Source organism: Nicotiana tabacum, chromosome 21 (assembly GCF_000715075.1).
Source record: "Nicotiana tabacum cultivar K326 chromosome 21, ASM71507v2, whole genome shotgun sequence".
Taxonomy (NCBI): domain Eukaryota; kingdom Viridiplantae; phylum Streptophyta; class Magnoliopsida; order Solanales; family Solanaceae; genus Nicotiana; species Nicotiana tabacum.
In genome coordinates, this window is record NC_134100.1 from 14,646,170 (window position 1) to 14,717,693 (window position 71,524).

Here is a 71,524-nt window from a genome sequence, read left to right on the forward strand (position 1 = left end):
GTGAGAAATCATCAATAAAAATGAGAAGATACCTCTTTCCGCCCTTCGATGGAAGTTTAGAAGGACCCCATAAATCTGAATGGATGTAGTCTAGCACTCCTCTTGTCTTGTGTTTGCCAGTGCTGAAGCTGACCTTCTTCTGCTTCCCTAGAACGCAGTGCTCACAGAAGTCAAGCATGCTGATCTTCTCGCCTTCCAAAAGTTTACGATTGCTCAACATCTCCAGTCCACGTGTGCTCATATGACCCAGTCTCATGTGTCATAGTCTTGCCTTGTCATCATTAGATAACTGCACTGTAGATGCATTTGCAGAGCCAACAATGGTGCTTCCGGCCAATGTGTAAAGGCCGTTCTCCAGCTTGCCTTTCAGCATGACTAAAGAACCTTTAGTCACCTTCATAGTTCCTGCTTCGCTCATGTACCTGTAGCCTTGTTCATCCAGAGTACCCAAGGAGATCAAATTCTTCTTCAGATCAGGAACATGACGGACTTGTGTAATAGTCCTCACGATTCCATCATGGCAGTGAACCCGAACTGAGCCAATGCCAACTATTGCACAAGTTGCATTATTGCCCATTACTACGGTTCCTCCACTTTTCTCGTAGCTGCTAAACCAGTCTTTTCGGAACGTCATATGCAGAGTACAAGCAGAGTCTAACACCCATTTGTTTTCATAACTACTATTATTATTACACGATGTTGTTAGTACATAATCATTATCAAAATTATGTACCTATTCAACTGTAGATGCACTCGCCTTTTCCTTGGACTTCGACATTGGGCAATCTCGTTCAAAGTGCCCCTTCTTGCCACAACCCCAACACTCTGTATTCTTCTTGTTCACACGAGACTTTGATCTGTGCTTTGATTTGGTCTTTCCCTGTTGGCTAATCCGGCCTCTTACAAAGAGGCCACTTGCCTGGTCATCTCTATCTCCTTCAATGTGCCTCCGCACATCACTAGAGTTAAGTGCCTGCCGCACTTGCTCAAGCTTGATAGGCTCCTTGCTATACATCATTGAATTCTCAATATCACGATATCCTGAAGTCAATAAAAATAGCAAAGCACATGCAAGCGTCTCCTCCTCCCTTTTAATTCCTGCAATCTGTAAGTCCATGACAAGTTTATTAAACGCATCTAAATGATCTTGTAACGAAGTACCTGACCCCATCTTAAATATGTGAAGACGCCGTTGTAACAACATTCTTGTTGTCACTGATCGGTCTTGGTATAGCCCTTCTAGCTTTTCCCACAACTGTTTGGCCGTCTCTTCGGTACCCGTACTCACTTCACAAAGCACGTTAGGTGTAAGGGATAGTTGGATTGCACTCAATGCATCCCCTTCAATCTTCTCCTTGTCGGGAGCTGATATATCCGTGGGATACTTTCCGTCAATAGCATGGATTGAACCTTCCCTCCGCAGTAACGCCATCATCTGGATCTTCTAGATATTGAAGTTGTTGCGTCCATTGAATCTATCAATTTCAAACTTCATGGAACTCATATTTGCTTGTTCTTTCTCCTTGGATCGTTAAAGAATCCTGTCGCTCTGATACCAATTGTTAGCAGAAACGTAAAAGAAAGAACACAAGATTTAACGTGGTTCGGATCAAAGTAATCCTACGTCCACCAGAGAACAATTGCCCTTTTAATATTAACAAAGGAAGGGGAGATTTCCCAATTACACTTAAGAGAATTTCTCTCTTAACTCTCTACTCACTACAATGTATTGTATTATTTTGGGATGATTTCTACAAGTGAAGGAGTGCATCTATTTATAGAGGTAAAGACCTCCTCTTGATGTCATTGGTGACATCAAACTACCTCCTCTTGATGTCATGGGTGACATCAAAGGAGGAAGCTTCCTCCTAGCATCCACACCAACTCTTTCCACCAACTCTTCCAATTGGCATGCCATTGTTGACTAAACATAAACCAACATTTTCAGCATGCCATTGTTAACTAAACATAAACCAACATTTTCAAAAGGTGATAGACACTCCCATTGCAACTGCCACTCGACTGGACATGGATGAAACTGGATCTCTTGTGAATCAAACCATGTATAGAGGCATTATTGAGTCTCTCTTCTATCTCACTGCCAGTCGACCTGATATTGTTTTCAGCGTGGGGTTGTGTGCAAGGTTTCAATCAAATCCCAAGGAATCTCACTTGAAGGCTGCCAAAAGAATACTGAGATATCTCAAAGGAACACAGGACCTGGTGATGTATTATCCATCAGGTGACAGTTTTAATCTGATTGGGTATGCTGATGCAAACTATGCAAGTTATCTTGTGGACAGGAAAAGCACTTCTGGAATGGCTCACTTCTTAGGTTCATGTCTTATCTCTTGGGGTACAAGGAAGCAAAATTCAATGGCTCTTTCAACAACTGAAGCTGAATATGTAGATGTAGTATCCTGCTGTGCTCAGCTTCTATGGATCAAGCAACAACTGGAGGACTTTGGGGTACTCACTGAGAGTGTGCCCCTTTTATGTGACAACACCAGTGCACTTAACATGGCCAAGAATCCAGTTCAACACAAAAGGACAAAACATATTGATGTGAGGCATTATTTTCTGAGAGACAATGTGGATAAAGGGTTGATATGTATGAAGTTCTGCAGCACAGAAGATCAAACTGCAGCACATAGGGTCTAACTCAGTTTAATACTGTTGTAGGTAAACACGCATGATGAGCATAGAGGCAATAGATGCAGTGCATGAATGACAAAAAAGGATTGATTCTTTTAAAAAAATAATCAAGAACCTAGTTCTTGTACCAAAGGTTAGTAGTTCTGTGCATCCTTTAATACATGTCTTAAAAGGGTACAAAATACAACTCCCATGTCATCAACTTTTCAGATCCTGTTGTCACGTCTCTTCATTTCAAAATGTTTCATCTCCCTCTGAAACATTGCAATTCTCCATGCCCAACCGCCATTTCGGAACCGGTGCCTATTCCTCTCTCTTCATAATTATCCTCTCTTTTTAAAAACCCCCTATTCTGCTTTTCTTAACCATAAGTCTTACACTAGAATCACCCAAAAAGAAGGATCGTCATACCACTTCTTTCAATGACTGAGATGACTTCCGATCTCTCTGCCTTAGTAGTAACTACCATTGATCAATCTATGGAACCTTCCGTTCTCACTAAGCCTTCATTACTTTTTATTACTCCTACTACTACAGTCACACCTTCCCCAGTGTCCCAATCTCTTCCCAATTTAGAAACCTTTGAAACTACTGCTCCGTTCTCCCCATCATCTGATGTTCCTACTAGTCAAACCCTAAGTGGAGAACAAGGTCAAAATTCTGAGGTCACAAAGGGTTCTGCCATCGTTGCCACCGATTCCATGGTTGTGGAAGCATAGGTTAAGGAAGAGAAAAATGTCGTAACCGTAATTGTGGTATCCGCTGATGTTGTATTGCATGAGATTACATCTCAGAAAAACGACACACAAAGTGTGGAGGAAGAAGGGGCCATTGTAGTTGTTGAAGGGGATGCAGTAGCAGATACTACTGGGGCATCACATGAGGAACCTGATCCCTCTCCGGAGGACCCAGGTCAGGGCTCTTATCCCCAGGACAGTGTTGTTCCTTCATTCGATGTTGTGCCCCTGGAAATTCAAGCACCTGAAATGAGATCCAGTGATGAAGAAGACTTAGATAATGTGGCTCTTGATGCATTCATAAGTAAGCGGAGGGTTGTGTCCACCCCTAAGTCTGAAATCAAACGACCTACTATCAGGCTTCAAGTTAAAGTGGCCTACGATTCTGCTCTTCAAAAGAGCAAAAAGAGTAGTAAGAAGAAAAGAAGAAAGTTGGTGAAAGATGGTGTACCTGTAAGTGATGAGGCGATCCCTGTAGTCGAGGTGGAAGAGGGAACCCCATAGGAACCTGGTTCACTTGTTAGGTGGTCTTCGAAAAAGACAAAGCCTATTTCAATAGAGAAAGGGTCAATATCTAGGTCTAAGATGAAAGAGGTAGTGAGTGAGTTTTCCATGTCTGATGAGGATGTCCTAATCAAATCCAAGGGAAAAGGCAAAGTCAGTGGAGAGAAGTCCGGGAAATGCAAGTCTGAATCATTTGAAGAACCTGGTTCTGTGAAGAAAATGAGAAGTGAAGTCAGCCTTGGCTCTGAGTGTCTGAGGCATCAAAAAGTTCTGTTGGGTCGTACGTTTGACCCAGCAATCCCTGAGATGGCTGGAATGCGCCAAATTCTAGAAATGGTCGAGTTTCAACGTTGGGTGCATCTATTTCAATTTGATGCACCTAAGGTGTATGAAGAGGAGGTACAAAGTTTCTTTGCTAGCCTATTTCCAGTTGATACTGACCATGTTTGTGCTTTGGTCAATGGGGTGGACATCGTCTTTGATGTAAAATTGCTTGGAGAGATCTTAATAGTTCCTACAGTTGGTGTGTCCAGTGTAAGAGATATGTGTCAGTATAACTTCAGAAATGCAGTGGTAAAAGACAATGCTAACCAGAAAGGGGACCAGATCCATAAGAAAGCACTACTCCCTGTTTACCAGCTACTGTTTGAATTGGTTAACAAGGTTCTATTGCCTCGAGCTGAAAGGAGGTCAGTGACTTTTAAGTCTGACCTATTCCTAATGGAGCAACTACACGGTTTTACTTCTGTGAGTCTGCCTGCTATTATGATTGAACACATGCAAAAGGTTGCCACCTTCAAAGACGGTGATCATGGCCTTCCCTATGGATTCTTGCTTACCCCAGGTTCAAATTCTTTAAAGTCCCACTGGGACGGGCAAAGTGGGGACTCGAAAGTAGACTTTCTCACAGACGAATTTGGAAGAGTGAGAGTGTGTGGAAAAGTATGGGGGGTAGGAAGTACATCAACCGTTTCACAGCTTATCAATGCCCAGAACAGTACAGCTGAGGAAATTCGTCGGTTGAAAGCCAGGAATGCTATCTTGGAAGGTCAGCAAGCCTGAGGGGTTCCGATGTCGAACGATAAAGTGGCTCATTTGACACAGGAGAATGATGATCTCAGAGCGCAAGTAGAGAACTTGAAAGCAGAACTGCTCAATGAGCAAAAGTTGGCAAACGCCCGAATAGACCTCGTTCTCCAAACACTTCCTGCAACTACCAAGCCTTTTACTCCTAGTGCCCCCTAAGTACCCCTTCAGTGACCAGTTTTCTGGATATGTTTGTTATGTTTTTTTTTCTTTTGATGGTTTGGCGGATGTTTGTGTTTTCTTTTTTTTTTTGTGTGGTTGGGATGAAATACTACTGCTCCCGTTAGCAAGTCCAATGTTGCCTCTCGCTTTTTCAAAGCAGAGGCATATTAAAACTTTATTAATATTAATCCTCATTTTATTATGTCAGTATTATCTTTCAGTGTTCTATTCTCTATCATGATTGTGTGCACATATGTGGCATATGTTAGCTTAGCTTGACTTCTTTGTGCTGTTATTCTTTTTAATGATGCCAAAAGGGGGGAAATAATACTCAGGGGGAACACATGGGGGAACTATTGTTACAATAAGGCATAGTCTCAGGGGGAACTTTGTGTTCCTTTTTTACGATAAGGCATAGTCTCAGGGGGGACTCTGTGTTACTCTGATACTTAAACAGGTTCTTACTACTCTAAGTCCACTCTATAAATGTTAAGTTTGTCATCATCAAAAGGAGGGAAATTGATATATTTTAAATATTCTTGCCTTATGTTTTGATGATCTAACAAACTTACTTTTAAGAACCAGATAGGGAACCTGACCTACTTGGACTACTGCAAGCTTTAATGCATTCCAGCTAAAGGTGAACTGCTACAACTTCAGGAGCTAGGAACTCACACAAGGACCTGATACTCTTGTGGTTTCCTCATAGCAGTACAAAGTCAATTGGACATAACTGGAAATGAAGTGACTGACGGCACTATTTCTGCCGCACTGCACTGTCTCCAGCGCCTATTCATTCTCTAACCAAATAAAGTACTCACATTATTTCAAGTGATGTGATCAAGATGTACCTAAAATGAGTTTTATACAAAACATCATTTGAAGGTTTCTGTTTCTCATTCAAGCTTCTTACAAAAACAGAGAAATCAATCCTCACAAGCTTGAAGATCAAGGTTGAACGCAACTACGGACCAATTCCTAAAAGATAGCTTGTTGTTGTCCTAGTTGAGTTGTAACCTTGTCATTGTACTTATTGTATCTCCTAAACTGCTTACCTAGAAGCGTTTGATTAAGAATTCTCTTGTAAATCCGTAAACTCCCTGAGTTTATGTTGTGACTAGATTTAGTCATAAGAAAAAGTCTTTGTAATTGTAGAGTTACAAAGTGGCTTGTGGTGAGAGCATCATAAGTTAGAAAAAGCTTTTGTAACTAGGAAGTCACAAAGTGGCTTGTGGTAAGAGTATCACAAGTTAGTTGAGTAAATCCTTTGCAATATGAGTCATTGCAAAGTGGCTTGTAATTGGTTATTTACAAGTTAGTGAAGTTAAAAGCCTACAGGTGTAGGTCGTGGTTTTTTGATCCCCTTGTGTGGGATTTTTCCACGTAAAAATTCTTTGCCTTATTTGCGTACTGTTTTATTAGCATTCTCAGCAGAATCTTGTAGAGGACCAGGTACTCTACGGTTTGGTGGACTCATACAAACTAACATACTACAACCACCCATCATTATTAACTATCACCACCCACCACTACCATCATCAATCATAATCGCCACCACTACCAATCACTACTAGCTATTAGCGTCAACCACCATCATCAACCAAAACTACCATCAACCATCGCCTCTAGTCGGCATTCATCCGTTAGCCATCACCACCAACAACTATCATATTTTAATAAACTATATATTTTATTGATAGAATATTAGATTAGTTAGTATTTCATTTGAATTTTATGTTTCTTAATTTTCAAATAAAAATAAATTTTATATATTAAGATGTTAAAAATCAAACAGTCTTAATTATTTAGTATTCAGATCTTAATACACATCTTAATATATTCAGGTTTGTATTCAGATTTATATGTCTTAATCTTAATACACATCTTGATATTCAGATGTATATTCAGATTGAGACGTCTTAATCTTAAAAAAACAAAACAAATGAGGCCTAAATCTCTCCACCCTTAACCAAATGTCTCGGGATCAAGTCATATAAATTAAAAATTCGTGACATAGAGCATTTTCCTTTTAAATGGATCATATACAACGCGAATTAGATTAGTCCGACTAATAGGTTTCTGATGTCAGATGGTTAAATAAAATCTTATCGGGTCAGTAGTGCAAAAACTACTAACTCGATAAGAAATATTTTCCTTTTTAATTAATCTTACGTGGCAGGAGTTTAAATTAATTGGACCAGTAAGTATGGATAAATGTTTACCTTGGTTCAATCTAATCCATGCCATACTTGGCAAAAACCAGTTTTCACTCGCCCACTGTAATGTACCCCGTTGTTTCTGCGGCTATTATGTTAATACTAATCAATCACAGGCCTCAGCTAATTTTTGCTCTGGTTTTACCTACCTTATTTTGGTTCATGCATTGACCTTATAACAATTATTTTGATATAAACTAAAACATATAATTGGCAGGTAAGATTTTGGATTTTGTTATGTAATTCCATTTCTTCATCTCTTATCCAATGGCTGACAAATTACTTATGTAATTATTAAGTTTTTCATATCGCTCAAATCACATTAATCTAAGGCTATTTATACAGCTAAGAAAAACTAAAAATCTTAAGCTTAGGTTAAATCTCTATATAAAATGTTACTAATTAGTACTCTTGTATTTTTTATCATTCCCAAGCGTAGCTACGAAATAGTTCAAGCTTGATATATAGTTAATTTACATTCACATTATTGCAGTTGACTAGATCAAGTATCTAAATAGAAAATTAAAAGAAAAACTTAAATTTGAGTGTTTCTGTTCTTGTTTTTAATTTTCGGCAATGAAACATTGAAAATGAAGGGTAGCTGTGCTCTTTTTCTTCGTATTAGGGGCCACTAAAGAAGCCGTCCAATGGGGGGTGGAAGAAGAGAAAACAAACAGTGCATAGATGACTGCACAGGAAGCTCATCACAAGTAGATACCGAGTCAGAATTTAAAATTTACGATGTCAGAATTTAGTTTTTGTAAGTTATTTGTTCCTAAATTTATAACTTATATATATTAAATAAATTTTTAAGACAAATATAAAGTTTAGACCAGAGCAACTACGTTCGGCCGAACTCACACATTGGTCTCTAGCTCTGCCACCGATCACAAGCAACCATCAAGGCTAAGGAGGAAATGAATATAACTTCTTCATTCTTAATCAACGGTTCGAATTCAAATTTTACGAATAAAAAAAATTCTAATAAAAATTGTATTAATCTTTAATGAACCTTAGGCAAAGCAAATCCGAATTAACCGAACTCAAAAAACTAGAAAAAAAACAATAAAGATCCTGTAGCTGAAACTATTTATATAAGGTAGCCGTAAAATATATATAAAGTTTATATATATTTTATACATAACGTACAGATATATATATATGTATGTATACAAAAAAATAATATTAATTTTTAATTATTATTTCGAAAACGACTACACAATATTCTTATTATCTGACATAATAATGATAGGTTCCAATCCCAATGCTCCTTCTGAGGGCCCACCTTCCAAAAAGAAATATCTCTGTCATAAAAGTACACAGACATCTATTCATCTCTCACCCAACCACAGTTGCAAAGTCTCCCCTTTACTAAAATATACTTGTAGTACTACTAAACAATATACACGTACACAACAAATGATCAACTATAGTTGAACTCTAAGTTAGTTTATGATATGAATATTCTTTTTATATTTTTTTGTATTAGGTTCACCATTTTGATAGTACTAATAACTTAATCTTTTTCTACTAATTTAGAATTTTCTAAAATTAGATGATCTCTAAATTTTGTTTTTACATTTATATAGTGACGGAGGCAAGATTTTTGTTAAGGAGTTCAAAAAAAAAAGTTAAAAAATCAAAAGAGACTGTGGACATTAGAAATGAGCTAGTGATAAAGGTTTTGAATGCCTTGACCAATGAGCTATGCTTTTGGACCGTGTCAAGGGAATTCAAAATATAATTATATAAAGATACAAAATTAAATTTTGCTTTATATATACCGTGTAATTTTTCGGTAAAGGGGAATCGGGTACCCCTTCCGCCCCTAAATCTGTCAATGCATGAACATACAGGATTTAGCTAGAATAAGAAAGGTGTTTTAAGATATATTCGTTCAGGTCAAATTCAAAATCAAGTGTTTTCTTAAATGAATGATCGAAAGAATTAAATAATGAATATTGTTTAGATTTTGAAATGTCTTCCTCCATTTGAATATAATGAAAATAAAAATAATAGAAAACTAAAGAAAGAGTTGGAGAAAAATCAACAAACCAAGACCCTTTCTCTAACTAAAAAGGAAGAAAAATGAATGACAATCAGAAGCTTATTGCATGTGACTAATGTGAGTATCTGACCTCAATTTGGTGAATCATTTATTAAACCCTCAAGCAAAGATTCAATCTTTTGTCAAAAAGAAGCTTCCCTTTCTCTCTCCGTACCCTTTTGACTATTTTTGCAAAATAACCCAATTCCCATTCAATCAAACTGTTTTGCAGAAAAAAAAAAAATCTTTTTTCTCATCCAGTTTAAGGGGAGTCTTGGAGTAACGGTAAAGTTATGTTCGTGTGACCTACAGGTCACGGGTGTAGCCCATGGAAGCATCTATTAATATTTGCATTATGTTAGGTTGTCTACGTCACACACCTTAAACGACCCTTCTTCGAACCCTACTTGAATACGAGATGCTTTGTGCAATCGAACTGCCCTTTCTATCCGATTTAAGTTATACATACTATCAGATCACCAAAGAATATTTACCTGTCAATCTCTTAAAATGAAAAATTTTGGAATTTTTTTATTAAACATATTAACTACTATAACACATAAAAAGACCTAACAATTTAAATTTTTTATACTGACAATATATATAATTTAAACTATTTCTTGTTACACTTTTGTTTTCTCTCATGAGAGAGAGAGAAACAAAGCTATAAATGCTAGTTGGTTTTGTGGTTTCTTTTCACCATTCATATCACCCTCTTAACTTCTTCTCTTTATATTTACAACTGCACCATATACAAATATATACATTGGTTTATAGCTCTATACCTGTTTTTCTTTGCCTAAACTTTCTTGTTTTTATATTTTAAAAAACAGCCATTTTGAAGGAAGAACTCTTGAATTTAGAAAAAAGTAAAAAAGAATGGATTTTTACGCGTACCCAGCTCGAGCTTCTGCTGCTGTTTCAATTGTATCATCTTTTTCTATGAGGGATTTGATTGATAGAGCTAAAGATTTCTTCAGATTTGCTGTATCTGCAATTATTGGCAATGTGTTCTCTGCAATTTTCACCTTTTTCTTTGCATTAGGTGAGTATATTTACTTTCCATTCTTATGTAATTTTTCAATTTTCTGTGATTGTGTATCAAATTGACTTCTTTTTCCTATTGAGGATCTATGAATTTTCATTTGTGTATGCATTTTGTTAAGGGGTTTGCACATGTGTAATAAGGGTATTTGGAATTCTTTATTCTAATTGTCAATCTTGGCTGCCTAGTTGATTGTGTCTTTAACCTAAATTTAGGGTATGATATATTGCTAATAATTGAAAAAGGTAGTATTTTTTGGAGTATTTTAGGTAGGCTAGAGTATTGTACAGTTCAAGAATATAGCAGAAGAGATTGAGTAAATTCAAAGGTGAAAAAATTTGATTGAATGTACAATCAAACCTCTCTATAACAGCCGTACCTGTTCCGATATTTTTTTGGATGCTATAGTGAAGTTTTGTTATAAAGGACATATATTATAACATAACATAAAAAGATTTGTTCCGAGAAAATTTGGCTTTTATAATGAATGACTATTATATAAGGATGCTGATATAGAGAGGTCTGACCGTATATTTTGTTTAGTTTTAGTTATCGTTTTGAGTTGATGAGCTAAAGTCTGATAGTTATATGACTAAAAGAAAACATATTCTAAAATTTGCAGTAAAAAGGTTGAGTCTCGTTTCCTATTACAAGAATGATATGGGGATTTGCAGAATTTTTGGTGATTGTGTTTTAACTGATGATGTTAAAAGGGGCTACTGTTTCTAACTCTAAAAGATAAAACAAAACGAAAAAAAAAAAAAAGATCTATACATTCGATCAATTAGTTGATATGTTTTCGTCATGTTAGTACGATTACTTTATGTCCTATTCTTTCTAGGGGTCTTTTATCCATATCAAAGATTTTTATGCAAATAGAAAGATATAGAGAATTTCTAGTACTTCTTTTATATACTTTTATTCTGTGTAATGTTGCGTGAATTTAACTGGAGATAGATGGTTTGTAAGGATTCATATAGTAGACCCCAACTTATTTTGGACTGAGGCGTGATAGTAGTTGTTGTTGAAATGTGAAGGTAATAATGAATGGAATTGGTTTCTTTGCAGTGGGCACCTTATTAGGAGCAATGACAGGAGCTTTGATAGGTCAAGAAACAGAAAGTGGATTTATTAGAGGTGCCGCCGTTGGAGCCATTTCTGGTGCTGTTTTCTCCCTTGAGGTCTTTGAGTCATCTTTATTACTATGGCAATCCGATGAATCTGGAATCGGATGTCTTCTTTACTTGGTAAGCAACATAACTTCTTTTGTAACTTCTATTTTTGGGATACCGGTATATTTGATAAACAAACTCCTGATCCAATAGTTAAAGAGAGAATGAGAATAATTGTATGTGGATGTCAAGCTATTTTTCACACTTCTTAGGTGTATGATTAATTGATGGATCGTTTGAAATGTACAGATTGATGTAATAGCCAGCTTGTTAAGTGGTAGACTAGTTCGCGAGCGGATTGGTCCAGCAATGTTAAGTGCAGTGCAAAGTCAGATGGGAGCTGTTGAAACTACATATGAAGAGGTCCCTAACATTTTCGATACAGGCGGGTCAAAAGGTTTGACTGGAGATTTTGTTGAGAAGATCCCAAAGATTGTAATTAGCAACGACAACAATGTGGATGATACAGGGGAGAGAGTCTCATGTTCAGTCTGCTTACAGGTAAATTTCGTTTAGAACATTTATTTGCTATTTCTATTTCTGTTTGTATTACTTATGATTCAGATTGATGTGTGTTATTTATGATGTATTCAGGACTTCCAACTGAGGGAAACTGTTAGATGTTTGCCGCAATGTCATCACATGTTTCACCTACTGTGCATCGATACATGGCTGCTGAGACACGGCTCTTGTCCGTTATGCAGAAGGGATCTGTAGGTGGTTGTACTCGGTAAATAATTATATAAGGTTATTTTAATTTCTTCATATTTGCTGGTAGGGTTTCCCTCTTTGTTTGTCATTACGTACCATATTTCGAGGAAACCTATGTAATTAGTGGCAGATATGCACTTTTGAGTACGGTTATTCTAGTTGATTACCATCAGTAGAAAGAATTTTGAGCTGTTATATAGTGCTCACCAGAAGGGGAGCCTTGGCGTAACTGGTAAAGTTACTGCCATGTGACCAGGAGGTCACGGGTTCGAGCCGTGGAAACAGTCTCTTGCAGAAATGCAGGGTAAGGCCCTTCCCCAAACCCGACTTATAGCAGAAGCTTAGTGCAACGGGCTGCCCTTTTTATATAGTGCTCACAACTTCAGCTAAATAGTAATTTTTGTATCAATGCGGTTATGTTTTGTGCACACCTCATGTAACAATAGGTTTATACTGACCTAATTACCAAATGCAAGACGTATTGCGCTTGGCCAATATTGTTTAATTTTTAGTAGCAATAGTTAGTTATGTTGCTTAACTTTCACTACTGAAATAGCCCCTAATAGCTGGATATTTGATGCTGCAAGTTTTTCTATGTAATTAACCTTTAGTTGAAGTTTTTTTTGTTTAAACTTTTAGTTGAGTGGCTTCAACCAGATCTTTCTTTGGTAGAGTAACTGATGATAGGTTGTATTTAGCTGTTAGTGATATTCAATTTATGAGGCAATTGCATGGTTTGGTTGCTACAAATAAAGGGTTTTCAACAAATACTGTCATTTTCAATTTGCAACTTTCAACAGCTCAAAAGTTCATTAGTTGACAATGCTAGTCTGTTTCCTTATTTGGCTGTTTATACACTTTGTTTTAGAAGACTTCTAATGGAGAGAACTTCTACCTTTTAGTGCAGAGTAGCCTTGCTGTCACTATCCACTAAGATTCAGCCTTTTGTCGCTCAGATTGTGTTTTTTCCCCCAAAAAATCTACGTTTAAGTGTTTTGCTGATATGTTGGGAATGCCAGTAGTACTACTTGTTGATGGCATGAGATGGTCCATAGAGGGATCAGAGCTCGAGCTAAGATTCGAAGTTATTGGGTTCGGGGTTCTAGCCATTTTATGTTAGTGGCTTCTAAAGTAAGAATTTTTATGTATTCAATAATTTTCCTAAGACAAATATAGAGTTTGAACTAAATCTACCGGGTTCAGCCGAACCCATTGCCGAAGCTCTAGCTCCGTGAACATAGGAAGTAAAATGGCAAATTGGAGGGAAAGCCTTTTACTCTTTTGCAACAGGAGCTTTGAGGACAACTATTTTATGTAATAAAAATGCTTTCTTTTTGTACACCAACTTCAGAAAAAAGTTCTTTTTTCCTTAAACCAAAGTGTTTATTTTAAAAATGAAGTTGGTTTTTGAAAACCAAATAAAAATGTTTAAAAACCAAAACCTTGCTTTTCATTTGGAACCAAAATAAGTATCTCATCATTTTTTCCATAATATCTCAAATTAGCTTTAATAATATCACTTTGACCCTCCATATAATCTTTAAACTTTTGCTATTTTAGCTATATTTTTCCCTTCTATATTGTTCAAATTTTGTCTTTAACTATTTCTTTCAAATTGTGCTTTTTAAACTTAAAAAGTCTTGCTTACTTTTCTATATTTTCTTGTTATTTCCAGATTGGTCCACTATAATATATTATAGTAGTATATAATGGGAAATAAAACTTGATTAGGCTCGATTTTGACCTATCAATATACATAGTACTCACCAGAGGCGGACCCTAGATTTGAGCGCGATGGGGCACCACTGTAAATTCTAAAGAAGAAAAAAAATATCGAATATATATATAAAGAGAAACAGAGATTTCTTCGCAAAACGGGTGCTATGGGAAGAGAATGAATAAAATTAATTAAGTTGAATGTTGTGTATTAGTACTAAACTATAAATGAAATTAAAAAAAAAAAGAGATAAAAGTAAAATAAAGCAATTTGCTATTAAATATAAATTATATTGTACTCAAAGAATAAAAATAGAAAGGAGGGAAAAAAAACCTAAAGGACCAAAGGGGGTTTCGAACATACCTCCCAGCAAAGTTGGGAATTTAAGGCCACAAATCAATCAATTATCCGCCTCTTTGTTTCTGGGGGCACACTTAAAATATTTAAGGGGTATATATATATATATATATATATATATATATATATATATATATATATGTATATATATATATATATACCGAGACTAACGGGGTCATGTGACCCCTCACCACATAGTTCCGCCTCTGGTACCCACAGTTGTCAGGCTACAATCTATATATATATATAATATGTATATACAGAATTTTTGCCGAGACTAACGGGGTCATGTGACCCCCACCACATAGTTCCGCCTCTGGTTCCCACAGTTGTCAGGCTACAATCTTTTTAATTCACTCTTCAATTATTCAGTTAAAACAGACATAAATAAAGGAGGAAAAGTTCAAGAAAAGCTTCCATTAAAGAAAAGTTTGTTCTTAATGAAAAATATTTTATTCGCATTAGGTGTCTACATCAAACCAAATAAGAGGTACCTCATTGCCTCCGACACACCCAATTCGGAGCCAAATAATTATAGGGGAGAAAATCAAAAAATTGCAATTTGAGCCATCTTCGTTCTTACACTTAAAAACGTACCTTGTTTTAAAAGGTTAAACAATCTTTATATATGCAAAATATTTGTTTTTACCCTAATGATACCTGATGGATAAAAGGATTCAACAATCTTTATATGTGCAAACTAGTTACCGCTGTTAAAAAATAAGGGCCTTTCAAAATATGTTTTTAGTATAAATAGCTACTTAAAATATGAATTTTTGATCTTCTAGCAACAAAAAACCGATTCCATTTTTTTTATTCCACTTTTGTCCCCTTTATCAGAGTTATTGCTCTTTTGGTAACTCGAACCCACAACCCTGAAGTTGTAGGTGAGGGGTGTTGACCATCGGAGCAACTCTCTCTTGTCAACGATTCCATGATTATCCGGTTTTATGCAGTGACCATTTCATACAAGAGAAAATAAATCCAGAATAGATCATTAGTCACCCTGAAAATGTTACCATTTACAAGTGGAAAATTTTCAGACACCATAATAATGTTATTATTAAACAACCTGTAGCGCATTACATTGTTGGACATTGTCAACTTACTGGAAAATGGTAGTTAAAAACTACCAGATTTTACATACACACAATAGTGTCCCCAAAATCCAACATTCAAGAATCAATCTCCCAAAAACAAGCAAACTACTTGTCCCCTGCAAGACGAAATGCTTTGATAGTATATCATACCCGCTGTTATTATTGCCTTTCAAAATTCTGAGTTATCGACGATAACACCAAGTACAACAAGACTACAATATGAGGAAATGGAACAACAACAACAATATAATCCCATAGTGGGATCTGGGAAGGGTAGTGCGTATGCAAACCTTCCCTTGTGGAGGTAGACAGGTTGTTTCCAATAGACCTTCGGCTCAAGAAAACATAAGCAAATATGAAGTGAAAAGAATACAAAAGCGACAAGAGGAATAATACTTCATTCATCGAAATCAGTTTTACACAATTTACAAGACGAAATTAAAAGAATTGAAAGGGTGTAAGTTGAGAATATTAATTAAGCAGACACATTCATACTCGAGAAAGAATCTCTATAGAAATTCTTTCTTTCATTCCTCTTTGCTGCTCGAAAGCTAAACAAGGCACCGGTGATCCAAGTTAAACATAACATTGTACATCAAAAGAATAAATTAGTGCACCTTCTATCGTTTCTCTTTAATTCTATCTACTACAAAGATGCTCTCACAAGTAAGTTTTCGTGGATACAGCAGAGTATACAACAGAGTAAAAAAGTTTTTAAGTGGTACCGAGTTCTATGGGAGTAGCACAGGGAGCCAAACTTTTTGCTGGAAAGTTCATACCACCTCCTCTGAGAGATAAAGTGGGGCCCCTCAGCGAGTTCGCCCTACTTACAAGATTTGAATCAAGAAACACAACTATGACTGAGATATCATCATGAAAATGCCTCCTAACACCACGATCGATCTTCTTCAGATCAGAATATCTCATCTCCCTCTTCTTTGCTGCTTCATGCAATGCAGTTTTTACAAGCCTCCGAGCGCTTCCCTGAAGGTTGGAAAATTAGGAAACATGTCATTTCTTCCAATAAGCAAAAGAGTAATACACAATAATATTTATTATTATATAACTACACACAAAAAAATTCAGTAATTAATTTGGTATATTCTTTTAGTGGATTTACACGCCTAAAACGTAATTAATTTGGTATATTCTTTTGGTATATCCTTGCAACCACTTCCTTGTTTCATAATAAAATGCAAGGGGAAATGTTGAAATGTTGAAATCTCTCGACACTATATGCTACCCTGCCTTGAATATTATTATACTAGTGAGTAGTGATGTATATCTCATGAGTATCTAAATGCCATGTTTGTGTAGCATGAATAACACGCCATTCAATAGCAAAAACCCTAGTACCGATCTATGTTTTTACCCCAAAGAAAAAATGGACAAAAGAATAGACAAAAAAATTGAAGTACTCAGAAGTGCTCATACAACATATATTTTTTCATTTCAAGACTACAAATGACGGATCTAGAAGTGTTACTTTGTTCTTTCTAAAATGTGGACATTCCTGAAACTACTTGAGATTTCTAGACGAGCTTGCTAATAAGTGAGTAGCAGGAGCCATATCAATTATATCAGTGTGATAAGGCAATACAATAGCACCAAAGGGTGTGGCCTAGTGGTCAGTGAAGTGAGTGAGAACCATGAGGTCTCAGGTTCAAATCCCAGCGGAGGAAAAAACACTAGAGCAATTTCTTCCCATCTGTCCAAGCCTTGGTGGACAGAGTTACCTGGTATGTGTTGCTAGGGGGAGACATGAAAACATGATCCGGAAAGACAAAGAAACAGGAAATGTTTAACCCAACATTTCATTTACACGATATTTGAAAAGTGCACCACCTAAAGGCAGCAACACAATTCTATTAGAGTTGATTTGCAGTTGAAGACTTTATACGTGCAAAAGAAATATAAATAAACGAAAGGTAAAGGAGAAAGGGGAAAATTAAAAGTTTCCTATAGTCGAAGATCTTACGCTTCGGGGGTTATTTTGTACTATATCAACTGCCTCTTGATTGCTAAGATGTTCCCAAAGACCATCAGAAGCTAATATGAGAAATTGATCATGCGGTTCGAGTTCTTGAACTGTAATTGATGGATCAGCGCTCAGTATGGGCCTTTTAAAAGGTTCCTTTAACCGAAACTTTGCATACAAAGGCTCCCTGTTGTATTCAGCCTTTTTAAGGTATATATCACCAATAGATCTCGAAATCTGCAAGACGAATTTAAAATTGAAACCCATATAAATAGCTTTGGGCAGAAAATAAGCAAATTCATTTCAATGAAGTCCAGAATCCATGTAAAGTATAGAAAGCAGGACAAAGGGTGACATCTATATCTGTCACGTTTAATAACCAGAATGAAGAATGGATTGAAACAAAGGATCTCATGCACATAGTGCAACTACAATGTAATCTAAACCCCACGGAAGAAACAAAAGACGGGCTTTCCTTTGACCTTTCTGATCTTTAGTACTGTTACTTCAAATAAATGTAGTTTTACGCACATGTAGCTGCTTAAAGTTGAAACATGTACCGATGCTTGGGTCATTAATTAAGTGGTGAAGTGCCGGTTGTTCTTAGCTCACCATAAAATCTTTTTTTGTCTTTTCGTGCATCATCAATGGCTATTTGGTCTATCTTGATCTGTCCTTTTTATGGATAAGTCTGTTTCGATCTTGGTGCAAATTATTTCTCAGCATAGCAAATGAGAAAAGCGATTGCTTGTTACCTGGTGCAAATTATTTCTCAGCATAGCAAATGAGAAAAGCGATTGCTTATTATCTTCTGGTTAAGTTGGCACTTCTACCTTTGGTGGTTTAATTAGAATTCCTTTTTGACAATCATGAATTAATGTGGACTATACAGAGTCTGATTGTACTTAAATGAAACTACCAAAGAAAAAAAAATGGCCGTTTCCTTCTCTGGAAATTGAAGATAAGTTTGTTAGAAACAGCACAATAACTGGCAGTGAGCAGCAGATCAACTAATAACTTGAGTCATTGAGAACCAACATCCATCCCTTAATAAAGCAAACTAATAGAGAAGGAAAAACAGAGTTTAGAATATCAAAATATCAGCCAATATAGGGAATGAAGGAAAGACTTATAATCTCTTTTGGGTTCAAGAAATCTTAAATGTCCATCTTCGTCAAAGCCACCTTAGAGTAGGAGTCACGGCTCATAAATATCTTTACATGTATAAAAGAATCTGATTGAACGCAGATAAAAGAGCGCAATAATTGTTCTTGTATTTGTTGCTAAGACTAGAAGAGAGATGATAGATCACATACAAACAACTGCATACACTGATCAATAAGTAACACACCTTTTAATTGATCAACTATAAAAATGCTTTGAACTCTCAACATGATACTAACCATACGTCTACCTCTGAAATAATAACAAGAATGAGAAACCATATAAGCAACTCTATCCACAAATCACGAAAACACAACTATAGTCTATGTTGCTCAGACTCTCCGAAAATCCCGCCGGATGTGCGTCGATATAGAGTATTTTTGGAGGATCCGACACTGGTGCGGCGGCATTCTGGAGAGTCCACACAACATAGACTAAAGTACAGTTGCTCACATTATGAGAGATATACCTGAATAAGACCCTTGACACGCCATACATTATGCTTCAAAACCACTATCTGTGAATCATCTGGATGCATTGAATGCAACTCCTGTCTGACAGATTCAATACTCGCGTTATGCTCAGCTGAAAGCTGGATCGCAAGAACCTCCCCCGTAGCCTTCACAAGCCTTCCTAAAACAGCTCGGGAATCACCTACATTCGCAACATAAAGGGTGCCATTGCAGATCACCGCAACAAGACAGCAAGATCCAACAGCAGCTATCTGTGGCTTCGTTGGCCATTGCTTTGCAACCAGAGAAAAGAATCCCTCTTCTGTTGCTTGAAATGCTTTTCGTATTACATCCGCAGACATACAATTTTGTTCGGCTGCAAACCCTAAAATATAAAAGTTGCAGACTAATTAATTCAAATGGCAAATAAGCTAATATGCTAGATATTTTAAAGGGTTTTTTTCATTTTTGTTGGTCGAAATTAATTAAGGGCGCTAGCCCAAATATACAAAACATATACACTGATTATGTATATAACATGTATATCAAAGTACATATACTTTATACTTAATATACAAAATATATATTTGCCGGCTATTACTTTTTATGGGCGGCCCAAAAATGTAACTATCCCTATTTTAAATTCAAAAAAAAAAAAAAAACACCCTGCAATTTTCCTTATTAAAAGATATACCGCGTGGCATTTAACTAGCTTACCAACACCATTCCAAACTACATTGGATTGATGCAATGCAATAGATAAACGAGTACTTTGGTCAATAAAAAGAGTCTAGTTTGCTTACTCTTGAGATGCTGAAAGAGGTGATCACTGATATACCGTGATGTTTCAGGTCCACCATGACCATCATATATCCCAGCAAACGTACCGCAGGGGCCCGAATCAAGCAAGCTCAAAGAGCCCGACTCGATCTGGCTTTGATCCTCCAGCAAATTGTTGGCCTGTACAACTGCCATTGAGAACTCACCAATCAAGTGTTGACCACTGTCCTTATACCAAAAAAGTCCATCTTGCCGTCCAGCTGCATCCGAACCAGCATATACAGAATGGTCCGATGATGGCCGCCAACAGGCCCTCAGGAAATTTATCAGCCTTGATAACATCCCTCATTTCATTTCACCTCTGCTCTACCTCCAATTCCTCAACAGCCAAAATATGGACACAAGAGCAGTCTAACTAAACTCTAATTTGGTTATTACCCTCTTATCCTGCAAACAGGAAACAAGCAAATATAACAAGAAGTTCAGCTATACAACTACTTCAAGAATAATACAATTGGGGAAAGGTCTTAGTCTTAACCAATAAGAAATAAATCAACATAGTAAAAACAGAAAGTTACAAAGTCCAAACACAATTTCAACACCAAAGAAGAATAGACAATGAATTAGGCGGAGAACCATGAGATCTCAGGTTCAAATCTATTACTAGGTGATTTCTTCCCATCTGTCCGAACCTTGGCAAGCTGGTGGCAGATAGCAGATACCCTTTGGAATTATTTGAGGTACGCCCAACTCACACGAACACATCCCGACAAGTCCAAATACCCTATATTGGACTTATCCAAAGGCTCAACTAAAAATGAAGACTCAAGTCAAACTTAAGAATCCTAATGTTCCAATTTTCATAGAGAAAAAGCCCAAAACCATGCACCATGTTTAGCTTTAGAGTTAAAATAATACACATTCTTTAACATGGTGCACTAATAATCCTTTTTCTTTAACATAGTGGTGCACTTTTAATCACAATCATAAACAACGTTGTAAATTTTAACGGGACTTCCTAAAGTGCAAGAATTGAAGACTTCTTTATTCAAAGAATGCCCCACTCACAATCTTTTTTAGCATAAAACCTGTCCCTTTGTCTCCTCCTTTCTTGGAGCCAAAATATCAATAGTAAATCATACCCAGCCCTAATTGCATCTGCAACATAATCAAATATTAGGAAGTAACAATGCTATTAAGGCGCAACACTGGAAGAGAATCACCTCATTTTTTTGGTGAGATTTTCCTCTCGATTTTCATATTGAAGAATTTTGTTGTTACGGTGTGAGCTTTGCGTTCTGCATATTTAATTTGCTAAACCTTCTTGTATTTCACTAATCTGTATTAAGTTCGTCTATACATGCAAATTGTATCATGTACCACTATCTGTTGTTTTTTTTCGTTCGGGCCTATATAATGTTTTGCCCATGTTGAATGTCCAATTCTATCTTGTATTATTCTTCTTTACAATAACACTTATGGTGTATTCTATTTGTAATTTCAGATTCGATAACCGACGCTTCGCTTGTCACTGTGAAAATATATCATGGGGGAATTATGAAGCGTATACCAGAGAAGCACTACGTTGGAGGAAACATAGATTACATTGATTATATAAATGCCACAGAATTGAATATTGCTGAGTTCAAGAAGATGGCAGAGATATGTGGCTAGGTAAGTGATTCAATAACTTTTTGGCGCAAGTGTGAAAGGCCTTCTAATAGATGGAAGTTAATCTCTACAGATTTTGAAGCCTCTGCAATTGGTAAAATCATCCAAAAGGACAATGTACTTGAGATATACTTTGAACACTTGGACTCTTATATTCAAATGGATAAAATGGATTCAATAATTGAATCAAATATTGAAGAAAATAACAACCATCAACTTATGTGTGAGATTTCATCTTCTGATGAGTTTAGTGATTCGAAGGTTAGTTTATCAGATGATGTGTTGGTTGATACACATGAGAAGATGAACCAAAATATTTTGGAAGAAAGGGAGCTCCTTAGTGACGAAATAAAAAGAAAGATAGTTGATATAGAAGGGGATCATGATTGTGTTGGTTCTGAAGACATGGAGAGTTTGGATAGTGATTCTGAAACTGAAAGTTTCAACTTTCCTCAGTTCAATCCAAAGACTGATGAAGATAACCTCGTATTAGGTCTAGAATATATCTTTGGGACAAAGCAAGAGTTTAAGAATGCTGTAGCAACTCATGAGGTTAAGAATGGAAAGTATATCCAGTAGAAACGATAGTGTAAGAATGGAGGCACGTTGCATACATCATCCAGAGTGCAAATGGAAAATTATGGCTTCTAGAATGCAAAGAGACAAGGCTTTATAGGTTAAAACTTACAATCCTATACATACTTGTAAGGAATGGCACATGAAAATAGGACAATCACGTCATCTTTCATTGCAAGAAGATACCTCAAAGAAATTGGATCAAACAGGGATTGGAAAGTGGCTGAATTCAGAGATAGAGTAAGCGTTGAACTAAGAGCTCAAGTGACGTTATCTCAAGCTAAAAGAGCTAAGATGAAGGCTATTGCATTAATTGATGGTAACATTAAAGATCAGTATAAAATAATGTGGGATTATTGCAATGAAATTGATAGGACAAATCCGGGCAGCACAGTTTGCATGAAGTTCATTGATAACGAGATCCCTAATGAGCCACAAAGATTTCAAAGAATATATATTTGTTTTGCTTCCTGCAAGCTTGGCTTTAGAGCGGGTTGTAGAAAAATAGTAGGGGTGGATGGATGTTGGTTGAAAGGTCCAATGTATGGGACTCAATTATTATCTGCAGTCGGCATGGATGGTAACAATAACATATTCCCTGTTGCCTATGCAATTGTAGAAAAGGAAAGCAAAGACACATGGGTTTGGTTTTTGAATCATTTGGCGGCTGACTTGAATATACATGAGACTGGTTGGAACTTTATGTCTGACAAACAAAAAGGACTTATTGAAGCTTTTAATGAAGTTTTTCCTCATGTTAACCATAGGTTCTGTGTAAGACACCTCCATAATAATTTCAAGAGGGCTGGCTTTGGTGGCATCACATTAAAAAAAGCACTTTGGGCTGCTGCAAAGGCTACTACTAGGAGTAAATTTAATAATTGTATGGAAGATATTTTAAAGTTAGATCCTGATGCTGCTACTTGGTTAAATGATAAAGATCCTAGCGAATGGTCTATGTCGCATTTCTCTTCAGATGCTAAGTGTGATACCTTACTAAATAATATGTGTGAAGTATTTAATAGCATGATACTTGATGCTAGAGACAAGCCAATTGTGACACTTTTGGAGAAATTACGATATCTACTCATGGCTAGAATGCTAGCTAATAGGGAGAAGGCAGAGAAATGGAATTTGGGCAATGTTTGTCCGAAGATCAAGGATATGTTACACAAAAATCAGATTGCAGCTGCTGAATATATACCTAGAAAATCTAATTACTGGAGCTATGAAATTTTAGGAGCTACAGTTACAGACAATTGGGCAGTTGACTTGCAGAATAAATCTTGTAGTTGCAGAAAATGGAGTCTCACTGGAGTCCCTTGCAAGCATGCTATTGCGGCAATTTGGGCTAAGAAGGATAATATTCTTGACTATGTCCATGATTGTTACAAGGTGGAAATATATAGAAGAATTTATGAAAACTCAATTCTTCCAATGAATGGGCCACAACTGTGGCCTAAGTCAAGTAAAGTTCCTCCTCTGCCTCCAAAGATTGTGAGAAATAGTAAGCGAGGAAGAATGCAAAAGCTACGAAGAAAGGAACAAGATGAAGTTGGAGCTAGTCGAACAAAGATGAAACGAAAGCAAAAATCTCTAGATTGTAGTATCTGTCACAAGCCTGGCCATAACAAAAGGACTTGCAAATATAATATTGTACAAGAAGAAACTACCTCTTCAGTTCGTCCCAAACTACATGTAACGTTGTTTTTTATGTTAGAAATAATTTTTCATTTAGTAAACTTAAACTAACATAAAAGTTGTATGATTATTTTTTCAGGTTAGAAGAGGATATGATGAAGCGGGACATGGAGAAGTGGAACAGGAGCAAATGGGACAGGTCGAAGTAGAAATTGGACCAGAATTTGTTTGGGAAAGTTTTCAATCTACACAAAAAAGTGACCTACCTTTTGAAGTTTAATAATTTTTTGGGGGTAAAAATGGCTCATTCTTTATATTTACTTCAATTGTTTCGGGAATTTTTGTTGTTGTTATTGATGGTTTTGTAAATGGTGCTGGAATTTTGTTATTTTTTTTTGAAGCTGTGCTGGAATTCTACTGTTATTGTTGGGCTTAAGCAACTCAATCGAGGAAGCTGAGATTGGTGCCATTGTTGCTGAGATTGAGTTGGAGAAAGCAACTACAAAAGCTGCAAAAAAGGCTCCTGCAAAAGAAATCTTGTTGTGCTTAAATTCATATTAGAGAAATATTTCATGAATTCTAATTTGTTGCTCTATTCAACTTCTAAAGACCGATCTTGTTATCAATCAAGACTTGTACTATGACTATTTTATTTTATTGTAATTTCTTAAGAGTAGTGATCCTCAATCACTGAATTAATTTGTTCTGCTTGGTATTACTCTCTTTTCAAGAAAGGAGGAGACAGAGAGACAATTTTTATGCTAAAAAGATTGTGAGTGGGGCATTCTTTGAATAAAGAAGTCTTCAATTCTTGCACTTTAGGAAGTCCCGTTAAAATTTATAACGGTGTTTATGATTGTGATTAAAAGTGCACCACTATGTTAAAGAAAAAGGATTACTAGTGCACCATGTTAAAGAATGTGTATTATTTTAACTCTAAAGCTAAACATGGTGTATGGTTTTGGGCTTTTCCTCAATTTTCATACAATGGTGCCGAAATGCTACTGAGCCCCTCGGGTCCTAATCCGAACAGACGCACAAGTCCAAATACATCATATACACTCATTGGAAGCTTCAAATCATGAATCAAAGCGCGAATATCAAAATCGAGAGGTAAGTTTGCTACTTTATCAAAAAAAATCATGACCAACAACCTAGCAATTTCCAGACTACATCAGCAATGACAAGAAGCAAATTGGGGAAAATTTACACACTACAGTCTACACTGAAAACCAGTCAATCCTATAGTGACATACCCAAATGAACAAACTAACAGTAATCCAAGAAAGCACACAAATCAAATAAAGTTCACAGCTTAGAGAATTACCTTCTTGAAAAAATAATAGAAAGATAAGACTTTGATGCAATTAGGCCCTTATTATGCTATATTTTTTCTGGTCAGTTACTGAATCTTTTCAACTGAAAATGACTGAGATCTGAAAAAAGACATAACAATCCATGTGGGTCTGAAAGTGTTAGATCTATAGATCCATCAAAGCTTCCCCCTTAACAATACACAGTAAAGATGGAGTCTTTTTTCCAGTTCTTGTTTCCTTCTTCTCTCTCTCTTCTCTGGTTTAACTTGTAAAAAGAAAATAGAGAAATTAAAGAGGAAAGAAGAAGAAAAAGATAAGTATAATAAAGAAAAAGGGAGTGTTGGGTGGGGGAAAGGTTTTACTTTATCTGTGTGTGATTAAACTAACTGAAGAGAACAACACTCTCTCTCTCTCTCTCTCGTGTTTAGCAGTAGACAAACAAAACCCTTTCAGGAAAAACCCAACAAAATTAGATGGTTAATAGACAGCAATGCTAAAGGAATGGCATATAAGTCAAATATAGGTAAAATATTTAAATTACTCTTTTATTTTTTTACTCTTTGTGAAAGAATTCATCTACTTGTGCCGAAGATCTTTCGAAAACAGTCTCTCTATTCTCCGGGGCAGCGATAAGATCTGCATACACACTATTCTCCCCAGACCTCATACATGAAATTATACTAGATTGTTGTTGTTATTGTACTCTTTGTAAAAGAATGAAATTTCATATTACATGTGTTCCACCAAGTGATGAATTACAACAACAACAACAACAAGAAGTTATTAAGATCCCACTAGTGGGGTATGAGGAGGGTAAGAATGTATGCAGACCTTACCCCTACTCCGGAGGGATAGAAAGGTTGTTTCCGGGAGATTCTAGGTTCAGAGACAATAGATCCATAATAATAATAGAATCAGCATCGAAAAAGATAGCAAATAAATAGACAACAAGTGATGAATTAAGATTAAAAGAGAAATGCTAAGTTTAAATAGTTTTCAAAAAGAATTTTTTTCCTAGACAAACTAAAAACATAAATGTGTCACATAAATTTGGATGGAGAGGGTACTACATTACTACTTCCTTTCTCTCCCAATTTATGTAAAGAGGTTCGGAATACGGAATCAAAACACTTATTTATCTATGTAAATTTTGGTATACATTTTTTTAAAAATAAAATTTGTACACTGATAATTATAAAAAAAAAAGTACTGATATAAAGTAACATATTAAATTATTCAAATTATTTAAAATATTATTGTTAAAGAAAAAGTGTTTGACTCCCCCAAATAATAATACGGGCACATAAAATGATACGGAGGGAGTACTTAAGAATCAGATTAATAAAATATTTCTTAAACAAATTTATTTATGAAATTAATGGGGAGAGAACCATGATTTCATCTTTCTAGCTTTATAATTCAAATTTAATTTTCAACTGTAATATCTTCTTTTTTTTTAGTCAACTGTAATTTCTCTTAAGTAATACTAGTAGTATGTTTTATAACACATGAGCATATAAATTCTAAACATATTGTACAACACTGGATGAAATAATTTAAAACTTTAGTAGTATAAGAAATATGTATATTTCACTCGATTAATCATTAAGAAAAGTGATGAAATAAAATATTATTTGATGCTCCAAAGTTTGAAATATTAGTTATCCCATTTACAACATCTATGGCTTTCTACCAATGTCAAATTTACTTTTAGTTCTACAGTTCATTCAACCATAAAAACGAAACAAGTCATCAGAAAATTCTTTTAAAACAATTTCTACTGCCACCTTGATTTCTCCCAAAAAAAAAATCTCGCATAATTCAGAAAATAATAATTATTACTATACTTTATTTATTAGGTTGGTATAAATATTGGGTGCAAAACTTTCGTCCAATAGTGATTAATGACTAACATTTAGATTGCATCTCAATCTACTCATATCACTTAAATGCTACTAACTTTTTCCATGATTGTATCATTTGTCATTTTCTTCTAGTGTTTAAATTGTTGATGACTGTACCAAAATCTAAATCAATTATTAGTAGCAATTTCTCACAATTTTAAAGAATTTGGCCCCCTTAACTTGGCATTAGATGCCTTTCCTTAATCCTTCTTAAGTCAGTACCCGAATAAATGTAAGTTTGCCCACTGAAATATATGTAAACCCGCTTGGATTAACCCATAGTTGAAAATAGTAGGAGAAATGACACTATATAGCCACTGTAAAAATAATAACCGAAAAAATATATAAAACTTGTATAATTTTTGTATATAACATACATAAATAATTTCTGACACGTACTAAAAATGATAATACTTCAAAATAGTATTGTCAATTTCCAGCCCAAGACCATCTCATTACTTCTACTTGTGGAAGATTTCAGAGAAACTGAGAAGCTTAGTGATATCATAGATAGAGAAAAGCAATTGTGGAAAAAGGTTTATGAAAGTTTGGATCTAATGCCATGTTAATTAATCCGAGCATTTAATTTAAATTTTTAGGATCTTTAGACCAGTAGTAGTCCAGAATAATAAATCCCTTAAAAAGTAAATTTTTTTTATAAAGTTAGAAAGTTAAAATTACACACCATCTTTGTAAAGCATTCATCCCAATACGTGTAGTTTAGACCTTAAGTTCTTTCATTCGAAAAGATAGTCAATGGAAAGCTTAATTTGTATAGTGTTTAGGAACAAGGCCTAAAGAACATAAGACACCAAATGGTCGAGCGACAAAGGTGCTATTCTACCATACTTTACACGGGTTGATTCACATGATTTAAACGGCTACTCAGACTTCACCAACTCGACCCTAAAGCTAATATGCCAATTCATCAAACACTTGGCATGCCTAATTCTACAACAAAATGCGCAACTTCGGAAGGGGACTATCGTCCTTATTTCAATGAGAATTATTTTTCACAAATAAAACAAACGTCATATGTCAATTACCTAGTAATATTAATACAGTACAAAATCATAAAGAAAAGTAATCAAAGAAAATATTATATGATGCTCTAAATTAAATCTCAAATATTAATTATCTATAATGCCCCCAAACTGAGGAGGGGTGTGATTAGTACCCGACTCTAATTACTCATCAACCGAATCTTGTGTTTAACTGTCGGATAGATAAGTTAACTGTCTGAATATAGTTGGAAATGTAACCATAGTTAAAAATACTGAATTGTCTAAATCTATAATTGAACATGAAAAACTGTGACTGAAAACTATGAAGACCAACTAGGTTAAGTCACGAGCCTCTAATACTGAATAAACATCTAAAAACATATATCCCCATGCCATACCCCAGAATACTAAAGCAATTTATAAATAATGAGACTGAGTCTCCCACCAAAAAGAGAAACATGAGAATATTGGATTGTGAGTTGGTGCTAATAGGTCGCAATCGAAAACGTTATCTGCATTTAAGAAATAGAAGCAAAAGGCAGACCAAGACTATCTGGGGAATACATGTTGTACAAGAAATATATTCATACATAACATGTAAGTAATTTAAGGTCAGGAAATTAATAATAAAATGAAAGTTGAAACAGTAAGTTAGAACTGTAAGATGACGGCTGAATTGAAGCTAAAGTTGGGCTATTTTAAAAAAATAACTTCTTTGAAAAAGGTTACACATAAATGGTCATGCGTACGTGAAAATTGGTACCATGCACGGGGGGCTAGGCCTATCTCCCACTGCAAATAATAGCCTCTCCCAACGTAGCTAACTCTGGCCCTCGTGGTGCTCACACAAGGGGAGGTCGGTTAGTTCTCCCATCATCTAGATACGATCACACCATTAATTAAATTTGAAAGGAATAGACGCATTACAAACAACGACACGTAATAAGTGGTGATACATGTTTAGCATATAATTTTCAAAGATTGAGCAAAATAACATACAGGTCATACTGAGAAATAAACATCACATTTAATACCATAACTTTCTTATTTAAGATTGTACTGAGTAATTGGACTGAGTAAGATTAGGTAGACTTATCAGTAAATCACAAGAAATCTTCCTCAGGCATTTCATCAAATTCAAAGGGTACATACTTAATAGCCATTGCATTAATTCTCAAGTCTCATGATTACGGTTGTACATAGGTCGGATTGGTTCGGATTTTTCAACTATCAAATCAAACCAATTGTGTCGGATTAGTAAATCTAAAGATCAAATCAAACCAATAAAAGTCAAATTTTTTAATCTCGGATTTTTCGGATTTTCGATTTTTTTCGACTTTTTTCCCATAAAGTCTTTATAGCATAAATCATAGGATTTGTGCTCCGAATATTTCTTTAATCCTAGTAAGATAGAACTATATAAGGTATGTTTCAAGAAAATAACATAAAATATGATATGAGTCATGGCATTTTACTAAAATATTCAACAATAAAGATAATAAAATAAATATTATTAATAAGCCATAATAAAATGAACATAATCTAAAATTACTAAGTTTAAAAAAAATACGACTAATAAGTATTATTATTTACATGACTAAACACTAAAAAAAGTAACTTATACAATTTATCTAAACCATGAAAAAACTAAAAAATAGATACCCAACACTATTGTCATTTCTAATACAACTAAATTGAATATCTTTTGTTAGCATTAATATTGATTTGATTTTGGTTTGGGATTTATTTGAACATTTAAGTACTATAAAACTTATTGGAGCATTCAAAAATTATAAGTTCAATCTTGAAATAATACGTTAAAAGATAAAAGTATGAAAAAGTTTAAGAAATATTTATAAACTATGCTACAACAAATATTGTTTTATGTATTAAATATATTAAAAACTTCTATACATGTAATGTCGGGTTGGTTTAGTTTCAGTTTGACTTTTTTTAGTTAAAACCAAACCAAACCAATCATGGTCGGATTTTTTTTCGAACATCAAACTAAATCAAATCGAGCATTTTTTCTCTCGATTTGACTCGAAATATCGGTTTGATGCGGTTTGTCGGTTTCCTTTGTACACCCGTGCTCATGATAACCCAACTTATCAATTTTATAGGATTCATCCAATTCGTGGATTAAGTTAGAACTCTTTAACATGATGCTCATACTCATTCTTGAATCATGTTGACATAATTTCCTCCTAATAAAGTCAATACCCGAATAAATTTAAGCTTACCCACTGAAAAGTCTACAAGCATTTTAACATTAGTCCAATCTTGATTTGTAAGGTGGTCGTCGTCATCATCATCATCATCATCATCACCTACACGAGCATTATACATTGCGCTTATTGGGTTCCTATATTCATATGCAACAACTAAACTTTCATACATGTAATTCCATCTAGTCGGATAAGGTTTAAGAACTTTTCTTTCTCTAAGGCCAAATTCATCACATTTTTTAAAATAATCTCTAAGTCTACTTCTACGGTTTGAATAAAAAAGTCAATTAAGAGACATTTTAACCTTTTCAATTTCTACATTTAAAACTTTCATATCATCACCGACGATTAAATGCTAAATATGACAAATACATCTAACATGAAAAATATTACTAAATGCAGAATTTAGTGTAGTTGTAAGCAAGCCTATAACGTTAGTGTTACTAGAAGCATTATCCATTGAAACTGACATAATTTTATCTCTAATGCAAAAATATCTATAAATATCTGCAACTGTGTTAACAATAAACTTACTTGTGTGACGTGAATTAATTATTTTATAAGCAATAATGTGCTTTTGCATTATCCAGTCCTCATCTATCCAATGACTTGTAATAGTTAGATAATCACAGTCATTACCACTTCTACCAATATCAGTAGTAATAGCAATCTGCGACAATCTATATGAGTAAATAAATAGCGCAAATATTGTTCATATTCATGTTTATATTTATAAATATCGGTCTTTATGGTTGCGTGAGGCCATCCTTTATAAGTAGGATTAAAAACTCTTCTAATATAATGCACAAAATGAGGGTTAGAAGGAAAACTATAGGGTAAGCACATAACAGTAATTATTTTTGCCAATTCTTCACGATCTTTATTTGGATCATGATATAAAATGTCACCGGTAATAGTGTTAATTCCCGGTTGAACTAGATTTGACCCTGTACTAGGGTTAACCGTACTATCTACACTTGTCCCCTCTTACGCAACTTTCATTTGTAAATATCTAGCTTTATCTCTAGGGTGTGTCTTTATGTGTCTAGTCAAACTACCCGTACCGCTACGGTCTCCAGTAAATTTATGAGCCATCAAAGACCCACAAGTTTTACACTTAGCCTTATTTTGTTCTCTTAGTTGAGTAAAAAAGTGCCAAACAAGAGATGTTTTGGGTCGTTTAGAAGGTTGTCTATTAAAAGTAGGGATTATTACAAGAGGGCCAGGTGGAGCATCAGTAGGGTTATTAACAGGACTAGTAGGTGTATCATCTAAATCCGGTTACGTTTCATCTAAATCATCATTTTCCTCTACATTTTCAAAGATAGTTTGATTAGGATAAAGAGCATTCATAACTTCTTCATTTAATTGTTGACCTGGTGCAACATCATGGCAAAATTGACTATCGGAAAATTGAAAACAAGGGTTATCACTATCAAGAATAACAGGTGGAGGAGGACGGGTAACAGGTCTGGGTCGGGGAGCCGGGGGAAGAGTAGTAGCTTGGCGATTAGATTCACCAATTTCAGATTTTCCCTTACCCTTACCCCCAAATATTTTTTTCAAAGAATAGTCCATATTAATTATAATTATACTAAATAAAACACACAAAACTATAATATTAAAACTTAAGAGTTGGAATGAGTTAACTGAATTGACGAACAACTTCTTGAAAATTGAATATCGTTGAAGACTTGAAGACTTCAATTCACCAACTTCACAAATTTTCACGAAATTGTAATAATACAGTAAGCAGTTATAGAAGAAAATTAGAGAGAGATTGATGAATTTGTGAGTAAAAATGAAAGAATGAGGGGGTATTTATAGTTGAGAATAGGGAAAAAATGTAATTATAAAAAGTTTGGGGTTAAAACAAAGTTTGGGGGTCAAATAGCTATTTTTTAAACTTCCCAATGGCTGAAATTAAGGGCCAACGGCTACTTTTTAAATTTCTAGCCGTTGGTCTTTTTTTAAAAAAAAAAATTACCGTTGGGCCAGTTTGGCCTGTTAGGCCCGGTTGAACCGGCACAGGCCCGCCTGCCGGTTTCGGGCTAAACGGTCCTCGGCTCGCGGTCTATTTGTGTAGGACCGACCCACAGGGGGCCTCAAAGACCGTTTGAGACCGGCCCGTTTGAACCAGACCGTTTGGCCCATTAGACCCGTGGTCTCGCGGGCCCGGGGCGGTCCCGGGCTGGGCCCGACCCACAATACAGTACTAATCAGCAACATGTGATCAAGTCGTCTCCCATTTTTCTCAAGTCGTCTCCCACTTTTCTGACTCAACCCGTTTTCCTTTCCAATTTCACGTGCGACAAATAGTGATAGAGCCAGATTTTTTATTAAAGAGTGTCAAAATATTTTTTAACTTCACGAAGAAGCCAAAGGGAGTAAATATAATATTTATATATAAAAAAGAATTTATCTAACTACATAGTATAATTTTCGGTAAAGAAGTATCAATTAACACCCCTTAAGTACATGTGGCTCTACCACATACAACAAAGATAAAGGTAAATTTAGGAAGAAAAGACTCTTTTGCGTCAGTATCTGTTGGGCGGATTTACTGTCCAAAATATGTGGCACCTGAACCAATGATTATTCTATCAAACTAGGTATTTTATGTGTGTATTTTCTATAATTGATCTAATATTATCTGATGCCCCCATGCTCCAAAAGGTTAAATTTTACATTTGGTTGAATGTTGAGTTATTTACTTAGAGAAACGAAGATAAATTCTTGCTTAATACTTTCTTATCTCCTTTCTTTAGGTGTACCATATTATAGAAATCCTAAATTTGCCTAACAAGATAGATATTTGGTAGCTAACGTGCAACATATAAATTAAGGTTGTTTATCACTTCTTCGCTCTCTTGTGTGAATATCTCAATTCCCAACGACAAATTCAAAACTTGTGGAGTCTTATCTATTCCATTTTGTTTAGTTCAACAAAAGGTCTTGGTTAACAAAAAGAGCTTTTTTTAACCAATCTTTTAAGTCAAGGTCACACTGACTCTATGTATATCATTTCTCGATCCTATAAAAACAATCGGTAGGAATTAAACCTACGGGTTGGGGGCTTTTACTATTTACCATGAATGCAAAAGAGACTCATCGAATGAAATAAGTTTTGGTATTTTTTTCGAGCTTCTTTCTTCAATTAGTTAAATTATAAGTGAGTGCATATTATCATTATTATATATTTACTACTTTGTAAGTAGTAAATACAAACTTGCATTGTACTTGGTAAACACAATTGTACCTCCTACTTACAAACTTAGACCTTGAATTCGTTTATTCTTAAAAAGGGCACCAGCCCGGTGCACTAAGTATCTGCTATGCGTGAGGTCCGGAGAAAGGCCGAATCACAAAGGTACCCTGTATTTCTACAAGAATTTGTTCTTATTGAGCATATAGAAGATGCCATGCAAATACTTTTCACAAAACAAAACAGGAGAAATCATGAATGGCTTAGAAACTGCAGTATCGGATCTTCTGGTAGGTAGTACAAGTACCCAGGGGCGAAGCTAAAATGCAGAATAAGAGCTCGACTGAACCTAGTAATTTTGATTCAAATTTTATATTTATGTTAAGAAATTATTAACTTAGAATTCAATAACCCTAAACCTATAAACTTCACTTTGTTTCTGCCAATACCCTCCAAATTCTTTGCACTTCATACACCAACAACATTAAACCTTGGGTCCCGCTATGTCTGGACCCAAAACATGGAACCCACTATACCTTCCCCAATCAGTACTAGGTAATTGTCCAAACAATCCATGCTTTCACAAAGACTTGAACATTTTTTTTCCCTCTATCATTCTGTCATTCCCCATTTGACAATAAACTACTACAACTTGTAGTTAAAGCTTCAGTTGGTAGACTCACCTTCCACCTCCTCCAGTTTCGAATTCGTCAACCCAATATTTTCTATTCATATCTTCAATTATCAAACACCCTTTTGATTCTTGGTTCCTCCCTTTTTTGTCTCTCATCCCCCAACATACATATATATGGAGTATGTGTTGTACTCCACTCTTGTTTTCATTTCTTATCACTGTTCCATTGAGAATATTTTGAGGAATTCTTTTCCGCAGTTGAAGTTGAAAGATTTCTATGAAGACTGGGAAATAAGGCGAAATCAGGAATTCAAGTGTTAAGACGCCTTTTTGGATTGAACTCCTAGAGACAAAATCGTGCTGACAATACCTTTGCAGTTGAACCTGGGCCATTGAGTTGCTTTTTCTTGTAATTCTAATGGATAATTTTAGTTGTACTAGCAACTCCATGGTGTCTGTTCTTTTTCTGGTGGTTTTGGGTTTACAGTTGCATAGAAATGAAGCGTTTGGGACATTCGGATTCGATATCCACCATAGGTATTCTGATCCGGTGCACAGTATTTTGGACCTTAATCAGCTGCCTCAAAAAGGTAGCATTGAGTATTATTCAGCTTGGACTCAACGTGATCACCTTATCAAGCGTCGCCGGCTTGCTGGCACCGGAGGTCCTACTCCGTTGCCAGTCACATTCGCCGGAGGAGGAAACAAAACTGTTCTACTCAGTTCTCTGGGATTGTAGGTTCCTTCTTTCTTTTTCTGTTCCTCTCCTTTTCTGCTTTTAACTCCAGTATGGCAATAGCATGCTGTGATATTTGACTCAGAATTGCAGAATTTGCAGTATATGACTGACGTTGTACAACAATCAATTATGTTCTTCCCTTTGGGATAACTAAATGTGTTTGGTGATTTTCAGTTTGCATTATGCAAATGTGACATTGGGTACACCTGGGCAATCATTTCTGGTGGCACTTGACACTGGCAGTGACTTATTTTGGCTACCATGTAACTGCAGCAGCTGCGCCCATTCACTTGTGACAGATTCTGGAAGAGTATGTCAACTTTTAACATAGCAATTTGCATATTTATTACTTTGAAACAGTTAAATCACTCCAATGAAGGGTATGATAACAAAAAGACACTTGTTTTACTGTCCGTACTTTTGAAACAGCATATAGATCTCAACGTTTACAACCTTAATACATCATCGACAAGCAATATCGTTCCCTGCAATGGCACTCTGTGTGGACAAAGAAGACAATGTTCATACACACATAGTGCATGTGGTTATGTTGTTGCATATCTCTCCAATAATACCTCATCTTCAGGGGTACTGGTACAAGACATCTTGCACTTACAAACAGATAATACTCAACAAAAAAGTGTTGAGGCACCAATTACCCTGGGGTGAGTGTGATTACTTCTGATTTCTCTTTTGAAGATTTAAGGGGTCGTTTGGTATGATGGATAAGCAAAAAAGAATCCCGGAATAAAAATTTCGTTCCGCTTTATCCCTTGTTTGGTTACTAATCCTGGGATAAGTTACCTCAGGGTTAAAAATAGTACCTGGATAACTTATACCAGAGGATGAAATAGTAATTCCAGGATAAGTTATCCTAGGATTAATAATAGTACCGGGATAACTTATACCTGCCAGAGGGTGGAATAGTAATCCCGGGATAAGTTATCCTAGGATAAAATAGTAAAATTGACAATCCCAGGATTAATATAACATACCAAACAGTCAATAAGAAATAATACCAGAATAACTAATCTCACCACAACTAATCCCAGCATAACTTGTCGTTAAACCACACGACCCCAAGGTTAATAACTGCACACTAGATGGTGTGAGAGAAAATGTAAAATTCACTTATTGACTGCCCAACCTAAGAGCGGATTGCTAATGCGTTCCACTTATTGAGCATGGTTCAATGGCCGATCCAGGACCCCAGGATGCCAAAGGCGTTATTGCATTACACAATGCATTTTCTAGTCCACTACAATCTATATTTACTAGTAGTTCCATTTCAGGTGTGGGATGAAACAAACTGGTGCATTCTTGAATGGTGCGGCTCCCAATGGTCTATTTGGACTTGGTATGGACAGTGTATCTGTTCCTAGCATTTTAGCCAGCAAAGGTCTTGCTGCAAATTCCTTTTCCATGTGCTTTGGGGCTGATGGAATTGGAAGAATAGAGTTTGGAGACAAAGGGAATCCAGGCCAAGGAGAAACACCATTCAATCTTGAACAACCACAGTAAGCACTCACCTTGATTCACAGGGTTCAGCATTTTGATTCTGTTTCAAGCTTGATTTTATATGATGTGGGAATTCAAACTGAATATGTATTTTCTTCCTTTTCTCTATCTGAATGCAGCCAAACTTACACTATAAGCTTGACCAGAATAACCGTGGAAAACAAGAACATTGATGTTGATTTCACAGCCATATTTGACACTGGTACCTCATTCACATACTTAAATGATCCAGCTTACACAGTCATTACAGAGAATGTGAGTCAGGAGAAAAGGCAAATATATATGTGAAAAACCGCTAAAATTTCAATAAATATTAAATTCTGGACCCATAATTTCAAAAGTACATTAAGTTCAAGTAAGAACCCATCAAATTTAAAACCTGGATCTGCCTCCGGCCAGGAGGTCACTAGTTGGAGACTTTGTTGTTTATATTTGACAACTAAAAATATTTGGTATATTTGGCAGTTCAATTCCCAGGCAAAAGAGCAACGTATTCAACCTACTGTCCAAGTTCCTTTTGAGTACTGCTATGGCATAAGGTAAACCAGCTTATATAATCTTTATTTGTATTCTCTCTCTCAATTCCTTATTATCTCTCAGAATTTAACACTATCTGTCTATTCAGTGCAAATCAGACTGCCTTTGGAAATCCTGATGTAAATTTGATACTGAAAGGTGGCGACCAGTTTTACCTTTTTGATCCAATCATAACATTGTCGCTTCTGGTAAGATGGTATCTGCTCTTTGTAGGTTAGAGCATTCTCTATTACAAATTTCTAATTACCTCCTTAATCCTCAGGACGGATCCAAAGCATATTGTTTAGCTGTTGTCAGAAGTGGGGATGTCAACATCATTGGACGTGAGTATCTTTAACTACTAGTAATAATTCTGTTTATTTCTGCAACCAAGGAATTAAAGATCTTACCAATACCAGAGTGTTAAGAAGATTTTAAGTTTTTGTTTTCATCTATATCTTGAGTCTGATGTACAGAAGAATGCCAAATGAAAGAAATAACACTAATACAAGGACCCCTTTGCAGAAAATTTTATGACTGGCTACCGGGTGGAGTTTGACCGGGAAAAGATGGTTTTGGGCTGGAAGTCATCTGATTGTGAGTTTATATTCCACCTTTAACATAAGATATATACTCAACCTCAAAAAGAAGGCGATTTCCAAAACCAGTTCATGTCTAACATGGAGGTTCCTTTTTCACAGGTTATGATTCTAAGGAATCCAAAAGTACTACTCTGCCGATCAACAAGCAAAAGCCTACTGAAGCGTCTACTCCTAACAGTGTGGAGCCTGAGGCCACCAGAGGAATTGGAAATGGCACTGCTAGGACAACTCCAGCTTTTCCATCATCTACACCTACAGGAAACCATGCAACACAGTTGAATTCCTTCGTTTGCACGCTAGTGATGACTCTGTTTTCCACTTTTAGCTATTATTTGATTATTATTTCTTCATGAGACATCTCTTCACCTGTATTATAGTGAGTTTAATTGGTCGTATAGAAACTTCAAAGTGTACAAAACACACCATTTTCCCGCACTGCAATCTCTTTTTCTTTTTTATTTTAATTTACAACAAGGGTATCCTGACCAATTTGCTCAAACCTCAACTATTATGCCTGGTATCTATTACTTCCCACCAGCACAGGTACCACGTAACTCTGTCCAGCAATGTTTAGGCAGATCGGAAGAAATCACCTAACTTTTTTGTCTCTACTGAAATTTGAACTCATTGACCATACTACAATATCGTTTCGTAATCATTATTTGAACATAAATATCTTTTAGTTTCACAGACCTTTAAAGTAAAAACCTTATTAGTAATAAAAAATGATGAGCTTACATTAAGTGAACAACACCAAGATTCACAGAAATAGAGGATGAAGCGCAAGAGTGACACGGTTCATAAGATGTTTGTACCCTCATTCATAGGAAGTTGAAAGAGTCTATTTTTGTTGTACAAAAACTTGAATCTAGCAGCATTATTGCCTTTTCTTAAAACGGTGTTTCCAATTGTTTCACATAAGATTCATCTTCTACAGGGGCACAAGCCATTAAAGCGATGCTCTCCCAATATACTTTTGTTTGCAGATAATATATGTTCTGGTAGGAGTGTAGTCAATACACGGGAAGAGTTGAGACGCAACCTTGTAAGGGAGGTAAAAAATATGATATTCCTAATGCATACTGCATAACTCTTCAACTACAAACGTAATTTGCATCTTTTAACTGCCACTTCAAGATTTGAATGACAAAATTCTCTCTAAGTTTTTAGAGTTGCAACACCAAATCTACTGATTTCACTTGATAAGCAACACTTTAACGGCAATACATATTCATTCTCTGTATTATATCTATTATCTCTATGTCAAAGTATAGGAAAATTGGAAGGCTTGGATTCAGCCTCTCGGATTATAGATAAAATGCTGACAGGAAGATGCAACATAAGAGAATAACTGGTAGTGTCCCCCAATTGCTCCTTCTGTAAGTATTCAAGGCAAAGATACAAGCACCCGCAATTGTGTTCAAGAGTGCACACGTGTAACCAGGTCTTTCTATTAACATGTGAGCTCTAGAAAATGCTGATATTACGCTTTTTAATTTAAAAAAGAACCCAATGCCAGTATAATGAAGTTTAAGCCCTGTGTTCCAAATGCCAAGACAATTCATGAACTCAAGGCTAAAACCATTCATCAAAATATAGAAACCACGAGGCTTTATTAGTCCTATGTTTCAATTGCTTATTAAAAACACAACTTCTTGGCTCTTGCAATGCAAAAATGATTTGCATAAAACTACTTCTAGAAAAGAGATATTCAAAATTCGGTAATGAGATGATGCTTGGGAAAGAAAAATAGAAAATTAGCCTCTTCAAGGTATTACTTATAAAGTAGAAGCACTTCTTATTAGTCTCGTTGATAAGTACAGATTGCTACAACTAGGACTGCAGTCAAGAACAGGTTGACAAAATAAAGAGGTACAACTGAGGTTAACTCACATAACTTTTTGAACATCCTCCATCAGCTTAAGAACTCCCTCGCTGTTTGTCAATGGATAGAGCTAGGAATTACCTATTTGATCATCATGTTTTAGGCAAATCACCACCAGAAATCAATGCATCATCAGTCTCGATAATCTTGCCATCTGTTGGTACAAGACGAGGTACCCCATCGACTATCTAATTAAACACAAGGAAGAAACATAAGCAAATGACAAACTTGACTAACAACAAAATGTAAAACGTGAAGTCAAATACAAAAGCTCCAGTTGATATGGCATAAATGTCCTCTTAAGTTTCTGTGTTTGTACTGATTATATCTTGAGGAAAATGTTCTCAAATCAATATTTTTCACTAATTTGACTGGAAATAACTTTCTACTAAAACTGAAGGCAAGTAATTTCCTCAGATTTTCAAACTCTTAAAGTTATCTTTCCTTTTGAATAATTAAATAATTAAATATTACTCATTCCCTTCCTTGAACTTTTTATCAAGCAGTTTAATTTTATTGACTTCACTCCCCCCCCCCCCCAAAAAAAAATAAAAAAAAATATGTTTCTTTACATTTGGTTTGCCTTAGAAATTGTCTTTATCAGGTTTCTTTCCCAATTGGATAACATAATTTTTTTCCCTTCTATTCTTCTCTTTCCTAGTTGTTCAAAATAGTTTAGGCAAACATACTCAGACATTGATTAAACAGTAGGAATGGGCAAGGAATAAAATTATTCTCAAAATTAATATATTGATTAAATGAAGAAACATGGACAATAAGGACTCATATTGGCAACGCCAACTAGTTTGGGATAGAGGCATAGTTGTTTTTGTTGTAAAAGATATATTAATCGATTATAGATCATAGTAACCTGCCTAACAAAGCTTCGCAAAGCATAGCTAGTGCCCACACTAGATGAAGGAGGAAGATTGCAGTATGATAAAGATAGTCTAACTATAACGAAGCTGTGAATACGACGACAACAACATACCCAGTGTATTCCCACACTGTGGGGTCTGGGGAGGGTAGTGTGTACACAGAACTTACCCCTACCCTTGTGGAGGTAGATAGGTTGTTTCCGATAGACCTTGGCTCAAGAAAATCATTTCTCAGGAGGTTATAACGGAGCTGTGAATATGGATACAAATTATTTACATACAGGACCCCGACATAATTTAATGGTAAAAACTTAACTGCACGTATTGTTTATACTAAACCAGTAAATGCAAGACATGTGTCTTTCAGACACACTGTTTATCACTTATTATGGTTAATTGATACATATTTTTACTTTAATTCAAACTAGTAAGGTTATACTGTTTGGTTTGGTGCAAAACACTGCCTGCAAGTAAGTATTTATTCTAATTTATGCTATGATTTCCGTGCTTGAGGAACAATAATAATAGCAAAGATTGTACAAAAATGTTTTCAGTGATTTTAGCGGCCAATACAAAGAGCAAACATTAGGACACAGTGGAAATGAAATTCAATTATCAAAAACAATTTAGGAATTCAGTGCAACACAAATCACTCACCGGATAAGAAACACCAATGGAATCACTGATTAGAGAATTCGTCTTCTCACAAAACCTTCAACAGAGTTAAAAAAAACTACTAAACACAAAATTCTCAGTACAGAAAAGAAAAATAATTTCCAATAAGTAAAAATTATGAGAACTGACCTTAAAGGTTGTTTTGAAAGTGGACAGACCAGATATTCTAACAGTTTTTTGTTAATCCCAACAGCTCCATCTTTTAGAAGTATTCTTCCAAATCTCACCATTTTTTATTTTTTTTTTTCCTGCAAAATTTGATTCCGACGCTGAGGTTTTGATATGTTTTCTGCTCAGAACAGTGAGTTGAGAAGAATTGGGGCGGGTCAAGATTAGCGGGTAAGAAACGGGTCAGCTCCATTGAGGTTAATACTTATGATCTTTATTGAAGAATGAAGAGTGGCTTACAATCACTATTGATTAGATAATGTAGTATTTATTTAGTGTTTTTAATTATAAGGAGAGCTGATTAAGCACGACATGGCGCAAGTTCAGCTAACCGAAGATATCACATGACCTATCAAGGAGTGTGTGGAGGACGAGAATTAGGGCATAAAGTTAGTAGGCAGTTGAGCGTCTTTCCTTTTATTTTAATAGTAAATTTGCACTATTGCATTTCTTTCTCTATACTGTTGTGATTATGCATGCTTGCTTTGAACCGAGGGTCTATCGGAAATAGTCTCTCTACGTGCACAAGATAGGGGTAAGCTTGCATACTCACTAGTCACTATCTTCCCCAGATCCCAGTTGTGGGATTACATTGAGCGGTTTGTTGTTATTATACTGATTACTTCTGATTTAGACCTTCAAAATAGCTACTAGTTGATAATCAGCTTGCTAGGTTTCTTTTAATCCATTTTAGTCCGAACCTTAGACGGGTCAATTTGGGTTAAATCTATTTTAATCTAATCTTAGTTATATCAGTCATGTAATCTGTCAAATTTTAAAGAAATTAGGTTTCTTCTTTAGTTTGACAGGGAATCCCTCAACAGCCCTTAGAAAGACGTTAGGATCAAAATAAAGTCCGAGAAGGAATCTTTTCATATTGGTGTTTCGATTTCTGAAGAAAAATGAAGGTAAGAACTCAGTTCAATAGTAATATTGTCCATTTTACGCCTAAGTTGAAATATTTTAGTAAAGTTTAAGGTTTATTTTTTCGTGTTTTGCCGACTTGAAATTTGCCTAGAATGTTACAGTTGAATGTTAAAAAACGGCAACATACAACAACTGGTACCAACTATCTACAATAATCTTCAAAATTATAGTAAATAACTTGCTTTAACTGGTTAAAATATGTGTGTGAATTATATCAAGAATATTTCCCCATTTACATCACATGAGAATACAACCCCTTCTTTCTTTTCACGTGAAATAGGTGCATAGCTAAGTTCATCTTTCCACTATTTAGACTGCTAGTGCTAACGGGCTAATACCCAACCAGACTGCATGGACACATACCACAATATCCGCGCGCGGTGGGGGTGGGGTGGGGGGGGAGGGTTGCGTCTTCGGGTGTCAAAAAAAGATAGAGATAGTTCCTGATTTGTCAACCACAGTTTAAGTAATGGACAATGAACCGTTGAAAACTATAGAATATATTCTGTACAAGCTGAATCTGGATTACTAAGAATTACTTTACAGAACGGTTGACTAAACTCAGTCATAAACTATCATGTTGCATGAATCCAGTAGTGACAAGTTAATCAGTCATTAACTCAGCATAATTCTATTAAAAAAATTAGCCCTAAAACGCCAATCGTAATTTCCTAGGATTCCATAAATTGAGAAGGTGGGGGACTTGTTTTCGTCTTCCCTGTACCTGCATAATATAGCTTTGCATCATTCGTGAACCTATAAAGAGTGAGCTTAGTGCAACACATAGTGTTAAGATTTCCAGTTTGGATCTTGTTAATACAGGAAAACAGCTCCACCCTAGTTGAAGGCATTAACAAAAGGAAATGTGAGTAGAGGATTCCAGTAAAACATACCATGAGCCCCACGTATCTCCACTTCACGCAATTCTTGGACAAGAGCACAGCAACAGCACATTAAGTGTGAGAGAAAATCGTCTATAATGCCTCCCTAAAAAGAAACAAAAATCAGCAGCATATCTCAATGATATTCAGTTTAACACCAGGTCTTGTATTTGATTTTGTGGTCAATCAAATACCTTCAAACAAGGATCAACATGATGAAGAAAAAGAACCTTCAGAAGCTTTTCCTTATCCCTTCAGATAGGCGTTTTCATATGGAGAGGAGGATTTCTCTTTTTGTATGGAGCGTTTGCAGGAACAACTTGCAAGTCTATTTTTCATTTCTGATTTACTAGAGGAATATTAAGTTTGCGAATCTAATGTGATAACTTGCAAGTCTATTTTTCATTTCCTATTTATTAGAGGGATATTAAGTCCGCGAATCTACTCTGATAAAGGGACAAATGCAGCTGCAGTAGTTTTGGTAGTTTACCGTGATGTTTAGCTTTTTCCGTAGCTTCTTTCTGATGCAGCATGTGTAACAACAGCAGGACAGTATCAATGAGTAAGCCATTAATTCATTACATGCATCTGCTGAAGCTGCATCCAACACAGTCAAAAGTCATTTAGGAGAGATCCAAATGGTATCAAAATCGTGAATAAACATCAAATAAAAGAATAGCATGTAGATATTGTAAGAGATATGTCTCAAATCAGTTGTATACGAGTTTCTAGAGGGATTTATAACAATCTTGGACTACTTCAACAATAACCTTAAGATTGCAGTTTGAATTGTCTCATCTGAAAACTTATTTGAGGGGAGAATCGTATTATTTACTGGAAACTTAATTGTTTATTTCTAGGTGTATATAACCTCCTTAGACTTGGCCTGATTTTTTTTTCTAATGCCAAACACGTGGAAATATTTTTGTTGATAGGTGTTGTAAGTCTTGAATCCAAGACCTCCGCTGTGACCGTTGAAAACTTGAAATTGTGAAACTTGTATAAGATATTAATAAATTAGAGAGATGCACTTCTATTTATTTATTTCAGTTTGTAGCGTGTTAGAGATATACAATGTCCCACATTGATTATATAACAGTTTAGAAGTAGGTTTATAATAGACTTAGGGGCCTTTTGGTACGCCGGATAAGGTAGGATAAGATGTGGGATTAAATGTATACCGTATTTGGTTGGCAGTATAAAGGATAAATTTAAACCGCCAATCAAACACGGGATAGATTTAAGCCGATATCCCACCTTATCCCATCAAACGTGGGATTATTTTATCCCACCTCCCAAGTGTAATAAACTAGTCCAGTGATTATAATCCCGAGATAATATAGTCCGACCCCAAGGTACTCCACTCAAATCCTTATCAATTTTGGCTGAATGCTCAAATTCTTTTAGATGCATCACCCAAAAGAACAGTGTTCACTGCACAAATAGCTGTACTTAAAATGAAGAAACCTGTTGCAAGATATCTATACACAGAGAATTCAAATTTTATGACAGGAATATTGATCTAAAGATTGACATACAATCTCCAAAATTTTCAAGTTCTCTAACTTACAAGACCTAGTCAACTATTGAGTTATGCGATTTGTTATTTTCTCTTAAAAACAAGAGAGAAATGCAATCAAATAGGTTGCTAATACGTGGTTATCAAATAAATAAGTAGCCAACGCCTAATAAAAAGATGGATTAACTAGTTCTTTCACATCTCTTAGATACTACTTAGTTTAACTTAACCACAAAACATAGTATATATGCTCTTACAGTGCGAACAGCACTTCAACTGCTAGTTCTTAATGTCATGCAGTGACTTGCAAAAATAAATACCATAACAATCGCTAATTATGATTGCTTGTAAATAGACAAAACAAGATTGCTGAAAATGAGTAACTAAAAGATGACTCCATTTTATTTTGTCACCCATGACTAGACAAGAAAGAATTGGACAGAGTATTAAGCCACTTACATATATGCCTGTCAGCTGCAGCGCTGGCAACTTTAGAAAATGTACCACAAGGAAAGAAACAAGTTTTAATGCCTGCAAGGTAAAGACACTATTTTAACTACAATATCTTGATATTACATGAAAATATCGCGATATCTTCTCCAAACTGATGAATAACAAGTAGCTTTCCCTCAGAAAGATGTAAAAGTGCAAACAAAGTAAACCAAAATGAATTGAGTTGAACAAGAAGGATCATATGTTAATGATGCCAAATGCGATCTTCCTTTGAAGTAAAGAACTATTGTTCATTAGCACGATTATCTTCCCAGCCAATAGTCTTTGAAGAAACTTCTATACCAAAAAGCATATAACAGGGAAAAGAGAATTTATGCATATGAAAATAAGCAAGTCATACGATCAACTAATTTCAGGATTCTCCTTCAAATAAAGGCTATTCAGCATGAGAAATGATAGAACATGAACTAACAGTATCTATCTAAGATCACATGACCAGCAGAAGACTGCAGTCGTGTGATTCATAGCAAGAAGAGCAGTACTAAAAGGACAAAGTGATAACACAAAAGGATAGCCAATTGTGCTTCAGTATCCTATTTCAGCCATGGGAATCCTTCCCACCTGAGTCTGCTACAAAGAAAAGATGCTTCTAATAACAATGACACGAAAAACATCCAATCTAAAGGAGTAAATGTTTGCGCCATTGACAACTTGAGCATGATCCAAATCAAAAGTAGCCACAGACTCAAATATTCTGGTCATAACAAACATGGATAATTGTTAACATGCGCCATGGCCATGGGTTCCAATACACTCCAAAATGAAGAGCGTATCACATAAAATAAATCAGTTGTATACGGGAAAAATCAAACTCCTTGTAAGGTTTGGATCAATTCAAAATATCGCAAAGCAAATGCAAGAACTAAAAGTTGATTCATTTCAATTTAAAAAGAGGAGAAACCAAAAATCGCCATAGTATATGGTAGAAAAAATATTCCATCCATAGGTAGAGGTGTCTTAAGGATTATGCTTCAATGCCTAAGTATCCAACTTCCTTATCTCATTCTATCTTTTTCGAAATACACACCCAATTCAACATATTTTACTTTGCAAGATAGGAAAACATACAATGGTCACCATCATCTTAGCTTATTTAAAGTACTTAAAATACATAGCTCGTCGCACATTTCTCATTCTGCCTAAGAGTACCTCACCTTGATTAGAAAGATAAAGGTCATTGGCTAAGTTACATTTCCAGGTGCTTAAAACCCAATTTTGCAATTATATATCTGAAATGCTAACTAGAAAACTTGTGAAGGTGAATTCAGACATCCTTCACCAAGAATGTTTTCAGGTTGGCATCAGTCCCTTGTTGTTTGCATTCTACCTTATTAATCTAGTTAGCCTATCTGTAATTGGCTCTAAAGTGCAGTTATTTGCAAGCTAGAATGGCACTTAGAAGCTTGTGGACTGACATTCAAGTTTGAGAGTATATGCACATGAATCTACTGCTAAATACTTTCTTGACTTTTTTCTTTTCTGAACCAAAGTGGTCTTTTTTTTGTACTTATACATCCAATGTTTCTTCTATTCTGTTTTACAGTCTACAGATAGCTTCGTCTATAAATCACCTAATCTTTTTCTGCCACTGGGAAACATTCCATAGCATGCTTAGTACATATATCCTGCATAAATGCCTTTTTGTTTTCTTTTCTTGTTTTGAATACTCCCTGGATTAAGCAACTCCTTTCCCTTGATCTAGCTACCCTACAGACCCTGTAAATGGAATGGAACCTCACTCCCAATACTTCCTCTGACTACTCCGAAGATATCAAGAGGATATTTATTACCATGCACCAAGATGGTGACAAATATTATCAATTTAGCATCAAGTCTTCAGGAAATCTACCCAACGACCTATACAGAGCACCGACATTGTGACAAATATTATCAATTTAGCATCGAGTCTTCAGGAAATCTATCCAACGACCTATACAGTAGAAATGAAATAACAAATAGATTTTAATACTCCATGCTGGTTTCTCCATGCCAATAAATATCCTTTTGTTACTTCCCCGAAATCATCAAAAAAATGCACAAAGGAGCTGTTTGATAGGCTAAACAACAATCATGACAAGCTTTTAGTTTCTGAAGATGGAGCATTGAATAAATTGTTCACTTTGATCAATAATAACAAAATTTTCCTCAAATTACAAAGTGTCTCACATAAAATTGGACTTGCGAATACAAGTACATCAACATGGGAAGTTTTCTGCACAAAATTTACTATTCTGGACATTTTACATCTTCAGTACAAATATCTATCAACAAATATTCATTGAAGAAACTGATTATCTTTCATTTAAGCAAAACTGCTATGAAAAACGATAGAAAAGATGAAACCATGTACTGTAACATAAAGAATAGTAAAGCAAAGATGTTGAATGTACATAAGAGAGGTTCTGAACAGCAGCCCAACAGATCTGAATGCCACTCGTCATATCGATCTGAACCCTTTGAAGACAGCAGTTCACGCTGAGATGAAACTGATGAAGTGTTTCTGTAGATAACATAAAAAACAGAATGGTTGAGAGAAGAGTATAGGCACTGAACTCTCAGACTCTAGAGAATTCACAAGATAGCTTCCACATCATATGAAAGGTTCAATAGTATCTATAAAGGAAACCTACCTTGAAGTTGACTGTTTCTCATCGCTCTTTGTATAACTTCTATCATAGTGTTCCTTGTCACTATTGACATCTGAGTGACTATGCTCTAACTTTTTGGTAGGCTTGGTGGGTGAACTCTTCTCAGAAAGAGATTCAGATGCAACTACCTCTGTGACTTCGAGAAGATGCTGAATGAATTCACAGTGACTTACATCCAAATTAGCTTGGGAACGTTGCAGTTCCAGCTGAAGCTTTTCATTCTCCTTTTGAATTGCCTCATTGATAGGCATGCTTGGGTAGGAACGAGAAAGGGTCTTCTTCAACACTACTGTATCATGTTTAGAGGGCTCTCGTTTCAAAATGACTTCTTGAACCTTCATGTCTTCAGCCTCCAAAGTGTATTCACACTGGTCCTTCTCAATGATTTCAAATCTCTCCTGTCAACATATGAAACGCAAAGATTTATCAGCTTTGAAGCTAGAAACTAGATACTGACAACACACCAATTGTACATGTGTAAATAATTAAGTCAGGGTGCAGGTTACTCCTTCCAATTCTGAGCAGAAGTGAGCAAACCAAGCTAGATTTGCATGCTTGAATAGATATATTAGAATAACATGAAAATTAAATAAGTGAGCAGATTACTGTTATTTAAAGATGCATCTGTCTTCCAATTACAATTTTTCTCATGCTTAAACTTGATAAAGAAAATATTGCCTTGGGAGTGATCACAGACATTTTTTTAACAATGTTTGTAAAACAAGAAATAAGACAATACTGGCCCTTGACTTTGTTAACAGTCAGCAGTTACCATAGCAATGAAAAAAGTTAGTTCATAACGTCCTAGCCCTTGACTTTAGTTCATAACCTGTAAAGTGGAGACAAGAGAATAAGAATACATAACCCAGCAGAAGAGAGAGGTTGAAGATACCCAACAACCCCGTGACAGCAGATTACTATGAATTCCAACTCTAGACCAAGGAGAAACTGCTTGATACTAATATCCCATGGCTTTTGTCCATCATCTGGTACATTGAACTAGTCCACATTTCCCAAACATGACCCACCTCATAATCTTATGCAAAATGAACAAGTGATCAGAGCTGTCTATTTTGCAGGAACCAAAATGTTTGAGAAACTCTCGTGCACTAATTTTTCTCCTAATTGATAGCACTTTACACAACAAGTAAGCTAATGTAAGAATTTATTCTTGAATTTACTGACACTGTTGTTGGTAATTGGTATTTATCTTTATGATGCTAATACATTCAAGCTTTTTATACATGTTACAGCATGAAAAAAGGAAACTTGTTCTTCCACACAAACATAGTATTTAACGAAAGAAGAAGTCAACCAAAAAGAAATCTGCTTAGCATCTGAAAACAAGGATTTGAATAGCAATTAACCAGCAAACCTAGTAAAATCTTATAATAGGAAAAAGATCTTACAATAGGAAATACGTGCAAGATTAGCAGGTAAGAAAAACCCATACTATAGCTTTGGGGATCATGCCAATATCAAACGAAGCAATGACCTGACGAATGATTCCAATTACATATCATGAATTCAGACTTCCAGTCAAACTTAATATACAAGTAAGAACAAATGCATAGGCGTGGGACGGATTATGAATGAAATAAAATAGATTATGAAGACATGTAAAGCGGAATGCTTGATGCTATGGATAAAGAAAGCAAAGTTTCAATACCCTGACTCGAGCATTATCCACCAACGTGATAAGAGGTATGATCTTCAAATATTGGTCAATCTCATTCTGAGCCTTCCGGAACTGGTAAACAATGTTCCATCCCATAGCCAACAGATAAAGATAGCTCCTATCCTGGCAGCTTTGGACCAACATATAAGACCTCCTTAATGCATCTTCAAGATATTCCAATGGCTCGCGGGTTTCGGGATACTTCTTGAGTTCTGTAATCTTAAGTTGCTCCAATAAATTCCCGATCAACTTGAGATGTTGCGCGAACTGCCTACAATTCTTCTTGTGCATCCGAGCTGTGCTTGCAGCTTTTACAATCATCCCAATTAGCCTCACTGCATCAAGGCCAGCAAGCTGGGCAAAGTTTGCAACTTCCCCAAAGTGTTCCCACGTCGCCATTCTCAATCCCGGATTATTCCCTCAAACCCCTTTATTTTTAAACTCACAAGCACACCCTGATATCAATTGAATGATAAACTAACATTGGTTCACTCAAATCTCTTGCATAATAAACTAACTAATCCAGTTTCAGATTTATCTTTTCCTAATCTTGGACAAATTATCTCTAAATTATTCTGTGGTTGTGTAGCAGGCAATCCAATTGATTAGTCAACGTGTGTGACCCACACACCACCGTCCTTAAAAAACATATACGACAAACAAATGTCAGCCTGCAATGTCCAGTCAAGAGCTCCCTCGGTTTTATACTGAGACCACTGGGAGCACAACTTGCAACAGTTCTTGCAGCTACTGAATTCCAGATGAAGATCCTCAGCTGCAATGTAAGCTCAAAACATGAGTCAAAAAGATCTCAAAGCTAGTCAAACATTCCATTACCTTTCACTCTCCCATTTCAACAAAGAGATAAAGGCAAAAGGGAATATACAATAAATAGGAAAAGATATTGTTTTGACTCTTCACTTTAAGATCAAGTATCCCCACAACAAAATGGAAAAGCAAGAAACGATTTTGCTTTTTCAAAATAAAGGAAACCAAGAAACAGTTTTCAGCATAATCCAATTAAAATTCCTAACAACATTGCCTGAATTAACGGTGACGCTGCCGTCACCCCCCTGTACTCCACCGGAATTATCCACACATTCCTAGATAAACCTGTAATAATGTGGTCCAATTCATCATATTAAGCCACACATTATCCCAGCTCACATATCTACATCGATAGTATTATACATGTCCACACAAGAGGCCAAAATTTTAAGTCAGTGTATAATAATACACTACAACTATTAATTCTTTGTGATAATGGATACAAATTTCGTGTGTGTATTTGTGTATATTTAAAACACATTACACCCTCACATTCCTTTTTAGGCTGTCATTACTCCGTAACTTCTAATTTACACACAATTTAGACTTAAACTGTTCATTTATATAATTACAGAATATTTATGGCTTCTTTTAAACACATAAGTTTCAAAAAAAAAAATGATAATCACATAAAATGATATGATACCAGAGAGTATTTTCTAAAATAATAGGTGCAAATTTTTTGTATAAGTATACTTCTTTTTTGAAAAAAAAAATTAAATTAACTTAAAATTTTTCACAAATAGCCACTTTTCAACCTGCTGTAATTGAAAATAACCACTGTCCTAAAGTTTCAAACTCCAAAAATGAAACTAGAACAATGGTTATTTTTCAAAAATAGAGTAAAAAAAGTAACTAGTGGGCACTGTTTCTACTGTAGAAGTACTGGAACAATGTGTATCCGAGGTGTACACACAAATAATTTAAGCAAATGTAGCTTTTTGGGCAGAAAAAGTAGAAATCCAGATGAGTTTTTCGAAAATGTTGCACACAAAAAGATGGGTAGAAGCTAAAAAAAATGGGTGGAAGAAACGTAAAATTGAGAGCAAAAAGGACATGGATTTCTGTGAATTACAGCTTTACAGGCATTGATTTGAGGGAATCAACTTCCAAATTGCAGAGAACAGTGTGTGTGTGAGAGAGAGAGAGAGAGAGTGGTTACCGGCTTCGGTGTCGCTTGTCTTGGAGCTCCGTTTTGCTGCACATTGCAGAAGGAGAGAGTGTTTTGCAGAGTCACACTATTTGGATTTGAGTGGATACATACGCTGTCAGACTGCCAGAAAAGCAATTTGGCGTTTATTTTTAATTTGCCTAAAACGCCCTCCACTTTTTCATGTTCTTACAAATGTTACCACTGCCACCACGAGTCCGAAACCAAAATAATGAATTTTTGGACTCAAAATTCCAGCTAAAAAAAAAATTATCTTTCTAACTAATTTTTAGTTTAACGGAAATTTAACCATTAAAGCAAAACGTAGAATACTGTGATTTACTTAATAATTTATTTTTTATGTAAAACACAATATAATACTACGCTTTACTAAAGTGCAGTATTATACTGCATTTTACTTCATTTTTGGGCACACCAATCTGCGGATAGCTGACATGAATAATTCATTTTTTTGTGTAAAGCGCAATATAATACTTAATTATTTAATTAGACAGAGTAAATATCTATGAGTTTCAGGCTCGATATTTGAGGCACAGTAGCACCAAGCTATCCTGAATTCTTATGTGTGTCAATTTCAATATTTTTACAATTTTGTTAGTTTTATAAATTAAATAATTAATTTTTAATTAGACAGGGTATATATCTATGAGTTCCACGCTCGATATTTAATTTGACAACATATATTAATTTGTTCGTTCTGTATATTTGTTTTATAAATTAAATAATTAATTTTTGTAAAGTGTAATTGGATAGAATTTGTAGTTAGTAGATACTTAAACTACAGAGATTCTACATTAAAAAGCTCTATATTTTACTAGGCTAAAAGGGCACTATTCTATAAGCAAATAAATAATCTAAACTAAATAAAAACAACAAAGATATGAACATAACATTCACGAAATTACATATAATACAGTAAAAGAAATTTATGACCTTTTTTATTAACAATAAAAATTATTTATCAACTTTTAACGATTTTTTTTAACACTAATAATTTAATCCGGATAAAAATAACATATAAATTTAATCGCAAACAAAACACAAATCAACATGGAAACACATTCAAGAAAACAAATATGCATAATTATATGAGTTTTCACATAAACTAAATCGGAATAGCTCAATTTATGTTTTTAAAAATGTCAGAAATTTGAAATTTTGAGCCCGAAACAAGGAAACCACAACAATCGAAGGTTTGGGTTGTATGCGGAACCTACAATCTTTACTTTTTGTGTGACAGGTGGGGTCCACTCGAGTTTTTTTTTTAAATCGGGGGGACCGCTGCTGTTAGGAGTATTTAATGGAGGGGGGCTGTTCTGTCGTGGATAGGGAAGAAATGAGGATTTTAAATTGAAGAAGAAAAACGCAGTATAATACCTCGTTTTACTAAAATATAGTATTATATTACATTTTCCTTTAACGACTAAATTTTCATTAAACTGAAAACTTAGAAGAGTAACTTATAAAGATATTTTGAATCTCAAAACTCATTATTTAGATTTCAGACTCCTGCCACCACAACTAACTTTTGCACGAAAATAAGACCGTATTAATATTATATTAAAAATTATACTTGAGTTATAAAGTAAAAGTGTAAAATATGTTAATATGATACATAGATTATGAATTTTTAATTGGCAATTTTTTTACTTTGATATAATCTAAGTGTAAGATATAAAATAAATTAAAAGTGCAAGATATATAGCTCGTTCAAATTGGAAAACATTAACTGTAATTACACTTTTATCAAATATATTACAAAATTTTATTTTTGAATAAAGATTTATTCTGAAACAATAATTTATCAATGACTATTTTATTTTTGGATCTTTATGCTTGTTGAGCCGTTAGTGTTATTTAATGTTGGTGGACAAATTTTCGCTCCCTCTCTTTCTTATTTATATTCTCAAATATTTTCTTTGTCATTCTAATTATTGAGCTTAGTAATAAAATATTTTTCAGATTACCAATCAAATAATTTCAGTATAATGTGTGTATATATATATATATATATATATATAACAAAAAAATAAAACAAGAGCATCCAAAATTAACCAAAAATATAAACAATTTTTCCTCGACTCCAACTAAATGTATTCTAATAACATAATACATTGACAGCTTGTTTGGATGGTTGTTACCCATTGCATCGTATTGTATTGTTGCTTTAAATACAATGTTTGTTTTGATTGTTACTTAAATTTTATTGTATCGTATCGTTAAATCCGTCGTTACATAACGACGAAATGTGTCACTTTATGTAACGACCGATTTGGTGTGGTCGCGTCGTTACCTTGTCTTTTTCTCTCAATCTCACCCTTTATTATTATTAAATTATTTTATTTTATCATTTACCCTAGTTTTTTATATAGTAATTTTACCTTGTATCATAATTTTTCTTTATAATATTGCAAGTTTATTCTTCATATTGCTCGTGCGTGATATCATGAAACGATGACAAACGACACAATCTATCCAAACATTGTATTTATCAAATAATACAGTACAATACAATATAGTACGATATGATACATTATGAAACGATGCGTAACAACCATCCAAACAAGCTGTGAAGGAATTGTACTCTAATAGAACAATTGCATTATAGACTTCCTACTATTCAGAGTTTTGTAATTTTATAAATGCATCTTCTTTAAGAAGTAAAAGATTATTTGATATCAAAGTTTTAAATATTAGAAAAATATAGTTGTGTTATATAGTTCAAATAAGAAAGAATTTATATAAGAAAAAAGATAATCAATTTTAAACTCTTAAATGTTAGGAATTCCTACCGTTCAAATAGAAAAATATGTAATGGCCGTAATTTTAGATGATTTTAAACTCCTAAATTGTAGGAAAATAATTAAATGATAATTTTATTTAGTGTAAAATTTATTTTTAAAAGGTAAAAAAGGCGAACGACATTTCGTTAAGGGTCTTTGTGCTTTTAATATAGTATATATATAAATAGTCAATTAACTTTTATTTTATGACATCAAATTTACTAAATTATTTTTTTGAAATGAAAAATTATTCAACTTTATCTAAATAACACGAAAATCATTAAACAATACAGAAAATATTTAGTAATTTTTGTGATATTTAGATAAAATTAGTTGATTTATTTAAATTATTTATTCATAAATAAGTGCAAACTTTTTTACAATAAAATCAAAAAAGAAGTGATTATTTATGACCTTATCCAAAAAGTGGAGGAGCTTGCTTAGGACAGAATCTGTTGGAAATCCAATCCAATAATGTTATATTTTACACAGTTTACCCTTAAACTTCGGATAAGCTGGTTTTGCCCCATTTTAATAAACTCAAGTATGAGCTGTAAAGGATTTACAGCTTGTTGTGATGGTTGTTACTTTGTATTGTATCGTATTGTTATTTTAAATATTATGTCTGTCTTGATTGTTACTTTAAATACAATGCTTATTTTGATTGTTACTTAAATTTTATTATATCGTATAATTAAATTCGTCGTTCTTTAACGGCAAAAAAATGTCACTTTATGTAACGACCGATTTGATATGGTCGCATCATTACATTATTTTTTTCTCTCATTTGCCCTTCCTTAATTAAATAATCTTATTTTATCATTTGCCCAACCTTTTATATAATAATTTTATCTTATACCTTACTTTACTTTATAATATTGTAAGTTTATTTTTCATATTGTTGTACATTATATATATAATACGATACAATATTTAACGATACATAAAAACTATCCAAAGCTGTTAGATATCATGGACATCGGATGGGTAAATTAGAAGTACTCCCAATTTGACTTGTAGTTACAAAAGCATCAAAATTAGTTAATGAGAGGTAGGTTATTAGTAAATTAAGTAGTCCAAGTAATCATTTTGCAGCCAATGAATGTTCTTTGGCTTTAATTGCTTTTACCTCTTGCTTAAAAGCAAGCCCACATAACTGTTTCATTTTCCTTTTTATTTAATTCTATGACGTTTGACAATTTTTTTTTTTATAACGGTCTATATATGCCAACATAGGATTACCTCAACTATATTCATCGAGTACCGCCGGGGACAGAGCTAGGTGAGCGAAATTGGGTTCGGTCAAATTCTTTTCAACGAAAAATTATATTGTATTTATAAGGTTAAATTATATATATATACATTAAATGTTGAGCTTTTTTAACTTTTTTACAATTTTACCTATTTTATTTTTTAAATTTTCTTGATAAAAATTTTGTTTTCTGCCATTCTCTTTCGGAATAAAAAGACAAATTTGCGTAATTTAAGCAAACAACTAAAAAACAAAGGAGCATGCATGTTCAACTTAAAACATCCATCCATATTGTGCAACTGTCATAATGGGACCAGCGCGGACATGTGCCCCCTACAACACGTTGTTTTCTCATCAATATCTTTACGAGCCATAATTTTAGGTGTAGTCACAATTTTTGAGGTAATTTGATGGAAGAATACTTAATTTTTATTTTTATTGTATTAGAGTTGCTAATTTATTTTTTGTAATGAAAAATTAATTAATTTGTTCTAAGTATTACAAAAGATGATAAAATATTTTTTGTAATTAAGAGTTCACTCAACTTTATCTAAATATAAGAGAAATTCACTAACCAAGTTTTTATGACCAAAAGTTACTCAGTTTTGCTCAAGTATCATAGAAAACATCTCATTTATTTCCTTTTGACTTATGTCATGCTTGAAAAGGTGAAGAGACTTTTTTGTTACGAAAAATAGTCTAATGCATTACGTTATAAAATATAGTTAAATGACTTTGATGCAATACAATAAAAGTTGAATGGTCATTTGTGAAATTAATCCTAACTTTTTAGTTGAACTAGTAGTCGTACCTGTGCGATGCGTGGTTAATATTAAAAAATATTAATTAAATTAAATTGTGATCGGGCTTGTTTGAACAAATTAGATCGTATTGCTTTAATAAATTATAATTGTCATCTTATTTGTCAATGTGATATACCCAATAATAAAATCGCTATTAGATTAAAGAGACTTATATAGTCATTGAATTAATTTTTTGTTCTATATTTTTCTTTATTCTATTATCCAATATTTAATATTTTTACATTGTTAATAGAAAAATTTATTAGCATATTACTTTGTTTAATATTTTGACCGTTCCCTTTCTTTTTGTAATATAAGAAAAGATATATATATATTATTAATGTTGAATTTTTTTTATTTTTTTGTTTTATTCTGCTGTTGTCAATAATATTATCTGAATTTTAATGAATAAAATCTCTATTAAATTAAAGGGACTTATATAGTCATTGAATAACTTTTTTGTTATGTATTTTTTTATATTATATTATCCAATATTTAATATAATTGCATTGTCAGTAGAAATTTTTATTAGCATATTACTTTGTTTAATATTTTTGTCTACCACTATCTTTTTGTAATATAATAGAAGATATATATTTTATTACTCATGAAATATTTTTTTCTTTTAAATTTATCCTATTGTTTACTTTTCAATTTGAATGGACAGATTTTTTTAATTTTAGTTTTTATTATAAAATATTTTATTTTATTATTTTATAGATATTTAAATTCAAAAATAATAACCAATAACTAAGTATTAACTAAATAACTAATTATGCCATGTGGCTTTTTTATGGCTGCCACTTGGCTTAAGGAGAGAATTTTTTCCTCTCCTTTTAATAATATATAGATTTTATAATATTCAAAATTACTGATCAGATTAATTTGAATTTATACTGTGGTTTATTCATGCACACTTTTAATTAACAACATGATTCTCCAACTCTTAACCCGATATTCATGATTAAGGATCAAGTTATTCTAACCATCTCATCATATCCTTTCGTGATCTTATAATCACCAAATTTGTTATTTTTGTTAATATACTATTTTTCTTATTTGCATAATAATTGTAGTGCAAGACAAGAGATTGCCAAAAAGATGAAGTTAGCATGTGTCTGGCCTAAATTCTACAACGCGCGCAACCGAATAAGTTGTCGAGTAGTCGTCACGTGTTAACAGTTGACTGTTGTGGTAGTGATCGGCCAATTAGTCAAACGCTTCTGTCTTGCCAAAAATTAGTTGGAAAACTCAATAATTGTGGTCATCTTTTCACATTGTTCCTTTAGTTTTCTCTTGTTCTGTTAAAGTTTCGTGATCAATATCTGAAACAAACTGGATATTACACCCAAACCAACTAATTATATTAACTCACTAAATTGAATTACAATAACCAAATATCAATAGAACAATAGAAAATAACACTAAGGAGATAGAAAGTAGATGAGGAGAGAAATTGCAACCTAAAACTAAGAAGAACAAGGATGAGAACTAGAGAGAGAAAAGGATGAGAGACAGACTGAGCCGAGGCTTCGACATAATTTGCATACCCCCTTCATTCTACCCGCTAGCCCCTTTTCTAAATAGTTGCTAATTGGGCCTGGATCCCAACTCAATCTTTGTGATAGTCTTCTGGTCTTATTTCTCAGCCCAATAACTGCTTGTGTGACAACATTGCATGTATCTATATTGGGCTGTTCATAACAATACTCGCGTCCTCTTTAAGAACCTTGTCCTCAAGGTTCGACTCGAGAATAGTGTTAGTAGAGTGCTTCCTGCTAAGTGCAGCCAAGCCTAACTGTGCCATGGTGAGTAGTATGTCCAGCAATCCCATAATAGTTATTGCCTTGCAAAACCCGTGTCCTTGTGACAAAGAGCAACAACATATCACCTCGAGAAACTCCATGGCATGCTTGAGTATAGGAGCAACTTCACAAAGCAGAAAACCAAGGGATCCAGGAAATACAAATTTGCTCTTGAAAGCTTCAATGAGAGGCTGTTGCACATTGTCTTGGTCCTTTTTCCGTAGTCCAAAACTTGGAGATATATGCAAGATGGAAAAACAACTTTTTCAATGAACCTCTAACTACAATTTTATCCAGAATCCTTAAGCATATGTTGTCATAAACTCTTAGAACTCCGCAAAATATGGTCAGCTAAAATTCCAGAAGATCTTTGCTCAAGATTTTAATGCCTCGTAGGGACAAACCTCCTGAAATACCCTTGTAGATGTAATTTGACCAAATCAATGGGTCCTTTAGCATTTTCAACAGAATAAACCAGCTAAGAAATGCTCTATAATTCAGAGGTACATCAGATTCTAAAGCACTAAAGTATGAATCCATTACTTGTCCTACTTTGGCTAGCATACTCTTCTCTGCCATAACTTGTAAAGCACACAAGGCATGATATCTGGTGACATATATACATCTTTGACAGTAAAACTCACGAACTTGATCGCATATCACAAAAGCCTCTAACAAAGTGCTGGGACAAATGTGAAGCAACCAGACAACAGGCTCCATTTTATCATCATAATGGATGAAATTAAAGAAACCTTCCTTAGACTCGTCATCCGACCCAATAAAGAGACACATCCAAGAGAAAAAAAATAGAATGTTGCAATTTCTATAAGCGCATATATCACATTGTCCCACTGGTGCTTTGAATTGCTCCATAAGTTGAGTAGTAACACCATTAAAAAGACTACATCAATGAATTCTCTATAGACTCCCCTAGTAGCTTGTAAGTTGCAGGAGAAGTTTTAAAAGCACCACAACTTTCAATACCCATGTCAACTCTGTTGAAGTTTGGCAAAATGCCAAAGTCCCACATTGGTTGGGAGTTAAGTTTGGAGGGGATTTTTCCCCTATAAAAGAAGGCCTAATGTTTAGGATTGAGACACACCTCTCATTTGCCTTCTCATCTGTTTAAGACATTTGTATCTTCTCTCTTTAGTATTATTTCACTTGTATTTTTGGAGTGGAATAAAATATTGGTTGCGTCCGAGGAGTAGGCAAAATTAGCCGAACCTCGTAAATTCTGGTGTTTCCTTTATTGTTGTTTTATTGTCTTATTTATTATTTGGTGGCTGTCATAATTTTTGGTATAGTAGTTGTGACTTATTCACACTATATACATTTGGCTTCCGCAACAATTGGTATCAGAGCCAAGGTACTGTCTAAGTATGCTCTGTGGTTGCAGCATAGTCTGATCTTCCACATCAGAAAAGATTTATCCTCCATGGAAATGACGAAATTTCTCTCAGAGAAGTTTGTTCAGCTTTGTACAGCTATGAACAAAGAAAGCGAGAAAAACAGAAGGGCGGAGAAGGAGAAGCACTGTTTGTGAGGGGTCGTCCTCAAAATCAAACGAGGACAAAGAAGGGAAGATCCAAGTCAAGATCCAGACCCAGCAAAGATGAATGTGCCTTTTGTCGAGAAAAAGGGCACTGGAAGAAAGACTGTCCGAAGTTGAAGAATAAGGCCAAACATAACAATGGAAAGGCTATTATGGATTCAAATGTAGCTGATTGTGATGATTCAGACTTCTCATTAGTTACAACAGAGTCATCAACATCATCAGACATATGGTTGATGGACTCGGCTTGTAGCTATCATATGTGTCCCAACAGGGACTGGTTCGTGGAATTTCAAGAAGGAGAATATGGAGTCATCCACACAGCGGATAACAGCCCTCTTACCTCATATGGCATGGTTCAATACGATTAAGGAACCATGATGGAATGATCAGAACATTGATAGATGTTCGATATGTACCGGATTTGAAGAAGAATCTCATCTCTGTGGGAGCCCTAGAATCAAAAGGGTTCAAAATCATTGCAGAAAATGGAGTGATGAGAGTATGCTCCGGTGCACTAGTGGTAATGAAGGCTAATCGGAAGAATAATAATATGTACCGCTATCGTGGCAGTACAGTTATTGGGACAGCGACAGTAACATCCAGTGACGACAAAGAGGCAGAAGCAACCAAGCTATGGCATATGCGCTTGGGACATGCTGGAGGAAAATCCTTGAAAACTCTATCAGATCAAGGATTGTTAAAAGGAGTAAAGGCTTGCAACTTGGAGTTTTGTGAGCATTGTGTTAAAGGGAAACAGACAAGGGTTAAATTTGGTACAACGATCCATAATACTAAAGGCATTTTGGATTATGTACACTCTGATGTTTGGGGTCCTTCCAAAACACCTTCATTGGGTGGGAAGCACTATTTTGTAACCTTTGTTGATGATTTTTCCCGAAGAGTATGGGTGTATACAATGAAGAGCAAAGATGAAGTGTTGGGAATTTTTCTCAAATGGAAGATGATGGTGGAGAATCAGACAGGCAGGAGAATCAAGTGTATTCGCACAAAAAATGGAGGTGAATACAAAAATGATCATTTCAATAAGGTCTGTGAAAATGATGGCATCATCCGACACTTCACTGTTAGACATACACCACAACAGAATGGAGTGGCAGAACGTATGAACCGGACCTTGCTGGAGAAGGTACGGTGTATGTTGTCCAATGCTGGCTTGGGCAAAGAATTTTGGGCTGAGGCAATTACATATGCATGCCACCTCATTAATCGTCTACCATCTGCTGCTATTGATGGCAAAACACCATTTGAAAAATGGTACGGAAAACCTGCTGTAGATTATAACTCTTTGCACGTGTTTGGCTCAACTGCATATTATCATGTGACGGAGTCAAAATTGGATCCAAGGGCAAAGAAGGCTATTTTTATGGGAATTACTTCTGGAGTCAAAGGATATCGCTTATGGTGTCCTATGACAAAGAAAGTAATGTTCAGCAGAGATGTTACCTTTGATGAATTTGCTATGGTAAATAAGGTAACAGAAGATACCAAACAAAATGAAGGTGCTTCTAAGCAGGTGGAGTTTGAGGGAAAATTTATTTTTCCTACACAAGAAGCAGAGGAGGAAACAAATGAAGATTACCCTCTGGAAGGAGAGCCAGTAGAGGAGATTCCAACTCAGGAATCTCAACAACAACTTGAATCAATAGCAACCAGCAGGCCAAAAAGAACAATAACGAAACCTGTTCGTCTCATAGAGACGGTTGCTTGTGCAACCTCAATTGTAGCTGATGATGTTCCTACTACTTACAAAGACGCTGTCCAAAGTTCAGAAGAAGATAAGTGGAGGATTGCCATGAATGATGAAATACAGTCCCTTCATCAGAATCATACATGGAGATTGGCCAATCTCCCGAAGGGAAAGAAAGCAATTGGGTGCAAATGGGTATTTGCAAAGAAAGAAGGATTTCCTAACCAATTAGATGTTCGCTACAAAGCAAGATTGGTGGCCAAAGGATATGCTCAAAAGGAGGGAATTGATTACAATGAAGTGTTTTCTCCAGTTGTAAAACATTCCTCCATTAGAATTATGTTGGCTTTGGTAGCATAATTGGATTTGGAACTAGTTCAGATGGATGTAAAAACTGTGTTTTTACATGGAAACTTGGAGGAGGAAATCTACATGACTCAGCCAGAAGGATTCAAAGTTGCTGGAAAAGAAAATATGGTGTGCAAACTTGAAAAATCGTTGTACGGATTGAAACAATCTTCTAGACAATGGTACAAGCGATTTGACGAGTTTATGTTGCGGCAAGGGTACAAGAGAAGCAAATACGATCATTGTGTGTATTTGCACAAGCTTAAAGATGGTTCCTTTGTATATCTTCTCCTATATGTTGATGATATGTTGATAGCTTCCAAGAATTTGGAAGAAATTGATAAGTTGAAGATTCAACTGAAGAAGGAGTTCGAGATGAAGGATTTGGGTGAGGCAAAGAAAATTCTTGGCATGGAGATAATTAGAGATAGACGTTCAAAGAAACTCTGTTTATCTCAATAGGAATATTTGAAGAGAGTACTTCAACGTTTTGGCATAGATGACAAGACTAAGCCAGTTAGTACTCCACTTGCTTCCCATTTTAAGCTAAGTACTACTATGTCGCCAATGGATGAAGCTGAACGAGAGTATATGTCAAAGGTACCATACACAAATGTTGTTGGTAGCTTGATGTATGCAATGGTTTGCACAAGGCCTGACATTTCACAAGCTATTGGAGTTATTAGCAGATATATGCACAATCCAGGGAAGGAGCATTGGCAAGCTGTGAAGTGGATTCTACGGTATATTCATAATACTGTAGATGTCGGGTTAGTTTTTGAGCAGGAAGACAATCAGTCTGTAGTTGGATATTGTGACTCAGATTTTGCGGGTGATATGGACAAACGAAGATCAACTACTGGTTATGTGTTTACTTTTGCAAAGGCACCAGTTAGTTGGAAGTCTACTTTGCAGTCAACAGTTGCTTTGTCTACAACAGAGGCAGAGTACATGGCTATTACAGATGCTGTGAAAGAGGCAATTTGGCTTCAAGGATTGCTAAAGGAGCTTGGTGTTGAACAAAAAGGTATCACAATTTTTTGTGATAGTCAAAGTGCTATTCAATTAGCGAAGAACCAAGTTTATCATGCAAGGACGAAGCACATTGATGTTCGGTATCATTTCGTACGAGAAATCATAGAAGAAGGTGGAGTCACGGTGAAGAAAATTCATACTACAGAGAATCCTGCTGATATGCTGACAAAGGTGGTGACTGCGGTCAAGTTTCAACATTGTTTGGATTTGATCAACATTGTTGAACACTGAAGATTGAAGATGAAGACACAACCAAAATTTGTTATTGAGAGAGAATTGAAAATGTGGAATTTTGCCAAGGTGGAGATTTGTTGAAGTTTGGCAAAATGCCAAAGTCCCACATTGGTTGGGAGTTAAGTTTGGAGGGGATTTTTCCCCTATAAAAGAAGGCCTAATGTTTAGGATCGAGACACACCTCTCATTTGCCTTCTCATCTGTTTAAGGCATTTGTATCTTCTCTCTTTAGTATTATTTCACTTGTATTTTTGGAGTGGAATAAAATATTGGTTGTGTCCGAGGAGTAGGCAAAATTAGCCGAACCTCGTAAATTCTGGTGTTTCCTTTATTGTTGTTTTATTGTCTTATTTATTATTTGGTGGCTGTCATAATTTTTGGTATAGTAGTTGTGACTTATTCACACTATATACATTTGGCTTCCGCAACAAACTCAACCCTGTATTTCAACAATCATACAACTTTGTAATTAAACTTCTACTTCTTTTAAAAACCCTTCCAACATTTCTATGCATCTGATGCAATATTTAAATGTTTATTAGCAATAGACACACAACCTAAATTATTCTGCCCCGTGTCGAGCCAATTGTCCAAAGAAATACAAAATGGAACAATCCATAGTACGGCATCAGACTCCAAAACGTAATATGTGCATGCCCCATATGACAACAATCACAAGTCTCAAATTTATGACAATCATCCAAAGTGATACCACTTTGCAGAGGGAGTACTTGACCAATATGAAACATCTCAATTAGAAGTACAAATCGTACTTTCAGAGTGCCATCTTCTGCAGATTTTACATCTTCAAAAGTAAATTCTACTGTATTGGGTGCGGCATAATTAAAACCAGGATCAAATGGGAATTGATTCAAAATACATAAATCATTGGAATATGATGCTCTAATATCCTAATAATCTGCTTGAAATCATCCACAACCATGACTGAAAAATATCTTGCAGCGCCAATAAATGTGGTAAACAAACCAAAACTAGGATCAAATGAAGAGTCTGGCGAAGCAGACCTTGCTCTATAATCTAGACCACACACTGCCAGGAACAGTCTAACAGCTTCATTGGCCTGGATATTTGGGGACTGCTTGGAGTAACTTTCAGCAAATTTTTGAAGTAATCCCTGTATATTCTCCGCCATAGCAGGTTTACGTGTTACAGACAATAAGATATCATAAAATTTTCTCTCTTGCCCAGTATCAACCCAATTGCATTTGTGTAGGTTAACATCATGGTGATGGAACAATATATTTTGATTAGCACCAGCAAATAGGAATTCTATCCTTGGAAATCTCCCAATAACATTCGACGTGACATATCCTTGTCTAGCAAAAGGAATCAGATAACTAGTTATATCCCTTAGAGACGAAATTGCCAACACCTTAGCTGCATTGTCTCTTGTATTTTCCTCCTCTTTATTTTTATATTCCAGTAGTGTAGTTACATTCCAATTGTAACCAGTTAAACTAACTAAAGAAGAAATGGGAACATAGTTTGAAGAAATACCGATATAATTAACTAGAACCTTAGTGGTAACCTCGATTTGCAAGGTCTCACAATGAGACTGGTGTGTGTTGCCATTTCCCTGAGAGCCTTCATCACACACCTGGACCTCTTCTGATTTTGCATCATTTAAATCAGATTCCGTTGTATCAGTAAGGACTTCAACATTTGATCGCTTAATAGCAAACACCTTGGAACAACAACATCCATGCGACATATTGTCGAACATCTTGTCTTCAATTTTAGTAGAATAATCCTTGATTATAGCCAGATCTCCGGCGATTCGAGATGATATATACGAAAACGAATTCGCACTTTTGCAACAAATTGTTCCCAATCCGTCAATTGCTTGTTCCGGAGAAGCCATTGGAACCACTCCAACGCCTCACCTTCTAGGTAAAGAGATGCTCGTAATAATTTGTTGTTTTCTGATGTGCCGTAGAATTCAAAGTAGCGTTCAGCCTGAGAAATCCATAACTCTGGATCCTCGCCACTAAATCGTCGGAATTCCACCGGAGTAGGCTTATTCGTTGCAAGGTTTTCAACCATCTCATGTAACAATGAACGAATTTCGGACATATCCTTCGACAACAAATCATTCACAGCCTTAACTAAATCATCAATAGTTCGAAATATTTGGTCCTCCATTGAAGACCTCTGGATGAAAGCACCAATGAAACAAACTAGATATTACACCCAAACCAACTGATTATATTAACTCACTAAACCGAATTACAATAATCAAATATCAATAGAACAGTAGAAAATAACACTAAGGAGATAGAAAGTAGATGAAGAGAGAAATTGCAACCTAAAACTAAGAAGAACGAGGATGAGTAACTAGAGAGAGAAAAGGATGAGAGACAGACTGAGCCGAGGCTTCGACATAATTTGCATACCCCCTTCATTCTAGTAAAAATTGCACGGGGCGCCCTATTTGGACGCCCCGTTTTAACCTGTAGCCACTTTGTCTTTTTGTTTTCACCCGTACCCGTTTTTTTTGTTGTTAAAAGCCATTTGAAAAGACTATTTTGCTCTTCTTTATTAAAAGACTACTTTCTCTCCAAGTATACGCTAGTCCTCTACTGTCTTTGTCTCTCACTCCTGTTATTCGCATTTTTTGATTTGTTCTTCTCTGAAATCAAACGGTTTTCGTTGTTGTTTGGATTTTTCAACTGCTAGTCGTCGTTGTTACCACATTACGATTTAATCACATGTACATTGCATTAACTTTTTGGGTTTTACTTTACGATTTAATTTCTGATTTTGGTTTTGATAGTCATGCATTAGTTTTACTTTTACGATTGTGTTTTTAGGTTTTTTGAACGAGTGTTTATGTTGTTGATGAAAATTCTATATTTATGTTTTTTGAACGAGTATTTAAAAATTTTAAGAGTTAAATATATGATACTATTTAAGAGCTGAAGTATTATTTGTTTTATAATAGTTCAATGATACCTTAGATAAACAGAATTTGTGTTTTGTTTTTTGTCAAAACTACAACATGTTTTTTTGCTGAATGTTTTGTGTTTGTAACTGGTGAAGTCCAGCTTAAAGAGCTGAAGTTTTTGTGTTTGTTACTGGTGAACTTCAGCTCTAGAGCTGAAGTTTTTGTTTTATAACTGTCGAACTTCAACTCTAGAGCTGAAGTTTTTGTTTTATAACTGTCGAACTTCAGCCTTCTTAGGTATTGAAGTTTTAACTGATCTTTTGATAATGTCCTGATGTTATTTTTTGTAACTTTTACTTTTTTTGTACAGATGGCTCCCAAAGCACCTAAAGATCCTAATGCAGTTAAAGTAGGCAAAACACCTAAAGCACCTAGACAACCTATAATACCCCCAGGTCCTTATGTCCCTGCTCCTCCACCTACAAGACCAGGGCAAAGATATTTTGAGTTTGGAGATTGGTTTAACTGTAAGGGTTACTGGAAGGGGAACCATGATTTGAAGAAATTAATTGCAACTTTCTTGACTCCTACACAACGGGATAAGCTTACTAATGGTACATTTCAATACATTATGGCTATGGAGAATTTCCAATGCAGCATGAAGTTGGTTCATTGTCCGTGTCTTTCTTGAATATTCACCAATGATCGAGACTCCATTAGTTTCAAGATTTCTGGTCATGATGTTTCCTTCACCCTTGAAGACTTTCACATTATGTGTGATTTGCGGATCACAACACATAATGTTGAAAAACCAATTAATCGAGAGAGCAATATTCTGAAGCGGTATTTTGGTAAGTCCAAGGGTGTGACTTTGAAGGATATTCGAAATTTTATGACTCGCAATGAAATTCCAAAGAATGCTGTGAATCACGTACATGTATGCGAGAGTGATGATGATGCTGTTAAGCTTATGGAAATTCTTGTTGTAGAGTCTATTTTGTTTGGGAAAAATACCGAGTCATGTGTGATGGAGGAATATGCATCTATTGTTGAAGATGATAAGGTTTGTGCTGAATATCCTTGGGGTAATGTGGCTTATGAGAAGCTCATTTATTCACTGAAACATGCATTGGACAAGCAGAATAAATTACATACAACTGAGTATAAACTTGGTGGATTTCCATATCCGTTATGTGTTTGGTTCTATGAGCGCTTACCAGATGTTCGGGAGAGGTATATAAGAGAGGATGAGTACCTTGATACCCTTCAGGTTCCCAGGATGTTACGTTATGTATGTGTGGGAGAGCCTAAATTTGCTGAACTTTATTATATGTTCAGTACTCATGAAGTAAGTTACTTTTTTTTTTGTCTTTGTGTTAATATGTTGATGTATTAGTTTTTTTCTCCTCATAATATACTTTTTTGTATTAAACAGAGATATCGCGACTTTAGGGTATTGCATATAATTCCTACAAAAGAGGAATTGAATTCAATGCCTTTAATTCGTTCAAAGGTAGTTAATGCAGTTCCTTCAATTGGTGAATCACCACGTACTCTGAGTCGATCAAAAGAAGTGAATCGAATTCCTGTCATTGGTGAATCACCACGTAGTCGGAGTCGAACAAAAGAACTAAATCGAATTCCTTTTATTGGCGAATCATCTCGTACCCAGAGTCGTTCTACCCGTTCTACATCTGACTTTGATGACAATGAATTACTTGAGACAATATGTTCTGTAAGTTTTGATCTAAAGTTTTTTGGTTTTGTTTTTGTAAAAGTACAACATGTTTTTGAGCTGAAGTTTTCTTCTATATCTGAATTTTTGTTGTTTATCTATTCTAGAGGTTAACGACGGAGGTTCAAAGGCATGCAGAAAAAGAAAGAAGCACGATCGTGAACGAAGTTTTCGATAAGTTTAAAAAGGATGAGCAATCTGCTATTGTTGATGCGGTTTTTGCAAAAGTGAAGGTAAGCTAATTTATAGAGAAGTCTTTTATTTCTGCTGATGTTATTCAAATTAATCATTGTTAGTAATTTTTTTTCTAGGAATATTTCGATGAGAAGTTTGAACAGTTATTTAAGATTGTCAACAAATCAAATGAAATGGACGATGACAGTTTTGATTTGAGTAACCATCGAGAATATGATAGGGTGATTGACTGTTACGAACCTCCATCGGTTATTAATGCATCAGATAAAGTCGTATATGTAAATGCTACACGCGAGGAAGCGTCTTTTGAAGGCGATCAACATATTCAGAAATAAGTTGAAGTGGAACGTTCCAGTGCTGATATATTGAGCAGAGATGTAAATGATGAAGAACAATTAGCAACTGAGAATGTTGGGAGTAAGCAATGTGCAGATAATCAAGTTGAAGAACATGATGCTCATGATCCATCGCATAAAGTCGCAGATGATAATGCTACACGTAAGGAAGCGGCTGGTGAATGTGATGAACATGTTCAACAACAAGGTGTATATGATCAAGTTGTTGGTACTGAAAAATATGCATCGAGTTGTTCTTTGGAAAGCGATGTTGGACAGGGCAATTTGTTTGATGGAGCAACAACTATTTGCAAGGAAATTTTAGGCGGTGATACGCAGGAAATTGTTACTACAGGTATAAAGTGTGAAGTTTATAATAGTTCATAAAAATATATAACAAAAAAACACAAAACATGAAACAAAACTTCAGTTGAAGATTTTTTTTGTAGCTGTCGAACTTCAGCTCTAGAGCTGAAGTTTTTGTTTTTGTAACTGTCGAACTTCAGTCTTCTTAGAGATTGAAGTTTTAACTGATCTTTTTGATAATGTCCTATAGTGAAATATTCACTACAGGTATAAATTTTTACTATGTTATATATATAGAAAAACTAGTTGATCTATTCCCCCTTTTTATGAATATGCAGTGGAAGTTGAAACTAGTTGTGCTTCAATTGACACAACTCAAAAAGTCTCTGATGATGCTGAATTAAATGAAGGTAGAATTGAGAAAAACCTTCCAGATAATACTCCAATGCTCCTCGACGTTGGTTCACAATTGAATGAAGCTGGAATTCCTGATATCGAGAAAGGCATGCAGGCTGGGGAAACCACAGCGGAAGACAAACGTCAAGGTATTCTATAGATCATGAATTTATTACATTTGATTGAAGTATATTTTTTACAGTTTGAAACTTTACATATTTTATTTTCTTTGTTGTGTTTTTGAATGATTTTTCAGAAAGACTCGAGGCAGCTGAAAAAAAATTTGGTGAGCTTATGCAGTTATATCAAAAAGGAGAAATACATTTATTCACACCTGTTGGCTCACAGACAGGTGTGAAGTGTGTTGGTATTATTTTATATTTTCCTTGCTTTTGCAGATATCATCTGATGCATCGCAACTTCTTCCAAATCCTAAGAGAAGGAAGATTTCCAGTTCTCCTATGTGTGACACCAGTGATATCGACAACTTCAATTTATGTTCATTTTCACTTGGTAGTACACAAGGGACTGATTCAGAAGGTAATTCTGCTGCTGTTGTTATTTGTGAAGAGAGACAAGAACGTCGTGAACAACAGGGAGTTGGTCAAGTATCTACCACTATGGCTGTGGTTTCTCCCCCTGCTGGTGAACAACAACAGTTAGTTGTGATGGAGCAGCAGGAAGAGCAAGCAAAAGGAAAACCAGAAAAAAAGGGAAAAGGATTCGTATGGAGAGTATTTGGTTGAGATCTCTTTACGTAGTTCATAAACGAAAGGAAAGGGGGCAATATTGGAAAGTAGGAAAGAATATACGAAGGTGTCCCTTCCATTATGTTAATCAAGACAGTGGATTGATGCAAAGATTTACAGAATGGTTGGAGATGGATGCCAGTGAATATGATTCCAATCCATTCAGATTAGCTGGAATTGATATTCGAAAATCATTCTTTACCGAGCTTATGGATCCTAACTCTGATCTTACGGATGAAGTAAGTTATTAAGTTTGTTTTTTTAATTGGTTTTCAACTGTATTTCCCAAAACTTTAGCTTATTTTTTATAGTAAAGTTTTTGTACTCTAATTTGGAAAACTTCAGCTTTATTCATACTAAAATGCTGAAGTTTTTAGCTTATTTGCTAACACTTAAGCCTAATCGTGATGAAGTTTTTGATATGCATTCTCTAGTGTTTTTCAAAACTTTTAAATCAAACATGCTGAAGTTTTTTAGATTATTTTCTAACACTTCAAACTGAATATGCTTAAGTTTTTGTCATGCTGTTTGTAGTTTTTTCACATGTTATCATTTGTTGTTGTTCATTTGCAGCATATGGATGTGGGCATATATTACTTGCGCAAACAATATTGCTATCACCTTCCAGCTTATCCAAAATCAAGATTTGCAGTAAATGATTTAATTTTTGATCAGTATATGACTAAGCTGGCTGGTATTCATCCTTCAGAAGAACAGATGGATAAAATTAGAAAAAGGAAGCAAAAGAGAATGGAGGGTCAAAAGAAGAGCAAATCAAAGAGAAAGAGGATATCCAAACAATAGGCTCAAGAAGAAGAAGAAGAAGCGGTTATTCAGCCACTTACGGACTTTAGTTGGTTTGAGGAAGAATCAACGAATGAAAAGGTGGCCAGCTACGTAAAAGGCATGGACCTTTCCTGTGGTATCTCATGGGCATCTGCCAGAAAAGTATTCTTTCCATTTCGACTTAAGCCAATGATGGCCCAGAGATCCACGCACTACTTATTTGAAATTCTGGACTTTAAAGATAAATTTATATATGTGTATGATTCCATGGGCAGTGTAACATATGAGCGTGCTATTGAACATGCCAGAAATTATACCCGCTTGATCCCACACTGTCTCAAATGCTTGGAATTTGGGGCACACAATAAATTTTATGGGGATAGTCCTGTGAAAAAATTTCAAATTAAGTGGATGAGCTCACCGCAGCAGACTAACAAGTACGTGTTTCGCATATGTTTTACCATGCATCTTATGTTTATTATTTTTTGCCCTTGTGTTAACTATTTTTCATGTTTTTTTGTAGTGTTGATTGTGGTGTATTTGCTCTTAAGTTAATTGATATGCAGTTGAATAAAGAAGATGTCTTCAATTTCGATCAAAGTCAGTCATTGACCTTCAGGAGAGAATTGGCTGTCAATCTTTGGGCTCTTGGAAAGTGGAAAAAAGATAGCGGCTATGAAACTCCAGAAGAACAACAAGGACATGATTATGGAGATTTTAAAGAGACTGTACGTGAAATTTTTGATTAGAGGATTGGTTGCACATAATTTGTATTTTGTGAATATACATTAAGTTTTTTTTTATTTCACTTTTGTTCATACAAATATGTTTCTGTCTTTTATTATGAATTTTAAGTACATTTTTGTTGAAAAAACTTAAGCATGAAGTAAATGACTTCTGCCTTTTAAGCTGAAGTTTTGGTTAAAAGTCATAACAAAAAGTATCGACTGAAGGACAAAAACTTCCGCTTATCAAATGTTGATGTTTTTAGAAATACACTAAAAAACCTCAGCACGTTGAGCTGAAGTTTTTTTGAAAAAACTGTACGAAAAAAATATTGAATCCAACAAAAAAACTTCAGCTTATCAAGAGCTGAAGTTTTTAGAAATACACTAAATAACTTCAGTAAAATGTGCTGAAGTGTTTTGAAAAAGCTGTACGACAAAAACTTTTGAATTCAATACAAAAACTTCAGCTTTATCAAGGGCTGAAGTTTTTAGAAATACACTAAAAATCTTCAGCACATTGGGCTATATTTTTTGCATTTTCTAGCTACTTTTTTATCATTTATCACCTATATCACCTACTTTTTGTGGCCTTATTTTTTACTATTTTTTTTATTGCATTTACCAACTACTAGCATTTACCTCTTACTTGTTTTGC

At 35.0% G+C, this 71,524-nt stretch overlaps 6 protein-coding genes across 9 annotated transcripts; 3 read left to right on the top strand and 3 right to left on the bottom strand.

The window, feature by feature from the left end:
- Nucleotides 1–10,057: 10,057 nt before the first annotated feature.
- On the top strand, nt 10,058–12,810 carry LOC107766333 (NEP1-interacting protein-like 1). The gene is made up of 4 exons (XM_016585095.2): nt 10,058–10,452; nt 11,521–11,699; nt 11,874–12,125; nt 12,219–12,810. Exons 1-4 carry the CDS (start codon nt 10,287–10,289, stop codon nt 12,339–12,341), a joined length of 720 nt encoding a protein of 239 aa, XP_016440581.1. The 5' UTR covers nt 10,058–10,286; the 3' UTR covers nt 12,342–12,810.
- Nucleotides 12,811–15,883: 3,073 nt separating this feature from the next.
- LOC107766332 (putative protein phosphatase 2C 60) lies at nt 15,884–25,540 on the bottom strand. Of its 2 annotated transcripts, XM_016585093.2 has the most exons (6): nt 21,107–23,452; nt 20,952–21,041; nt 19,907–20,330; nt 19,121–19,488; nt 17,488–17,724; nt 15,884–16,493 (listed from the first exon to the last, which is right to left on the bottom strand). In XM_016585093.2, exons 3-6 carry the CDS (start codon nt 20,223–20,225, stop codon nt 16,224–16,226), a joined length of 1,194 nt encoding a protein of 397 aa, XP_016440579.1. In that variant the 5' UTR covers nt 20,226–20,330; nt 20,952–21,041; nt 21,107–23,452; the 3' UTR covers nt 15,884–16,223. The 2 variants fall into 2 exon arrangements, with proteins under 2 accessions (XP_016440579.1, XP_016440578.1); XM_016585092.2 differs by lacking the exons at nt 20,952–21,041; nt 21,107–23,452 and adding an exon at nt 25,099–25,540.
- Nucleotides 22,266–24,332, top strand: LOC107766336 (uncharacterized). The gene is made up of 3 exons (XM_075241710.1): nt 22,266–23,845; nt 23,911–23,970; nt 24,173–24,332. Exons 1-3 carry the CDS (start codon nt 22,266–22,268, stop codon nt 24,330–24,332), a joined length of 1,800 nt encoding a protein of 599 aa, XP_075097811.1.
- Nucleotides 25,541–33,837: 8,297 nt separating the features above from the next.
- Nucleotides 33,838–39,098, top strand: LOC107766331 (aspartyl protease family protein 1-like). The gene is made up of 10 exons (XM_016585090.2): nt 33,838–34,797; nt 34,976–35,111; nt 35,231–35,466; nt 36,094–36,318; nt 36,439–36,574; nt 36,785–36,858; nt 36,945–37,044; nt 37,119–37,179; nt 37,361–37,432; nt 37,537–39,098. The coding sequence occupies exons 1-10, from the start codon at nt 34,481–34,483 to the stop codon at nt 37,788–37,790; spliced, it is 1,611 nt and encodes a 536-aa protein (XP_016440576.1). The 5' UTR covers nt 33,838–34,480; the 3' UTR covers nt 37,791–39,098.
- Nucleotides 39,099–39,214: 116 nt separating this feature from the next.
- On the bottom strand, nt 39,215–41,229 carry LOC107766337 (uncharacterized). The gene is made up of 3 exons (XM_016585098.2): nt 41,005–41,229; nt 40,858–40,912; nt 39,215–39,510 (listed from the first exon to the last, which is right to left on the bottom strand). The coding sequence occupies exons 1-3, from the start codon at nt 41,103–41,105 to the stop codon at nt 39,415–39,417; spliced, it is 252 nt and encodes an 83-aa protein (XP_016440584.1). The 5' UTR covers nt 41,106–41,229; the 3' UTR covers nt 39,215–39,414.
- A 1,188-nt stretch (nt 41,230–42,417) lies between these two features.
- LOC107766330 (protein MID1-COMPLEMENTING ACTIVITY 1) lies at nt 42,418–51,299 on the bottom strand. 3 transcript variants are annotated; one of them, XM_075241601.1, is made up of 9 exons: nt 51,200–51,291; nt 50,252–50,322; nt 49,201–49,984; nt 47,514–47,929; nt 47,274–47,383; nt 44,830–44,901; nt 43,342–43,448; nt 42,864–42,957; nt 42,418–42,694 (listed from the first exon to the last, which is right to left on the bottom strand). In XM_075241601.1, exons 3-9 carry the CDS (start codon nt 49,606–49,608, stop codon nt 42,642–42,644), a joined length of 1,260 nt encoding a protein of 419 aa, XP_075097702.1. In that variant the 5' UTR covers nt 49,609–49,984; nt 50,252–50,322; nt 51,200–51,291; the 3' UTR covers nt 42,418–42,641. The 3 variants fall into 3 exon arrangements, with proteins under 3 accessions (XP_075097702.1, XP_016440575.1, XP_075097703.1); XM_016585089.2 differs by lacking the exon at nt 50,252–50,322 and having other exon boundaries at nt 51,200–51,299; XM_075241602.1 differs by lacking the exons at nt 50,252–50,322; nt 51,200–51,291 and adding an exon at nt 50,796–51,105.
- Nucleotides 51,300–71,524: the final 20,225 nt, after the last annotated feature.

Coding starts and splice junctions, on each gene's coding strand:
- LOC107766333 (XM_016585095.2), top strand. CDS start 10,287: ATGGATTTTTACGCGTACCCAGCTCGAGCTTCTGCTGCTGTTTCAATT. Junction 11,700..11,873: donor TCGGATGTCTTCTTTACTTG/GTAAGCAACATA, acceptor TGAAATGTACAG/ATTGATGTAATAGCCAGCTT. Junction 12,126..12,218: donor CATGTTCAGTCTGCTTACAG/GTAAATTTCGTT, acceptor TGATGTATTCAG/GACTTCCAACTGAGGGAAAC.
- LOC107766337 (XM_016585098.2), bottom strand. CDS start 41,105: ATGGTGAGATTTGGAAGAATACTTCTAAAAGATGGAGCTGTTGGGATT. Junction 40,913..41,004: donor CTTTCAAAACAACCTTTAAG/GTCAGTTCTCAT, acceptor ACTCTGTTGAAG/GTTTTGTGAGAAGACGAATT. Junction 39,511..40,857: donor CCATTGGTGTTTCTTATCCG/GTGAGTGATTTG, acceptor GTGTTTAATTAG/ATAGTCGATGGGGTACCTCG.
- LOC107766330 (XM_016585089.2), bottom strand. CDS start 49,608: ATGGCGACGTGGGAACACTTTGGGGAAGTTGCAAACTTTGCCCAGCTT. Junction 47,930..49,200: donor TGGATAATGCTCGAGTCAGG/GTATTGAAACTT, acceptor ATATGTTGACAG/GAGAGATTTGAAATCATTGA. Junction 42,958..43,341: donor GGAAAAAGCTAAACATCACG/GTAAACTACCAA, acceptor GTTTCTTTTTAG/GGAGGCATTATAGACGATTT.
- LOC107766332 (XM_016585092.2), bottom strand. CDS start 20,225: ATGTTATCAAGGCTGATAAATTTCCTGAGGGCCTGTTGGCGGCCATCA. Junction 19,489..19,906: donor CCTCTTTCAGCATCTCAAGA/GTAAGCAAACTA, acceptor TTTATATTTTAG/GGTTTGCAGCCGAACAAAAT. Junction 17,725..19,120: donor GTGTCAAGGGTCTTATTCAG/GTATATCTCTCA, acceptor TTCGTCTTGCAG/ATTTCGAGATCTATTGGTGA.
- LOC107766336 (XM_075241710.1), top strand. CDS start 22,266: ATGGCACATGAAAATAGGACAATCACGTCATCTTTCATTGCAAGAAGA. Junction 23,846..23,910: donor CATGTAACGTTGTTTTTTAT/GTTAGAAATAAT, acceptor TTATTTTTTCAG/GTTAGAAGAGGATATGATGA. Junction 23,971..24,172: donor AACAGGAGCAAATGGGACAG/GTCGAAGTAGAA, acceptor TTTTTTTTGAAG/CTGTGCTGGAATTCTACTGT.
- LOC107766331 (XM_016585090.2), top strand. CDS start 34,481: ATGGATAATTTTAGTTGTACTAGCAACTCCATGGTGTCTGTTCTTTTT. Junction 34,798..34,975: donor CTACTCAGTTCTCTGGGATT/GTAGGTTCCTTC, acceptor GGTGATTTTCAG/TTTGCATTATGCAAATGTGA. Junction 35,112..35,230: donor TTGTGACAGATTCTGGAAGA/GTATGTCAACTT, acceptor CTTTTGAAACAG/CATATAGATCTCAACGTTTA.